At 44.1% G+C, this 60,649-nt stretch overlaps 8 non-coding genes across 8 annotated transcripts; 2 read left to right on the top strand and 6 right to left on the bottom strand.

The window, feature by feature from the left end:
- Positions 1-23,262: 23,262 nt before the first annotated feature.
- TRNAY-AUA (transfer RNA tyrosine (anticodon AUA)) lies at positions 23,263-23,344 on the bottom strand. The gene has a single exon. It is a non-coding gene; the product is annotated as a tRNA-Tyr (tRNA).
- Positions 23,345-23,724: 380 nt separating this feature from the next.
- TRNAI-UAU (transfer RNA isoleucine (anticodon UAU)) lies at positions 23,725-23,817 on the top strand. The gene is given in 2 exon segments: positions 23,725-23,762; positions 23,782-23,817. It is a non-coding gene; the product is annotated as a tRNA-Ile (tRNA).
- A 2,441-nt stretch (positions 23,818-26,258) lies between these two features.
- On the bottom strand, positions 26,259-26,340 carry TRNAS-UGA (transfer RNA serine (anticodon UGA)). The gene has a single exon. It is a non-coding gene; the product is annotated as a tRNA-Ser (tRNA).
- Positions 26,341-35,172: 8,832 nt separating this feature from the next.
- TRNAY-AUA (transfer RNA tyrosine (anticodon AUA)) lies at positions 35,173-35,254 on the bottom strand. Its single transcript has one exon. It is a non-coding gene; the product is annotated as a tRNA-Tyr (tRNA).
- A 2,920-nt stretch (positions 35,255-38,174) lies between these two features.
- TRNAS-UGA (transfer RNA serine (anticodon UGA)) lies at positions 38,175-38,256 on the bottom strand. The gene has a single exon. It is a non-coding gene; the product is annotated as a tRNA-Ser (tRNA).
- An 8,832-nt stretch (positions 38,257-47,088) lies between these two features.
- TRNAY-AUA (transfer RNA tyrosine (anticodon AUA)) lies at positions 47,089-47,170 on the bottom strand. Its single transcript has one exon. It is a non-coding gene; the product is annotated as a tRNA-Tyr (tRNA).
- An 8,134-nt stretch (positions 47,171-55,304) lies between these two features.
- On the bottom strand, positions 55,305-55,386 carry TRNAS-UGA (transfer RNA serine (anticodon UGA)). Its single transcript has one exon. It is a non-coding gene; the product is annotated as a tRNA-Ser (tRNA).
- Positions 55,387-55,765: 379 nt separating this feature from the next.
- TRNAI-UAU (transfer RNA isoleucine (anticodon UAU)) lies at positions 55,766-55,852 on the top strand. Its single transcript is given in 2 exon segments — positions 55,766-55,803; positions 55,817-55,852. It is a non-coding gene; the product is annotated as a tRNA-Ile (tRNA).
- Positions 55,853-60,649: the final 4,797 nt, after the last annotated feature.

Below are 60,649 nucleotides of genomic sequence, written 5' to 3'. Positions count from 1 at the left end.
TTTGGAATGAAAAATGCCCCAGCCACCTTCCAGCGACTCGTGAATCACCTGTTGGAGGGCCTAGAAGGGAGTGCTGTAGCTTATCTGGATGATATTGCAGTATTTAGCCACTCTTGGGCTGAGCATCTCACCCACTTGGCAGAGGTACTCAATCGCATAAAAGCAGCAGGGCTAACCATCAAACCAGCGAAATGCCAGATGGGTATGACTGAGGTACAGTACCTAGGGCACCGGGTAGGCGGTGGGACCCTGCGTCCGGAGCCTAGCAAGGTGGACGCCATTACTGCTTGGCCCACCCCTAAGACTAAGAAACAGGTGTTGTCCTTTTTAGGGACTGCTGGGTACTACAGAAAGTTTGTCCCTCACTACAGTACCCTGGCCAAACCGCTGACTGACCTAACCAAAGGAAAACTGCCCCTAGTGGTGACCTGGACTCCTGACTGTGAGGAAGCCTTCACTGCCCTGAAAACCTCCCTTGCTAACTCCCCTGTGTTACAGGCCCCTGACTTCACTAGAAGGTTTGTAGTACAGACAGACGCTTCAAACTATGGGCTGGGAGCAGTCCTTAGCCAGGTTGATGGCCAGGGAGAGGAGCACCCAGTTGTGTACCTGAGCCGGAAACTGCTGCCTAGGGAAGTCGCCTATGCCACCATAGAAAAGGAATGTCTGGCCATAGTGTGGGCCCTGCAGAAGCTGCAGTCCTACCTGTATGGACGTTGTTTTACTGTAATCACTGACCACAACCCCCTGAGTTGGTTAAACCGAGTGGCTGGGGAAAATGGAAAATTACTGAGATGGAGCCTAGCTCTCCAGCAGTACACTTTCACGGTCCAGCACAGGAGAGGTAAAGAACATGGTAACGCTGACGGCTTGTCACGCCAAGGCGAAGGCGATGGTTATGTGAGCACGGGGAATGGCTTGTAGGCCATCCCCCTTCGCTCATTTTTAGGAGGGAGATGTCATGATAATATCATGAGCTACTAGGTCGTTTAATTCCCTTTGGTGCTTGAGGGGTTAATGAGCTACACTTGTTTAACAAAATACCAAATGCTGGGTTTGAAACTGGTCAGGACTGTTTTCTGTCTGCTCTGAATTTCAAAGGAACTTACTTGGGGCGGGGGTCCATCCTGGATAGCCCACTCAAGGTGTCAATTGTTTTAATCAAAGAAGAGCAGCTTCAAAGTATTCTGTAGAAAGGGGTGGGCTGATGCCGGTGCCTTAAAGTATTGTATCTAAGTCTGGGGGAGATGGTTACAAGTCAGATCTGACCAGGGGCATGCTTGGAAAGCATAGCAGACCTCATCTTCTGAACCAGTGCCTCTCTGGGAAAAATCCATAGCATGTGGTAACGTACTGTATAGGATTTTCTGTTTTACCCCTTTTATTTTAAGAAGCTGCTCTGCCTTATATTGTAATTGTATGTTTATTTTGTAATACCTTTTCTGTAATTCAAGCACTGTATTTTTTGTATATATTAAAACATTTAATAAGTAATGCTTTGGGCTCTGAATGAACTTTGTGCACGCTGGAGAGAATAACTTGCTAAATTCAGGTACATGTTACTACAACTGATTGTGTGTTAGAGTGCATAGTTTTTCCTACTGTATAATAAACAGGGACCTGAGGCCCAGGCGGATATTTTAGTCTAAGATCTTTTATCATATCTGCATAACCTCAGGTGGTGGCAGTGGATGGTTATGATGTGCAATTGAGTAGGGGGTTAATGCTAACTCGCTGGTTCCTTGCAGTGGAGAAAGGGGGGTTGCTAGAGAAGCCTTTGTGTATTAACCCTGGTTGCATATCTAAAGTCACGTGCTCACTTGTGTGCTGTTCGTGGCGGTGGTATATTGGGACGGTTTGAGGAGAGATATAACCCATTTGAGGGACCCCTGAGTGGGCGAAGAGTGGGTACGCTTGCGAGCGTCGGTATTAACCCTTGTCCCGTATACAGGTCGCGTGCTAGCAGGGAGTCTTACGTGACAGGGAGCAAGCAGCACTTTCTAGCTCTACCCATCTTTTTAATTTAGGGTCAGAATGCCATTGTATGATCTGGCTTAATTGAGCCGCTTTAAAATATGACAACAGGCAGGGTACCGCTAAGCCCCCTGCTAAGGTAGGTCTCTTCATATTTAATTTATTTACTCTCGTTTTTTTACCTCCCCAGATAAAGTTGGATATTTCAGACTGAAGTGAGAGTATATCCTTCAGTTTGAGTGGCACAGGCAATGTCTGGAAGAGGTATAGGATACGGGGAAGTAAATTCATCTTCACGCTATGTATCCTTCCTATCCAAGAAATCTTTTTGGAGGACCATCTGATTAGGTCTTGTTTCAGAGTCCGGATTAGTTTGGGATAATTTGCCTTATAGATGTGTTTTGCATCTTTGGTGATATGGATCCCCAAATATTTGAGTGAATTATTTTGCCAGTTAAAATTAAAATTCAATTTCAGTAGTTTCTCTATATGTCCGGGGAGATTGATATTCAGAGCCTCAGACTTGGATTGGTTTATCTTAAACCCAGAGACCTTAGAGAATTTATCTAAAATGCCAAACAGATTAGGCAATGCTGTGAGGGTTTTTGAGATGATTAATAGGATATCATCTGCATACAGGGCCGCTTTGTGTGATTGGGAGTATGCGTTTAACCCTGAAATATCCGGATTTTCTCGAATACGTGCCGCCAGGGGTTCAATACATAGGGCAAACAGGAGGGGGGATAATGGGCACCCCTGTCTCATGCCACTTTGCATAGGGAAAGGGTCTGAGGGGAAGCCCTGATGTATTCAATCGCATAAAAGCAGCAGGGCTAACCATCAAACCAGCGAAATGCCAGATGGGCCTGAGTACAGCGACATAATCGCTCCACTCACCTGATTTCCAAAGCCAAATGCCGTGAGCGTCTCTCGTAGATATGGCCAGTCTATCCTATCAAAAGTGTTTTCCGCATCCAGACTTAATAACATGCTTTTTATGTTATTTTTGTTTGCCAATTCTAACAGATAAATGAATCGTCGGGTGTTATCCGCTGCCTGCCTCCCCTTAACAAACCCAACTTGATCTGGATGTATTAGTCTGGGTAGGATTAGACTCAATCTATTGGCCAGAAGTTTGGCATATATTTTTATATCGGTATTGATTAGAGAAATTGGTCTATAACTTTTACAATTGAGCGTATCCTTGCCAGGTTTATGTATTAGTGATATAGACGCCCATAGCATATCCTCGGGAATAGGGGCTCCTGCTAAGATAGCATTAAACATATGGAGCAACCGTGGGGCGAGTGATTCAGAGAACTTCTTTTAGTACAACCCCGAGAAGCCATCAGGACCTGGTGCTTTTGATGGTTTCAGTTCTTTGATGGCTTGCGACACTTCTTCCAATGTGAAGTCAGCACCCACAGCTTCTCTGTCACGCTCTGTCAATCTCTCCAGTTTTGAGCTGGCCAAGAAATCTCTCAGTGCTCTGCTCGTGTTTTTATTGTGTGCCACTTTCTTTCCGTCGTATAGGGAACCATAGAATGAACCAAATTCTTCTACTATTTTTTTAAGTTTGGCCGTGGGAATACCTGATTTTAAGCGTATAGCTTGGATATTAAACTTAGATTGCCTATCCTTTAGTGCTCGAGCTAGCATCGTATCCGGCCTGTTAGCTTTTTCATAAAACTTTCTCTTAGACCAACATAAGGAATTATCTGCTCGGGAAGTCAATAGCATATTTAATTCAATTTTTGTGTCTTTCATTTCCCGTGCTGTAATTGGATCTGAGTTGGTTTTATGATTTGATAGCAGGGAATGTAATTTGGATTAGAGCGCCGGAATTTTGGAGTCTCTGACTCGTTTTCTTTTGGTAGTAATACTGATTATTATGCCCCTTAAACTTGCTTTATGAGCCTCCCATAAGACTGTATGGGATTCCACAGAGCCTGTGTTAACCTCAAAAAATTGAGTTATTTCCTGATCTATTGTAGTACAAATTTCGGGTATTTTAAGAATAGATTCGTTGAGTTTCCAATTTGCGCCTGGTCGACTGGTCACAATATTGTTGCACCTAAGCTCGATTGGTGCATGGTCAGACCATGAAATATCATGGATCATTGTATTAGTGACCTTCGGAACCAGGTGGCACGAAACAAAGAGATAATCGATTCTACTGTACGAGGTATGTGGGTGAGAGTATTAGGTATAGTCCCTAGATGTTGGATGTAACTCCCTCCATATATCTACTAATTGGATGTCTTTCAATGCACTGCGTAGGGTGTCTTGAGCTCTTTTATTATCAGAGTCGCCTCCTCCTGACCTGTCCAGGGAAGATTGCATCGTAATGTTGAAATGTCCTCCAATTATGATGTATCCTTCAGCTACTGAACTTAGCAGGCGAAAGAATCTGTCAAAGAAAGATGCCTCTTGTACACAAGGAGCATATAGGGAGGCCAATGTGATGGGCTGCTCATGGATTGTTCCAGTGAGAATGAGATAGCGACCTTCTGCGTCTTTCTTAATTGTCTGGAGTACAAAGGGTATGGTATTATGAAATAAAATGGCCACTCCTCTTTTCTTGACAGATGCCGAAGCCATGTAAAATTGAGTGAAGCCTTTGTCTAAAAACCCAGGCGAGTTATTCTTGCTGAAGTGTGTCTCCTGCAAGAACAACACCTCCGCCTTTTTCCTCTTAGAATCTGTGAAAGCCAGCTTTCTTTTGATCGGGCTATTAAAGCCCTTTACATTATGTGAAATACATGTGAGCGCCATTTTTCATGTGTAAGAGAAAATATGTATAGTGAGCAATGTACTTACTCTTGACGTTTTTCCTGGGGTTTCTTACAGTAATATTCATACCTGCTATGCCAGCTTGATGTGGTGGCCGGAAATCATATATCCTAGGGAGGGAAGGGTGAGGGAAAGGGTGGGGATAGGTAGACAATACATGGGAAACAATGGGGGGATTGCGGGAGAGAAGGGTGGGGAGGGAAAATAAAAGGTGGGAGAAAAAGAAATAATAAAAAAGAAAAACATAGGATACAAGAGCGTATCCCGGGAGCCCCCGAGAGTAGCTCCTGCGCCCAGAGGGTGGGGTGTCTGGCTCCAATTTAATGATGGGCCAGTCTCCTAGAGTGGAGATCGACCACCCTGGGTCTTGGTAACGGTCCTTCCAAACTGAGGACCGAAAATGGGGGCACATGCACGAAGGAGAGTAGCTCCCCCGGCATCATATTCATATTGTACAACTTGTAAAACTTGTAAACTGGTATCACTTATATATAACACATATATAACGTATCTGTCTTAACAAACTTAACAAACTAAATAATCAACCTTGTCAAACCCGTCAAAATTCCGCACTCATCCAACCTGTCATTTTTATTATTTGTCTAAATCGTCCGCTTTCAAATTTGTCCAGACAGTCCATTGTCATATAGTATGTAATTTATATAATTTGAACTAACTATTCCGTCGGCTATGTAGCCTTCTATACAGCCCAACAAAATATGTAAATGTATCTCTGTGAAGTCTATACAACCTTAAATCTTATGGGGTTGATATGATTTGTATCTCAAACTATGTGACTAAAATATACTTATGCTTAAATATATACAATATATATTCGCTACTGTGGGCATATAACCTATATGGGCACATATATATACACATCCATATATATATATATACCCATATCCAGACACATACCCAAATAAACCTTCACTTGTACCTATATATATATATATATATATATATATATATATATATATACATACATGCCCATACATACGCATACACATATACATATACATACATACCTGTACATATACACCTATATATACATATAACCATATTCCTAAAAATACATATAACCATCTATATGACATATATGTTAACATATACAGCTTATTTATCAGTAATATGCCCTTATTTGTATATACTTCATTATACATCTACAACTATTACATAGCTAATATATATCAAATCTATACTATGGCATCTGTGCTTAATACTCTGGATCCCCTCCTAGAAATGTAGAAATTATAGAAAATATATCATAATTAATTATATTATGAACCATGTTAATTAATGAATTATATACATTTTATATATATTTTATTACTTATATTATAACCATATCCACTTATATTCATGGTATAACCTTAAATTGCTGAATATAACAATATTTAAAGGGGCGGGCAGGGGGGACTCTTTATTTGCTGTGTTATTTTGTGGTTAACTGTATGTGTGACTAAGTGACACCAGTAGAGCACTTTGGGCTGCCAAGTGTTGGACTTCAGATTGTCTAGGGCGGTTGGAGGGATGTGCTACCGTTTCAGAACTTCTCCCACCACCTCACGACCCTCCCGGACAATCCCCAACCTCCATCTTGGGTCCCGAGTGTTCAGCGCCTACGTCATCCAGTAGTGTCCGTGATCTCGCGAGAAGAGGGTGCCCGGCGATGACGTCATCTCCTAAAGCGCGCGAAAGCCACTCTGCTTCCCGCGCGAGACCAGGAAGGAGCCTGGCAAGATGGCTGCAGTGTTAAAGTTGGGTGCGGGTTAGCTCCAGGCGGGAAACGATAGACTACATCCAGGAGACATCTAAGTAAGGCTGATCCATGTCGGGGAGTCGGGGAGTCATCAATGCGGTATTCCGGTGGCACTCCTCTAGTGCAGGGCGGGGGTGTGTAAGTGTGGGATCTTGTATGGCATAGCACGCAGAGCTGTTGATTCTTTAGCAGGTTCAGTTGTCGTCCCGGTTGCACCATCTTTGGTGGGTTTTCTGGTGCTCGAGGTGCCAGCGCGACTCCAGGTGGGTGTTGGGATGCTGGAACGGGTTGGAGAGATGTGGGATGAATTATGGCTAGCCCCGGTGAGACCAAGTTTGGCTAAGAATCTGTAAGGAATCCGCTCCGCAGTTTACTGGTTGCCTTACCTTGCAGACTTATGCAGTCCTGGAGCACCTCTCCTGATGTTTGCTGCAGCCTGGATTCACTCACCAAAGCAATACACACTCCCTCTGGTATCTACTGCAGCTGTGCAGCCTATCACTGCAACCTAGACTTGCATTCATTCATTGGAGCAGTACCTTCACACCCCCCTCCGGGGATTGGCCCGCTGGCCTTTAAGTATTGTCTTCCCATAATGCTCCCTGCCGAGCATAGTCCTTCCTGGATGTCACTATCTGTTCTGCCACAAGCCCTCGCTTGTTCCGGTCTCTCATGCTGAAGCGGAGTATTCTCCTTGTTGTCTGCAGCTCCAGGTTTCCTAAGGCCGGCTGCTATATTCACGCAGCGGTCTGCTCCAGTCTCCTGTGTTGTAGCTGAGTACTCTTCTTGTTCACTTCAGCTCCTTGTTTCCTGTGACCGGCTGCTATATTCACGCAGCGGTCCACTCCTGTTCTCCTGTGCTGAAGCAGAGGTTTTCGTCCCTGCGTCCCTCAGCCTCCTGGATTCCTGCACTGAAGCGGATGTTTCGTCCCTGCGTTCTTCAGTCTCCTGGATTCCTGCACTGAAGCGGAGGTTTCCCTGTGTATCTTCAGCTTCCTGGTTCCTGGGGCCTACTCTTTCCCTAATCTAGAGAGGCCGTGTCCTGGTTCCTGCGCTGAGACAGAGGATTCCCTAGCCCGCTCAGGACTCTTGCGCTGTAGCACTGGTGCACCCGTGCAGCAAAGCGGTGTGCTACTCTGGTCTGCCTACCATCTCCTGTGACCAGTACCATGGGCCATGGTCGTCGCTCGCGCAGAGGCCAACCCCGCGCTCCTAAGCTGAAGCGGGGCTCTCCTGACTACCTGTTGCCGAACTCTTGCCTGAACAATGTTTATCCTGATGTCTCCTGTCCTGACCCTGGCTTCTACAACGACGACGCTGTCTTCTCCAATCCTGATCCTGCGACATATGACTACGAACTGCGCAATCCGGATCAGCCTGCGCGGTCTCAGGTCGGTGCTTTTACAACCCCACCTCAGCCTCGCGGTCCGGTCCTGGTTTGTGGCGAGCAGAACCCTGACAGTATGCTCGGCCGCACAAACTCGGACCGCCCTGTGGTGAGGGTTGGTAAGTTTCTGTCTGAAAGCCTGTCCCAGCCTGTAAACCAGTCCCAGTGTGAATACCAATTTCTATGTGAGATAATACCCCTGATTGAAGATCTGATTGTGTTTGTAGGTTTAACCCCTTTGCAAAACAAATGCCGTAATGATCTCATGATGAAGGTTTACCGCCTCCGGGACTTAAAACAATCGCTGGCCGCTTGTATTTGCTTTCCTGGTTACCCTTTAACTTGGGAAAATGTGTACCCTTTAGAATTGGACGACGCCCAAAAGGAACTCTCTTCCCTGGCCTTGTCTTTAGACATTTATATAGCAAAAGAGGACCCTCTCCTCATGTTGGCTGATGCCCAAAAAACACTCCATATCCTTTCCATGACATTGGACATTTGTATAAAGGAACAGGATCCTCCCCTCGCCAGCTTCGCTGCCGCTTGGCTGTATCCCTGGTCTACCACGGATCCTTGCCCTGAGTGTATGGCCGGGCTCCCTGACACCAATGATATGTTTTCATTAACCCCTGCCGATCAGTCCTGTGAGGTCCCCCTGGAGAATACTTATGTTGCTCTACCCAGCACTAATGTTCTTGTATCAGAGAATAAGTTCATTAGTTCTCCTATTTCTAGCTCAGAAGTCCTTTCTCTAGGTCTTGAGGGTTTTCCAGCTTTAACCTCTGCCGAGCAGTCCTGTGAGGTTCCCCTGGAGAATACATATGTTTCACTAGCCAACACTAAGGTTCTACTATCAGAGAATAAGTCCCTTTGTTCCCCTATTTCTAACTCCGAATCTGTCACTCCAGCTCTTCAGGGTTTTCCAGCTTTAAACTCTGCTAGGCAGTCCTGTGCACTTTCCCCGTCAGAGAAAGAATCCCTAAGTTCTGTTCCCAGGGTTATTTCTGTATTAACCTCTGTGGGGCAGCTCTCTGAGTTTCCTTTGGTAAATCCCTGTTCTCTGTCAGCCATGGTCACGCCCCTAGCTTCAGAGGAGAGATTCCTGGTCTGTCCTAATACAGAGAGAAGATTACCTATGTTTTACTCTCAGGCATTGTCTGCATTAACCCCTGTAAATTCTTGCTGCCTCCAAGTTAATGCCTTCGTTTTAGCCTCAGAGAATGAGTCCACAAGTCAGACAGCAGAGGTTGCATTGAGGGATTCCCATAACCGTACGGAGTCCCTAGATATTCTTTGCTATAAATCCCCTGCTTCAGCTCAAGTTTCCGCAGTTTCGTCTCCGGAGACTTCGGCTAAAGTTCTGGTTCCTGATAAATGTATTCAGGAGTCAGGTTTTTCCCTAAGCTTGCTCGCAGAGTTCCTTCTCCCGGGTGTTTCGCTGAACCAGACTGTCGCCCACATAGCGGTGATCCCTGCTTCAGCGCATAGTTCCCACATTATGGAGTCTGCAGTAATTTCTGGTTTCCCAGACATTCCTTACCAAATACCTACTTCAGAGACCAGTACAGTTATGATTCACCCCCGTGTACTGTCTGAGTTCTCCTCCTCTTTAAGCTTAGGGTTAAAAGCATACAGTAGTCTGTATGTCCCTCCTGGGGTTCATATTATGTTCCCAGGAATGTTTGCTGACGCACGGTTTTCTCCCCAAAGTGACGCTTTTTTCATATAGATTAGTAAAAAGCTTGCACACTGTATCCCTTTTCGCTGAATTGTGTCTTACTAGTTTTGAGACTCTGAGAGGTAATGATTCTCCTTCTGATTCTGAAGCTCTTCCTACAAGGAGTATCCTGATTGGGGGTCCCCCTGATTTCTCTGTCCAGGCTAATTCTCCAGGGATCAGCATATCTGTGGTCACTTCCTTAGTACTGTCTGAGGTCACCATGCATATATTACAAGTCCTGGGGTTTAAATCTGAGCTATTTAGCTGTCCTGCCTTTGCTGAAACCCAGTCCCTCAGTACTATGTCTAAATATGCCCCAGCAAACATGCGGTTACTCTGGGAAGAAATGAAAACTCCTGTCTTAAAGGGTATTTTTTCTCACATGTCCAGCAAATCTAGAACCTCAGTAATTGTTTCTAAGTCACTTATCAATACATCTGATTTTTTCTCTAATCAAACCCAGACACCCTCACTATCGGTTAGGAGTCCTGTGATCAGAGATTTTGCACTAGAAAACACACCAATTCATGTTTTTGTCAGGTTAGGTACCCCTGTGGTTAGGGCCATTGCAGTTTCGGAAAAGACTCCTTGTACTCCTAAGGTGCCTGTCATTAAGAGTTTTCATAGTTCATACTTGCTGCTTGTTGATTCTCAGGGCCCTGTCACTGAGGTACAGACTTCAGCTTCTGATGTTAGCTTCCCTCCCACCACTACCCTGGCTCTGCCTTTTTCTCAAGCTACTGATTTGAAGATCCCAAGGACTATTCCTGATTCACTGACAATATTATCTCCCAATGAAGATTTCCCAGTATTGGAGAGCTCTACTGTTGTTTGCTTCTCTGCTCCTGCTAAACCATGGTTTTGTCCCTCGGAATTTTCGGTTGCCCCTGTTATTTCCTCTCAGTTGGAAATACTCTATACGTATCCCAAGATTTCGGTCCCTATGCCTGGTTTACTGCTTGCCTTGTCACCTTCCATACCAATACCGGGAGATGCTTCCAACCAACCTATACCCTTACTAACCATTACCTGGGAGCCTTCTAGAGGAAAAATTCCTCGCAAATTCCAACATGCAGTGGTCAGCCAAGACTTTTTCTGTTACAAAGTTCCTCCTGGTGTATTCGATCAACTATCAGGGCCGCTGATCCTAGAGTCCGGTTCATTTATTAAAGACTGGGCTTCCTGTAGGGGTTCTCCTGCCGTTTCTGCTCTGGAACCCTCTGGTTCTTCACAGCCCTGGATTTCCAAGTCATTTTGCGAGGCGAGCCATGTACCAAAGATGTTTCTTCCATCAATCTCATATCCTAGAACTGTACTCACCAAAGAACTGCTCGTTTACGGATGCCCTTTCCACCTAAAGAATTTTAGGAACAACTCAATGTCCCCAAGACCCATGGATGGTCCTGTCTGGCCGCAGTTCTCACCGGGGAGTGGGGGTACACTAAGGACTAACCACGAGTCTCTGGACCACGACTCTAACCCCAATCCTAGACGGTTCAGCAACAATTCCCGGTCCCCCAACTCTAGGTGTGCTCATGTTCGCCCGGAGGTCTCGCGTGAAGGGGGGTTACTGTAAGGAATCCGCTCCGCAGTTTACTGGTTGCCTTACCTTGCAGACTTATGCAGTCCTGGAGCACCTCTCCTGATGTTTGCTGCAGCCTGGATTCACTCACCAAAGCAATACACACTCCCTCTGGTATCTACTGCAGCTGTGCAGCCTATCACTGCAACCTAGACTTGCATTCATTCATTGGAGCAGTACCTTCACACCCCCCTCCGGGGATTGGCCCGCTGGCCTTTAAGTATTGTCTTCCCATAATGCTCCCTGCCGAGCATAGTCCTTCCTGGATGTCACTATCTGTTCTGCCACAAGCCCTCGCTTGTTCCGGTCTCTCATGCTGAAGCGGAGTATTCTCCTTGTTGTCTGCAGCTCCAGGTTTCCTAAGGCCGGCTGCTATATTCACGCAGCGGTCTGCTCCAGTCTCCTGTGTTGTAGCTGAGTACTCTTCTTGTTCACTTCAGCTCCTTGTTTCCTGTGACCGGCTGCTATATTCACGCAGCGGTCCACTCCTGTTCTCCTGTGCTGAAGCAGAGGTTTTCGTCCCTGCGTCCCTCAGCCTCCTGGATTCCTGCACTGAAGCGGATGTTTCGTCCCTGCGTTCTTCAGTCTCCTGGATTCCTGCACTGAAGCGGAGGTTTCCCTGTGTATCTTCAGCTTCCTGGTTCCTGGGGCCTACTCTTTCCCTAATCTAGAGAGGCCGTGTCCTGGTTCCTGCGCTGAGACAGAGGATTCCCTAGCCCGCTCAGGACTCTTGCGCTGTAGCACTGGTGCACCCGTGCAGCAAAGCGGTGTGCTACTCTGGTCTGCCTACCATCTCCTGTGACCAGTACCATGGGCCATGGTCGTCGCTCGCGCAGAGGCCAACCCCGCGCTCCTAAGCTGAAGCGGGGCTCTCCTGACTACCTGTTGCCGAACTCTTGCCTGAACAATGTTTATCCTGATGTCTCCTGTCCTGACCCTGGCTTCTACAACGACGACGCTGTCTTCTCCAATCCTGATCCTGCGACATATGACTACGAACTGCGCAATCCGGATCAGCCTGCGCGGTCTCAGGTCGGTGCTTTTACAACCCCACCTCAGCCTCGCGGTCCGGTCCTGGTTTGTGGCGAGCAGAACCCTGACAGTATGCTCGGCCGCACAAACTCGGACCGCCCTGTGGTGAGGGTTGGTAAGTTTCTGTCTGAAAGCCTGTCCCAGCCTGTAAACCAGTCCCAGTGTGAATACCAATTTCTATGTGAGATAATACCCCTGATTGAAGATCTGATTGTGTTTGTAGGTTTAACCCCTTTGCAAAACAAATGCCGTAATGATCTCATGATGAAGGTTTACCGCCTCCGGGACTTAAAACAATCGCTGGCCGCTTGTATTTGCTTTCCTGGTTACCCTTTAACTTGGGAAAATGTGTACCCTTTAGAATTGGACGACGCCCAAAAGGAACTCTCTTCCCTGGCCTTGTCTTTAGACATTTATATAGCAAAAGAGGACCCTCTCCTCATGTTGGCTGATGCCCAAAAAACACTCCATATCCTTTCCATGACATTGGACATTTGTATAAAGGAACAGGATCCTCCCCTCGCCAGCTTCGCTGCCGCTTGGCTGTATCCCTGGTCTACCACGGATCCTTGCCCTGAGTGTATGGCCGGGCTCCCTGACACCAATGATATGTTTTCATTAACCCCTGCCGATCAGTCCTGTGAGGTCCCCCTGGAGAATACTTATGTTGCTCTACCCAGCACTAATGTTCTTGTATCAGAGAATAAGTTCATTAGTTCTCCTATTTCTAGCTCAGAAGTCCTTTCTCTAGGTCTTGAGGGTTTTCCAGCTTTAACCTCTGCCGAGCAGTCCTGTGAGGTTCCCCTGGAGAATACATATGTTTCACTAGCCAACACTAAGGTTCTACTATCAGAGAATAAGTCCCTTTGTTCCCCTATTTCTAACTCCGAATCTGTCACTCCAGCTCTTCAGGGTTTTCCAGCTTTAAACTCTGCTAGGCAGTCCTGTGCACTTTCCCCGTCAGAGAAAGAATCCCTAAGTTCTGTTCCCAGGGTTATTTCTGTATTAACCTCTGTGGGGCAGCTCTCTGAGTTTCCTTTGGTAAATCCCTGTTCTCTGTCAGCCATGGTCACGCCCCTAGCTTCAGAGGAGAGATTCCTGGTCTGTCCTAATACAGAGAGAAGATTACCTATGTTTTACTCTCAGGCATTGTCTGCATTAACCCCTGTAAATTCTTGCTGCCTCCAAGTTAATGCCTTCGTTTTAGCCTCAGAGAATGAGTCCACAAGTCAGACAGCAGAGGTTGCATTGAGGGATTCCCATAACCGTACGGAGTCCCTAGATATTCTTTGCTATAAATCCCCTGCTTCAGCTCAAGTTTCCGCAGTTTCGTCTCCGGAGACTTCGGCTAAAGTTCTGGTTCCTGATAAATGTATTCAGGAGTCAGGTTTTTCCCTAAGCTTGCTCGCAGAGTTCCTTCTCCCGGGTGTTTCGCTGAACCAGACTGTCGCCCACATAGCGGTGATCCCTGCTTCAGCGCATAGTTCCCACATTATGGAGTCTGCAGTAATTTCTGGTTTCCCAGACATTCCTTACCAAATACCTACTTCAGAGACCAGTACAGTTATGATTCACCCCCGTGTACTGTCTGAGTTCTCCTCCTCTTTAAGCTTAGGGTTAAAAGCATACAGTAGTCTGTATGTCCCTCCTGGGGTTCATATTATGTTCCCAGGAATGTTTGCTGACGCACGGTTTTCTCCCCAAAGTGACGCTTTTTTCATATAGATTAGTAAAAAGCTTGCACACTGTATCCCTTTTCGCTGAATTGTGTCTTACTAGTTTTGAGACTCTGAGAGGTAATGATTCTCCTTCTGATTCTGAAGCTCTTCCTACAAGGAGTATCCTGATTGGGGGTCCCCCTGATTTCTCTGTCCAGGCTAATTCTCCAGGGATCAGCATATCTGTGGTCACTTCCTTAGTACTGTCTGAGGTCACCATGCATATATTACAAGTCCTGGGGTTTAAATCTGAGCTATTTAGCTGTCCTGCCTTTGCTGAAACCCAGTCCCTCAGTACTATGTCTAAATATGCCCCAGCAAACATGCGGTTACTCTGGGAAGAAATGAAAACTCCTGTCTTAAAGGGTATTTTTTCTCACATGTCCAGCAAATCTAGAACCTCAGTAATTGTTTCTAAGTCACTTATCAATACATCTGATTTTTTCTCTAATCAAACCCAGACACCCTCACTATCGGTTAGGAGTCCTGTGATCAGAGATTTTGCACTAGAAAACACACCAATTCATGTTTTTGTCAGGTTAGGTACCCCTGTGGTTAGGGCCATTGCAGTTTCGGAAAAGACTCCTTGTACTCCTAAGGTGCCTGTCATTAAGAGTTTTCATAGTTCATACTTGCTGCTTGTTGATTCTCAGGGCCCTGTCACTGAGGTACAGACTTCAGCTTCTGATGTTAGCTTCCCTCCCACCACTACCCTGGCTCTGCCTTTTTCTCAAGCTACTGATTTGAAGATCCCAAGGACTATTCCTGATTCACTGACAATATTATCTCCCAATGAAGATTTCCCAGTATTGGAGAGCTCTACTGTTGTTTGCTTCTCTGCTCCTGCTAAACCATGGTTTTGTCCCTCGGAATTTTCGGTTGCCCCTGTTATTTCCTCTCAGTTGGAAATACTCTATACGTATCCCAAGATTTCGGTCCCTATGCCTGGTTTACTGCTTGCCTTGTCACCTTCCATACCAATACCGGGAGATGCTTCCAACCAACCTATACCCTTACTAACCATTACCTGGGAGCCTTCTAGAGGAAAAATTCCTCGCAAATTCCAACATGCAGTGGTCAGCCAAGACTTTTTCTGTTACAAAGTTCCTCCTGGTGTATTCGATCAACTATCAGGGCCGCTGATCCTAGAGTCCGGTTCATTTATTAAAGACTGGGCTTCCTGTAGGGGTTCTCCTGCCGTTTCTGCTCTGGAACCCTCTGGTTCTTCACAGCCCTGGATTTCCAAGTCATTTTGCGAGGCGAGCCATGTACCAAAGATGTTTCTTCCATCAATCTCATATCCTAGAACTGTACTCACCAAAGAACTGCTCGTTTACGGATGCCCTTTCCACCTAAAGAATTTTAGGAACAACTCAATGTCCCCAAGACCCATGGATGGTCCTGTCTGGCCGCAGTTCTCACCGGGGAGTGGGGGTACACTAAGGACTAACCACGAGTCTCTGGACCACGACTCTAACCCCAATCCTAGACGGTTCAGCAACAATTCCCGGTCCCCCAACTCTAGGTGTGCTCATGTTCGCCCGGAGGTCTCGCGTGAAGGGGGGTTACTGTAAGGAATCCGCTCCGCAGTTTACTGGTTGCCTTACCTTGCAGACTTATGCAGTCCTGGAGCACCTCTCCTGATGTTTGCTGCAGCCTGGATTCACTCACCAAAGCAATACACACTCCCTCTGGTATCTACTGCAGCTGTGCAGCCTATCACTGCAACCTAGACTTGCATTCATTCATTGGAGCAGTACCTTCACACCCCCCTCCGGGGATTGGCCCGCTGGCCTTTAAGTATTGTCTTCCCATAATGCTCCCTGCCGAGCATAGTCCTTCCTGGATGTCACTATCTGTTCTGCCACAAGCCCTCGCTTGTTCCTGTCTCTCATGCTGAAGCGGAGTATTCTCCTTGTTGTCTGCAGCTCCAGGTTTCCTAAGGCCGGCTGCTATATTCACGCAGCGGTCTGCTCCAGTCTCCTGTGTTGTAGCTGAGTACTCTTCTTGTTCACTTCAGCTCCTTGTTTCCTGTGACCGGCTGCTATATTCACGCAGCGGTCCACTCCTGTTCTCCTGTGCTGAAGCAGAGGTTTTCGTCCCTGCGTCCCTCAGCCTCCTGGATTCCTGCACTGAAGCGGATGTTTCGTCCCTGCGTTCTTCAGTCTCCTGGATTCCTGCACTGAAGCGGAGGTTTCCCTGTGTATCTTCAGCTTCCTGGTTCCTGGGGCCTACTCTTTCCCTAATCTAGAGAGGCCGTGTCCTGGTTCCTGCGCTGAGACAGAGGATTCCCTAGCCCGCTCAGGACTCTTGCGCTGTAGCACTGGTGCACCCGTGCAGCAAAGCGGTGTGCTACTCTGGTCTGCCTACCATCTCCTGTGACCAGTACCATGGGCCATGGTCGTCGCTCGCGCAGAGGCCAACCCCGCGCTCCTAAGCTGAAGCGGGGCTCTCCTGACTACCTGTTGCCGAACTCTTGCCTGAACAATGTTTATCCTGATGTCTCCTGTCCTGACCCTGGCTTCTACAACGACGACGCTGTCTTCTCCAATCCTGATCCTGCGACATATGACTACGAACTGCGCAATCCGGATCAGCCTGCGCGGTCTCAGGTCGGTGCTTTTACAACCCCACCTCAGCCTCGCGGTCCGGTCCTGGTTTGTGGCGAGCAGAACCCTGACAGTATGCTCGGCCGCACAAACTCGGACCGCCCTGTGGTGAGGGTTGGTAAGTTTCTGTCTGAAAGCCTGTCCCAGCCTGTAAACCAGTCCCAGTGTGAATACCAATTTCTATGTGAGATAATACCCCTGATTGAAGATCTGATTGTGTTTGTAGGTTTAACCCCTTTGCAAAACAAATGCCGTAATGATCTCATGATGAAGGTTTACCGCCTCCGGGACTTAAAACAATCGCTGGCCGCTTGTATTTGCTTTCCTGGTTACCCTTTAACTTGGGAAAATGTGTACCCTTTAGAATTGGACGACGCCCAAAAGGAACTCTCTTCCCTGGCCTTGTCTTTAGACATTTATATAGCAAAAGAGGACCCTCTCCTCATGTTGGCTGATGCCCAAAAAACACTCCATATCCTTTCCATGACATTGGACATTTGTATAAAGGAACAGGATCCTCCCCTCGCCAGCTTCGCTGCCGCTTGGCTGTATCCCTGGTCTACCACGGATCCTTGCCCTGAGTGTATGGCCGGGCTCCCTGACACCAATGATATGTTTTCATTAACCCCTGCCGATCAGTCCTGTGAGGTCCCCCTGGAGAATACTTATGTTGCTCTACCCAGCACTAATGTTCTTGTATCAGAGAATAAGTTCATTAGTTCTCCTATTTCTAGCTCAGAAGTCCTTTCTCTAGGTCTTGAGGGTTTTCCAGCTTTAACCTCTGCCGAGCAGTCCTGTGAGGTTCCCCTGGAGAATACATATGTTTCACTAGCCAACACTAAGGTTCTACTATCAGAGAATAAGTCCCTTTGTTCCCCTATTTCTAACTCCGAATCTGTCACTCCAGCTCTTCAGGGTTTTCCAGCTTTAAACTCTGCTAGGCAGTCCTGTGCACTTTCCCCGTCAGAGAAAGAATCCCTAAGTTCTGTTCCCAGGGTTATTTCTGTATTAACCTCTGTGGGGCAGCTCTCTGAGTTTCCTTTGGTAAATCCCTGTTCTCTGTCAGCCATGGTCACGCCCCTAGCTTCAGAGGAGAGATTCCTGGTCTGTCCTAATACAGAGAGAAGATTACCTATGTTTTACTCTCAGGCATTGTCTGCATTAACCCCTGTAAATTCTTGCTGCCTCCAAGTTAATGCCTTCGTTTTAGCCTCAGAGAATGAGTCCACAAGTCAGACAGCAGAGGTTGCATTGAGGGATTCCCATAACCGTACGGAGTCCCTAGATATTCTTTGCTATAAATCCCCTGCTTCAGCTCAAGTTTCCGCAGTTTCGTCTCCGGAGACTTCGGCTAAAGTTCTGGTTCCTGATAAATGTATTCAGGAGTCAGGTTTTTCCCTAAGCTTGCTCGCAGAGTTCCTTCTCCCGGGTGTTTCGCTGAACCAGACTGTCGCCCACATAGCGGTGATCCCTGCTTCAGCGCATAGTTCCCACATTATGGAGTCTGCAGTAATTTCTGGTTTCCCAGACATTCCTTACCAAATACCTACTTCAGAGACCAGTACAGTTATGATTCACCCCCGTGTACTGTCTGAGTTCTCCTCCTCTTTAAGCTTAGGGTTAAAAGCATACAGTAGTCTGTATGTCCCTCCTGGGGTTCATATTATGTTCCCAGGAATGTTTGCTGACGCACGGTTTTCTCCCCAAAGTGACGCTTTTTTCATATAGATTAGTAAAAAGCTTGCACACTGTATCCCTTTTCGCTGAATTGTGTCTTACTAGTTTTGAGACTCTGAGAGGTAATGATTCTCCTTCTGATTCTGAAGCTCTTCCTACAAGGAGTATCCTGATTGGGGGTCCCCCTGATTTCTCTGTCCAGGCTAATTCTCCAGGGATCAGCATATCTGTGGTCACTTCCTTAGTACTGTCTGAGGTCACCATGCATATATTACAAGTCCTGGGGTTTAAATCTGAGCTATTTAGCTGTCCTGCCTTTGCTGAAACCCAGTCCCTCAGTACTATGTCTAAATATGCCCCAGCAAACATGCGGTTACTCTGGGAAGAAATGAAAACTCCTGTCTTAAAGGGTATTTTTTCTCACATGTCCAGCAAATCTAGAACCTCAGTAATTGTTTCTAAGTCACTTATCAATACATCTGATTTTTTCTCTAATCAAACCCAGACACCCTCACTATCGGTTAGGAGTCCTGTGATCAGAGATTTTGCACTAGAAAACACACCAATTCATGTTTTTGTCAGGTTAGGTACCCCTGTGGTTAGGGCCATTGCAGTTTCGGAAAAGACTCCTTGTACTCCTAAGGTGCCTGTCATTAAGAGTTTTCATAGTTCATACTTGCTGCTTGTTGATTCTCAGGGCCCTGTCACTGAGGTACAGACTTCAGCTTCTGATGTTAGCTTCCCTCCCACCACTACCCTGGCTCTGCCTTTTTCTCAAGCTACTGATTTGAAGATCCCAAGGACTATTCCTGATTCACTGACAATATTATCTCCCAATGAAGATTTCCCAGTATTGGAGAGCTCTACTGTTGTTTGCTTCTCTGCTCCTGCTAAACCATGGTTTTGTCCCTCGGAATTTTCGGTTGCCCCTGTTATTTCCTCTCAGTTGGAAATACTCTATACGTATCCCAAGATTTCGGTCCCTATGCCTGGTTTACTGCTTGCCTTGTCACCTTCCATACCAATACCGGGAGATGCTTCCAACCAACCTATACCCTTACTAACCATTACCTGGGAGCCTTCTAGAGGAAAAATTCCTCGCAAATTCCAACATGCAGTGGTCAGCCAAGACTTTTTCTGTTACAAAGTTCCTCCTGGTGTATTCGATCAACTATCAGGGCCGCTGATCCTAGAGTCCGGTTCATTTATTAAAGACTGGGCTTCCTGTAGGGGTTCTCCTGCCGTTTCTGCTCTGGAACCCTCTGGTTCTTCACAGCCCTGGATTTCCAAGTCATTTTGCGAGGCGAGCCATGTACCAAAGATGTTTCTTCCATCAATCTCATATCCTAGAACTGTACTCACCAAAGAACTGCTCGTTTACGGATGCCCTTTCCACCTAAAGAATTTTAGGAACAACTCAATGTCCCCAAGACCCATGGATGGTCCTGTCTGGCCGCAGTTCTCACCGGGGAGTGGGGGTACACTAAGGACTAACCACGAGTCTCTGGACCACGACTCTAACCCCAATCCTAGACGGTTCAGCAACAATTCCCGGTCCCCCAACTCTAGGTGTGCTCATGTTCGCCCGGAGGTCTCGCGTGAAGGGGGGTTACTGTAAGGAATCCGCTCCGCAGTTTACTGGTTGCCTTACCTTGCAGACTTATGCAGTCCTGGAGCACCTCTCCTGATGTTTGCTGCAGCCTGGATTCACTCACCAAAGCAATACACACTCCCTCTGGTATCTACTGCAGCTGTGCAGCCTATCACTGCAACCTAGACTTGCATTCATTCATTGGAGCAGTACCTTCACACCCCCCTCCGGGGATTGGCCCGCTGGCCTTTAAGTATTGTCTTCCCATAATGCTCCCTGCCGAGCATAGTCCTTCCTGGATGTCACTATCTGTTCTGCCACAAGCCCTCGCTTGTTCCGGTCTCTCATGCTGAAGCGGAGTATTCTCCTTGTTGTCTGCAGCTCCAGGTTTCCTAAGGCCGGCTGCTATATTCACGCAGCGGTCTGCTCCAGTCTCCTGTGTTGTAGCTGAGTACTCTTCTTGTTCACTTCAGCTCCTTGTTTCCTGTGACCGGCTGCTATATTCACGCAGCGGTCCACTCCTGTTCTCCTGTGCTGAAGCAGAGGTTTTCATCCCTGCGTCCCTCAGCCTCCTGGATTCCTGCACTGAAGCGGATGTTTCGTCCCTGCGTTCTTCAGTCTCCTGGATTCCTGCACTGAAGCGGAGGTTTCCCTGTGTATCTTCAGCTTCCTGGTTCCTGGGGCCTACTCTTTCCCTAATCTAGAGAGGCCGTGTCCTGGTTCCTGCGCTGAGACAGAGGATTGCCTAGCCCGCTCAGGACTCTTGCGCTGTAGCACTGGTGCACCCGTGCAGCAAAGCGGTGTGCTACTCTGGTCTGCCTACCATCTCCTGTGACCAGTACCATGGGCCATGGTCATCGCTCGCGCAGAGGCCAACCCCGCGCTCCTAAGCTGAAGCGGGGCTCTCCTGACTACCTGTTGCCGAACTCTTGCCTGAACAATGTTTATCCTGATGTCTCCTGTCCTGACCCTGGCTTCTACAACGACGACGCTGTCTTCTCCAATCCTGATCCTGCGACATATGACTACGAACTGCGCAATCCGGATCAGCCTGCGCGGTCTCAGGTCGGTGCTTTTACAACCCCACCTCAGCCTCGCGGTCCGGTCCTGGTTTGTGGCGAGCAGAACCCTGACAGAATCCCTCCCCTTCTTCAGGGCTCCGCAGAGTGTGTGCTACTCCATTTTTAATGGATAGGAGGGCGCAGGGGAACAACCACCTATACCTCGTGTTGTTATCCCTGAGAACCTTAGTGATGTGTGCTAAGGCTTTCCGTTTGGTCAAGGTGGCCGGAGCTAGGTCTTGAAATATTTGTATTTTAACTCCCTCAAAGGCTAGGGAGTTATCGTCTCTGGCAAGCCTGTAGAACTCCTCCTTAGTGTGGAAATGGTGTAAGCGAGCCACAATGTCTCTTGGGGGGTCACCTTTCTAAGGCTTGCCACGGAGTGCTCTATTGCACCGGTCCAGTTTGATTTCAGACTCCGGTTTATCAGGGAAAATATGTTCCAGCCAGCTATTTGTGAAATCCTCAGGGTCGAGGACACTTTCTGGGACAACCCTCAGCCTTACATTGCACCTTCTGTCCCTATTCTCAGCATCCTCCACTTTATCTTCCAGAAAATTGGTTCTGTCATTCATTGTGGAGACTTGATCCTGTGTCTGTGCAATGGTGGCTGTAGTTTCATCAGCGTTTCTCTCCAGGGTGTCAGTTCGCTCCCCAAGTGCGTCAACCTCCTTCCTAAGAGCCCATAATTCAGTCTTACAGAATTTTAGCATCTTGGCACAAAATTCTTTCAAGTCCTTTCGTCTGACCATCTCCTCGTCCCTGTCATCCTCCTGAGAGGGATCACTGTCAGGGTCCATGTTAGCAAGCTGAGCGGGAAGCTTTGGTTTCTCCGCTGGTATCTCTGCTTTCTTTTTAAAATATGTAGTGACCGGTTGACTTTTAGCTCGGGCCACTCTGCCTGTTGGCATCCTCGGGTGTTTATAGGTTTTTCTTTATGGTTTAAATAGTTAGATCGTGGGATCTGTTGCTGTTATTAGCTTTGTTAATGCCGATGGGAGAGGAGCTCAGAAATCAAGGCTCCATCTTCCTCACCGTCGCTGCCCCCTTTCAATCATGTCTATTGATCAATTTTAAACAGAGGGTTCTCACTTGAGAAAGACCACTTTTTGATGGTTGAAACGTTGTGCATTTGATATAATAAATTCTTTAAATCCATAGAGCCCTGAATCCTCCGTTTCTTTTGCTGACTTTGGAGTCTGTCATTCACAGGGACTCCCCTGGATCAGGAGCACCAGTAACAGCAAGTATCAGTTAGAGTTTTCAGTTTTTGCTGTGCAGCATTTATCTTGTTTTTTTCTGCTTTTGATCAATTTTGACATACAAAGGGTGGAGGGATACCAACATTGATCTCTTGGGTATCTAGAGGGAACTATCAATATGCAGACTATGGCAAAAGTATCAACAAAATAAACATGTCCAAGAATTAGGTATTCAATATTGTTAATCTGCAAGACAAAAACATACAGAACCCCTATAAGATCATATTGAACCCCCCCAAAAAATAAATCTGATTTTAATATAACATGTTCTGTCTCTGAATTTAATATCAAAGTACAAAGTACATTTGTTCTTAATGCGAATCATTCTGTTTCACAAAAGATTCCATAAAGTTTACATTTGATTAATTTCTTAATTTTCTATAAACTTCAGGAAGTTACAGTACAATTATTACAGTACATTAATGACCATTTTTCAGTAAAATTCAAGCTAAGTTGTTTATTTCTTCAACAGGTTTAGAAAGCCCTGCCTATCTTTTGTGAATGATAACAATAAAACATTACAAATGCTTTTTCATAACAAAAAGCTATTTGTGCTGAAGTGTGATAAGCAGTTGAACTATAACATTGATTATTCCCATTATATTTAAACAATATAGTTTTGGCAGACTGTAAAGAATGTACACATCTCAATACATGCAGTACTTAGCACAGTCCTTAAGAAGAATTCAAATATTATCTGTAATTATAAAGTGGAAGAATTCCCTCACTCTCACACTAAAGTGCTCATTATCCTTTGTCACCTTAAGTTATTTCTGTAGGGGTAAGCCGTTTCTCCTCTATTTTATGTTGTGCAAAGTATTGCACACAAATGACCTCTTAGCACTATGTTGCAGCATAGAGATACTTATCAATAGAAGACAATGCATTTATTGAAATGGAGTTCTTTATTAAATGTTTTACAGCCAGCAGCACCCTAAAATGTATAACTTGGAAAATGTTTGAAGAATTCAGAGTGTTTTCTTCTTTAGTGTGCCACATATTCCAGTAAGTAAAGATTGCTTTGCCAAGCAAATACAAACAAAATGCAAAGTGCAGTGAAGTTTTTAATAACACGTTAGCACTGAAAAAGTCAACGTAGTCAGCAGGATTCGAACCTGCGCGGGGAAACCCCAATGGATTTATAGTCCATCGCCTTAACCACTCGGCCATGACTACACAGCTGGTAAGACTGAATACAGTCACACAGATAGCTCTTGAGCGGATATGGGTAACACTCACTAATGAATGATGACCAATATGAACTAAATAACCATGAGAACATTTTCATAAAGACAAATACATGACTTGTTTGTACACATTGTTTAAACAACATTATCTTTGTAAAATGTTGCTTCTATTGGGTTTTTGAACAATGACGAGAAATACTTTTTGTTAACCACATTCAATGTACAGTATGAAACAGATCTGAGGCAGAAAAAAAAGAAAAGGTGTTAAAACGAGTAATGGGAAAATGATCTAACTTGGATGTCAGAGATTAAAAGAGCAGAGTTGGAGGGCAATTGGGGCAAGAAGAACATGGATCATTACAGGAACATGCTCCAGTGGCGTAATCGGTTAGCGCACAGTACTTATATGTCAGTATATGCTAAGCTATGCTGAGGTTGTGAGTTCAAGCCTCACCTGAAGCAAACCCTTTTTTTGTTTCATCAACCAATAGCATTGTTTGAATGTATACAATGTTAAATAAAAGGCCTATGGATGTAAATTGTAAAATTTAATCTTTTACATTAAAAACAACATTTCCGCATTTTGCTATTTGGCTTACATTGGAGCGCATGTAAAGCAGTCAAATTCAATAGGTGTCTCAATGTGGGCAAGAAGATATTGGTAATTGATGATGTATGATTTAAAAAAATAAAAAAATGAGAGCTGTCCAAGCACATTTTTCCTTTTTTCAAACCAAAATACACCAGTGGAGCCAATACTACTCATTACTTGGGTCTAGAGGATACATATATTTCCAGATTTATATATCCTAAAAAGGCAAACTTTAATGAGCATCCTGTCAATCTGTACTATGTAAGGGTCAGCATATCCCCCCTTCTTAACCCAACTATTCACCTCTCACATTCGTATCTTGCTCATCATATGTAAACCACATGTCAACTCTCTCATAATCGGTTGTTATTACATTACCTCCACCTACCTCCTGAGAATGATTAATAAACAAATCTAAACTCAATACAAAACCCCATTAAGAGTTAAAATTCACCCTAGCAAAGCCACATTCTACCTTTCAATCAAGCTTTAAATATTTTTTAAAACACAATTTGCACCTGAATGGCGGTGGTGGAACAAAAGCTTTCTATGTTTTGCTTTTAAATCCAAACAAGTATAAATCCCTCTTAAGTGTTAATCCTCACTGTAGCACAACCCCATGCTATTTCACCAGAGTCTTCAATTGAATAAATTCTCTTATTGCTATAGGCGAGTGGATCTTGTATGTGGTAGAAACCAAGAGTGCTGAAAGAAGTTTTGCATGTACGACCACCTTTTCTTTCAGTTTTACTTGCTTTATGCTTTATGCTTTATCAGAGTGGGCAATCATAAATGACAACATTGAAGAGGAATAAAGAATCATCTTTTTTTGCCAATTACATGGCAAGCTAAAGGAAAACATGCTAAAACAACACTGAAGATTTGAGTAACACAGTTAAAGTAAATATGAAGGAACAAGGCTTGATGTTAATATTAAAGATATTTTAAATGCCTTAAGCATAGAATAAAATATTCCAACACATTTGAACTTTGCAACTCACTCAAAAAATCATGTCTTTTGATCAATTTTAAACAGAGGGTTCTCACTTGAGAAAGACCACTTTTTGATGGTTGAAACGTTGTGCATTTGATATAATAAATTCTTTAAATCCGTAGAGCCCTGAATCCTCCGTTTCTTTTGCTGACTTTGGAGTCTGTCATTCACAGGGATTCCCCTGGATCAGGAGCACCAGTAACAGCAAGTATCAGTTAGAGTTTTCAGTTTTTGCTGTGCAGCATTTATCTTGTTTTTTTCTGCTTTTGATCAATATTGACATACAAAGGGTGGAGGGATACCAACATTGATCTCTTGTGTATCTAGAGGGAACTATCAATATGCAGACTATGGCAAAAGTATCAACAAAATAAACATGTCCACGAATTAGGTATTCAATATTGTTAATCTGCAAGACAAAAACATACAGAACCCCTATAAGATCATATTGAACCCCCCCAAAAAATAAATCTGATTTTAATATAACATGTTCTGTCTCTGAATTTAATATCAAAGTACAAAGTACATTTGTTCTTAATGAGAATCATTCTGTTTCACAAAAGATTCCATAAAGTTTACATTTGATTAATTTCTTAATTTTCTGTAAACTTCAGGAAGTTACAGTACAATTATTACAGTACATTAATGACCATTTTTCAGTAAAATTCAAGCTAAGTTGTTTATTTCTTCAACAGGTTTACAAAGCCCTGCTTATCTTTTGTGAATGATAACAATAAAACATTACAAATGCTTTTTCATAACAAAAAGCTATTTGTGCTGAAGTGTGATAAGCAGTTGAACTATAACATTGATTATTCCCATTATATTTAAACAATATAGTTTTGGCAGACTGTAAAGAATGTACACATCTCAATACATGCAGTACTTAGCACAGTCCTTAAGAAGAATTCAAATATTATCTGTAATTATAAAGTGGAAGAATTCCCTCACTCTCACAATAAAGTGCTCATTATCCTTTGTCACCTTAAGTTATTTCTGTAGGGGTAAGCCGTTTCTCCTCTATTTTATGTTGTGCAAAGTATTGCACACAAATGACCTCTTAGCGCTATGTTGCAGCATAGAAATACTTATCAATAGAAGACAATGCATTTATTGAAATGGAGTTCTTTATTAAATGTTTTACAGCCAGCAGCACCCTAAAATGTATAACTTGGATAATGTTTGAAGAATTCAGAGTGTTTTCTTCTTTAGTGTGCCACATATTCCAGTAAGTAAAGATTGCTTTGCCAAGCAGATACAAACAAAATGCAAAGTGCAGTGAAGTTTTTAATAACACGTTACCACTGAAAAAGTCAACGTAGTCTGGAGGATTTGAACCTGCGCGGGGAAACCCCAATGGATTTCAAGTCCATCGCCTTAACCACTCGGCCATGACTACATAGCTGGTAGTACTGAATACAGTCACACAGATAGCTCTTGAGCGGATATGGGTAACACTCACTAATGAATGATGACCAATATGAACTAAATAACCATGAGAACATTTTCATAAAGACAAATACATGACTTGTTTGTACACATTGTTTAAACAACATTATCTTTGTAAAATGTTGCTTCTATTGGGTTTTTGCACAATGACGAGAAATACTTTTTGTTAACCACATTCAATGTACAGTATGAAACAGATCTGAGGCAGAAAAAAAAGAAAATGTGTTAAAAGGAGTAATGGGAAAATGATCTAACTTGGATGTCAGAGATTAAAAGAGCAGAGTTGGAGGGCAATTGGGGCAAGAAGAACATGGATCATTAGCGCACGGTACTTATATGTCAGTATATGCTAAGCTATGCTGAGGTTGTGAGTTCAAGCCTCACCTTAAGCAAACCCTTTTTTTGTTTCATCAACCAATAGCATTTTTTGAATGTATACAATGTTAAATAAAAGGCCTATGGATGTAAATTGTAAAATGTAATCTTTTACATAAAAAACAAAATTTCCTCATTTTCCTATTTGGCTTACATTGCAGCGCATGTAAAGCAGTCAAATTCAATAGGTGTCTCAACGTGGGCAAGAAGATATTGGTAATTGATGATGTATGATTTAAAAAAATAAAAAAATGAGAGCTGTCCAAGCACATTCTTCCTTTTTTCAAATCAAAATACACCAGTGGAGCCAATGCTACTCATTATTTGGGTCTAGAGGATACATATATTTCCAGATTTATATATCCTAAAAAGGCAATCTTTAATGAGCATCCTGTCTATCTGTACTAAGTAAGGGTGAGCCTATCCCCCCTTCTTAACCCAATTATTCACCTCTCACATTCATATCTTGCTCACCATATGTAAACCACTTCTCACCTCTCTCATAATCTGTTGTTATTACATTTCCTCCACCTACCTCCTGAGAATGATTAATAAACAAATCTAAACTCAATACAAAACCCCATTAAGAGTTAAAATTCACCCTAGCAAAGCCACATTCTACCTTTCAATCAAGCCTGAAATATTTTTTCAAACACAATTTGCACCTGAATGGCGGCGGTGGAACAAAAGCTTTCTATGTTTTGTTTTTACATCCAAACAAGTATAAATCCCTCTTAAGAGTTAATCCTCACTGTAGCACAACCCCATGCTATTTCACCAGAGTCTTCAATTGAATAAATTCTCTTATTGCAATAGGCGAGTGGATCTTGTATGTGGTAGAAACCAAGAGTGCTGAAAGAAGTTTTGCATGTACGACCACCTTTTCTTTCAGTTTTACTTGCTTTATGCTTTATGCTTTATCAGAGTGGGCAATCATACATGACAACATAGAAGAGGAATAAAGAATCTTCTTTTTTTGCCAATTGCATAGCAAGCTAAAGGAAAACATGCTAAAACAACATTGAAGATTTGAGTAACACAGTTAAAGTAAATATGAAGGAACAAGGCTTGATGTTAATATTAAAGATATTTTAAATGCCTTAAGCATAGAATAAAATATTCCAACACATTTGAACTTTGCAACTCACTCAAAAAATCATGTCTTTTGATCAATTTTAAACAGAGGGTTCTCACTTGAGAAAGACCACTTTTTGATGGTTGAAACGTTGTGCATTTGAAATAATAAATTCTTTAAATCCGTAGAGCCCTGAACCCTCCATTTTTTTGCTGACTTTGGAGTCTGTCATTCACAGGGACTCCCCTGGATCAGGAGCACCAGTAACAGCAAGTATCAGTTAGAGTTTTCAGATTTTGGTGTGCAGCATTTATCTTGTTTTTTTCTGCTTTTGATCAATTTTGACATACAAAGGGTGGAGGGATACCAACATTGATCTCTTGGGTATCTAGAGGGAACTATCAATATGCAGACTATGGCAAAAGTATCAACAAAATAAACATGTCCAAGAATTAGGTATTCAATATTGTTAATCTGCAAGACAAAAACATACAGAACCCATATAAGATCAAATTGAACCCCCCAAAAAAATAAATCTGATTTTAATATAAAATGTTCTTGTTACGCCGGTGCTTCCCGCAGACCAGACCCGTCCCCTGAGCTGAAGGGCGAAGTGGTAATACACGCACCCGCAGCAAAGGGAGCGTGTCCGGAGTGTGGTATGAAGCGTTGCCAGGCCAGGTGTAGTAAGGTAGACAATACTTGCCGGTACCGGTTGTAGAGATAGAGTGAAGGATGCCTCGCCGAAGTCAGGGAGTGGAGAGCGGAGATAGGTCGTTGTCCAAGCCGTGTTCAAGAGGTTACCAGAGTGAGGGTTGTCCAAGGAGTGCCGAGATCGAGAGCCAGAGGGGGTAGTCGTACAAGCCGCATCAGAACCTGTGAAAAAACTGAGAGAATCCAGAAGTACTTCCATACAGAGACTATGTCGAGCAAAGACTGAGTGCAGAGAGGAGCTAGATAAAGCAGGAAGGTCCAATTAGGAACGGAGGCGGGACAGGAAGAGCTAACGGGAGACACTGCAGATTGGTGCAGGCATAACAGGCCAGGTGAGTCTTGTTGGTAACCTGAGTATGCCCGTGCAGTGTGCAGGGGCGGAGCCTGAGGTCCGGGGGACAGGAAGAAGAGTGTGCAGACTGAGCGTGCTCCGTAACTCGTGTACGTGCGTGAACCGAGCCAGTGGATGGTGCAGGTGTGCGTGCAGGTGTGCGTGCAGGGGGGCGTGGGCGCGCCCGGCACTGAGCAGAGGAATCGCCGAGGGGAGTGATCCCGCGATGGCGGCAGGGGCAAGGGGCCGTGGAGGCCGGTAAGGCAGGTTTGTTTTGTGTGTCCAGGGACTCCCTGCGGGAAGGGGGTGCTTTGTGTGTGGAGCGTGGAGAACGCCGATTCCTGACAGTACCCCCCTCTTCAGGAACGGCCCCAGGACGATCCAAGAACGGTTTCTCTGGAAACTTTTTCCTGAAGGACTTAAGAAGTGCCGGGGCATGAATGTCCTTTGAAGGTACCCAGGATCTCTCTTCAGGGCCAAAGCCCTTCCAATGCACCAAGAACTGGAGCTGACCCCTGGATAGGCGAGAATCCAAAAGAGAGTGAACTTCATATTCCTCGTTATTTTGTACAGTAATGGGATCCGGTTTACGAGTCTGATCCGGAAAGAAGTGACTGGAGATAAATGGTTTTAAGAGGGACACATGAAAGACATTGGGAATCTTCATACTGGGTGGTAGTTGGAGCCGGTATGCCACGGGATTGATTTGTTCGCAAATAGGGAAGGGACCCAGGAACTTAGGTGCCAGTTTAGGAGATGGTACCTTGAGGTGGATATTCTTAGAGGAGAGCCATACCAAATCCCCTGATTTGTAACTGGGCGCCGAACGACGACGACGATCGGCCTGTAGTTTCGATCTGCGGGAGGAGTTGAGAAGGGTAGACTGAATCCTGGACCATGCGGTTTGGAGGGAAGAAATGCGTTCATCTATGGCTGGTACTCCAGAAGGGATGTTGGGGATGGGAAGACAGGGAGGATGGAACCCATAATTTATAAAGAAGGGCGACTCCCGGGTGGACTCGTTTTTGTCAGAATTTGCGGCATACTCTGCCCAAGAGAGGAGTTGAGCCCAATCATCCTGGAAATCGGATATGAAACATCTCAGGTACTTCTCCAGGGATTGATTGATTCTCTCCGTTTGTCCATTGGACTGAGGATGATAGGCGGAAGAGAAAGAAGAAGAGATGCCCAATCTCTTCGTGAAAGCTCACCAAAATTTGGATACAAACTGAGAACATCTGTCAGAAACAATGGACGAAGGGATCCCATGAATCCGGAAAATCTGCTCCGTAAAGATATCAGCAAGGGCGGGGGAGGTGGGTAATCCTTTAAGTGGAATGAAATGGGACATCTTCGAGAACCTGTCCATGACCACCAAGATAGTGTTCATTCCTCTGGACCTGGGCAACTCCACGATGAAGTCCATCGAAATGTGGGACCAGGGGTGGTCGAGAACTGGAAGGGGTAACAGAAAACCCTGAGGCTTTTCACGGAGAGTCTTGCTTTGAGCACACGTGGGGAAGGCGCCGGTAAACTCCAGAATATCTTGAGACATCCTTGGCCACCAGAAATTCCAACGAATGAGATCAGTAGTCTTCTTAAAACCTGGATGACCTGCAGATTTAGAGGAGTGACCCCAAGACAAGACCTCTGGAACAAATTTGGAAGGTACAAAGTGTTTGTTGTCGGGAACGACCAAGTCCTTGGGAATGCGTCTCTGGGAGTGCAAAATCTTGTCAAGATTCTTGAAAGAAGACGTGGCGAGAATCCTCTCATGCGGAAGGATAGTCTCCAAAGATTCCTCTGTCCTCTCTTCAGAAGAATGTATACGGGAGAGTGCGTCTACCTTTACGTTCTTGGTCCCGGGGATATAGGAAAGGTTAAAATCGAATCGAGAAAAAAAAAGAGCCCAACGAGCCTGTCGTGGACCAAGGCGTCGAGCGTTCTCTATGTATAGAAGGTTCTTGTGGTCCGTGAGAATAGTAAACGGCTCTTTCGACCCCTCCAGCAGGTGTCTCCACTCTTGAAGAGCCATCTTCACGGCCAGAAGTTCCCTGTTACCCACGTCATAGTTCCTCTCGGCAGACAAGAATTTTTTGGAAAAATATGCACAGGGATGTAACTTATCTTGGGGCGTGGGTCTCTGAGAAAGAACGGCACCAGCACCGCAATCAGAAGCGTCGACCTCCAGGACGAAGGGAAGTTCAATGTTGGGATGACGGAGAATAGGTGCGGATATAAAGGCTTCCTTGAGTGTCTCGAAGGTGGAGATTGCCTCGGATGACCAAGCAGAAGGATCAGCTCCTTTTTTGGTGAGCGCAGTAAGGGGTGCCACAATGGTGGAAAAACTCCTTATAAACCTACGATAATAATTAGCGAACCCTAAAAAACATTGTATGGCCTTGAGAGAGTTGGGTCTTGGCCATTCAGTGACTGCTTGAAGTTTACCGGAATCCATCATAAAGTCCTCATCGGAAATGATGTACCCCATGAACGGAGTAGAGGTCTGATGAAAGGTGCACTTCTCCAGTTTGGCGTACAAATGGTGTTCACTGAGACGGGAAAGGACGTAGGAGGTGTGGCATATATGGTCCTGGAGATCTTTGGAAAAAATCAGGATATCATCCAAGTATACAATAACAAAAATATTGAGTACCTTCCGAAAGACGTCGTTGATGAAATCCTGGAAGACAGCGGGAGCATTACATAAGCCGAAAGGCATTACCAGATATTCGTAGTGTCCACTACGCGTGTTGAAGGCCGTCTTCCATTCATCCCCCTTCCTGATGCGCACCAAGTTATAGGCACCACGTAGATCCAACTTGGAAAAAATCTTGGCCCCCTGTAATTTATCGTACAGTTCGGTAATAAGGGGAAGGGGGTAACGATTTTTAATAGTTATGTGGTTTAAACCCCTGTAGTCGATGCAAGGCCTCAACGACCCGTCCTTTTTCTTGACGAAGAAAAACCCAGCCCCTGCTGGGGAATTGGAGTGATGAATAAAGCCTTTCTTGAGATTCTCCTGAATATATTCATCCATAGTGTGAGATTCTGGTAACGACAAGGGGTAGGTCTTGGACTTGGGTAGGGAGTATGGAAAATAGCTGAAGCGCTCAAATGCAGGTATATCTCAAAATGATAATATGCCAGACCACTGTACCAGGGTACTAACAATTGATATAGTACCTATTGTGTCATATAATGGGTACTATCCTCCTGAAGACAGGTGGTGTGTGGTGCAACCTGGAACTAGGTCGATCGGACAATCGTATGTCCTGTGTGGCGGCAAGAGGTCTGACTGTACCTTATTGAAAACGTCCTGGAATTGATGGTAAACGGAAGGTAGAATAACTTTGGGAACAGAGGTATTGGCCAGCAGTTGATGAGTCTCGCCTGACCTCGGCCTCCAGGAAATGGGAGCAGAGGAAGTCCACTCAATGAGAGGATTGTTAAGCTGTAGCCAAGGAAGACCAAGGGTGATGGGTATCCCAGGAGCGTGTAAGGCATCGAGAACTAAGATCTCCTTGTGCAGATGTGAGGACAGAAGCAAGGGAGCTGTCTCTAAGGAGATGTGGGCCGGGGTAAGAGGACGTCCATTGATACCGACGAGTGTGATGGGAACCTTCTTTCTCACGAGTGGTATGCGGTTTAACCTGGCGAATTCAAGATACACGAAGTTTCCTCCAGCTCCTGAGTCAATGAAAGCGGCGGTAGAAGTCTTGAACTTATCGCCTGAAAGGGAGACTGGAATTGTAAGTTTCTTAGGGAGTTCACCTTTAGAAAGGGGACGTGGAGACATTACACCCAGAGAGAGCCCCTCTGTACTCACTGGGTGTTCCCGTTTCCCGGACGCAGTGGACACTCCCGAATCAGATGTTCCATGGATCCGCAGTAGAAACACAATCCCCCAGCGTGGCGGAACTGCCGTATCTGTGTGCGGATGCGTTGTACCCCCAATTGCATTGGCTCTGGCAACTCCAGTGCAGGACTAATAGGTATGGTAGCACTTGGGGGAGCAGGAATGTTGCTGGGAGTACTGGAGAACGGAACTTGAAAGTTATGGAAGCGAGTGCGCTGACGCTCAGAGCGGCGTACCTGTATACGTTGATCCACTCGGACAGCCAAATCAATGAGGACCTCCAATTGATCTGGCCTGGATTGGCGAGAGAGTTCATCCTTGATGGGATCTGCCAGTCCTTGCCAGAATACGGAGACGAGAGCCTCTTGTCCCCAGTTAGTCTCGGCTGCTAGAGTCCGGAATTCCACAGCATACTGCGTCACCATTTGCCGTCCCTGAGTGATCTGTAGGAGAGAAACAGATGCCATCTCCCGACGAGCGGGAGAATCGAATACTCGTTGAAACTCGGCTTTAAATGCTGGGTAATCTTGGGTAAGGTCAGAACGTCACTCCCAAACCGGGGAAGCCCAAGCCAGGGCGCTGCCAGTGAGGAGGTTATAAATGTAGGCTACCTTCTTGCGATCAGTATTATAGAGATGGGGGGCAATTTCAAACTGCACCTCACACTGGTTTAGGAAACCCCTACAATCTTGCAGTTCACCTGCATAAGGCTTGGGGGGAGGAGTCCTTACATCTGAGCTGCTAACTGCGCTTGCGGAGTGGGGGCTTACATATGGCGGGGTCGCGGTCGGTACCCTGACCAGACCCATCCCCTGAGCTGAAGGGGGAAGTGGTAATACACGCACCCGCAGCAAAGGGAGCGTGTCCGGAGTGTGGTATGAAGCGTTGCCAGGCCAGGTGTAGTAAGGTAGACAATACTTGCCGGTACCGGTTGTAGAGATAGAGTGAAGGATGCCTCGCCGAAGTCAGGGAGTGGAGAGCGGAGATAGGTCGTTGTCCAAGCCGTGTTCAAGAGGTTACCAGAGTGAGCGTTGTCCAAGGAGTGCCGAGATCGAGAGCCAGAGAGGGTAGTCGTACAAGCCGCATCAGAACCTGTGAAAACACTGAGAGAATCCAGAAGTACTTCCATACAGAGATTATGTCGAGCAAAGACTGAGAGCAGAGAGGAGCTAGATAAAGCAGGAAGGTCCAATTAGGAACGGAGGTGGGACAGGAAGAGCTAACGGGAGACACTGCAGATTGGTGCAGGCATAACAGGCCAGGTGAGTCTTGTTGGTAACCTGAGTAGGGGTGTGCAGGGGCGGAGCCTGAGGTCCGGGGGACGGGAAGAAGAGTGTGCAGACTGAGCGTGCTCCGTAACTCGTGTGCGTGCGTGAACCGAGCCAGTGGATGGTGCAGGTGTGCGTGCAGGTGTGCGTGAAGGGGGCGTGGGCGCGCCCGGCACTGAGCAGAGGAATCGCCGAGGGGAGTGATCCTGCGACGGCGGCAGGGGCGAGGAGCCGTGGAGGCCGGTAAGGCAGGTTTGTTTTGTGTGTCCAGGGACTCCCTGCGGGAAGGGGGTGATTTGTGGGTGGAGCGTGGAGAACGCCGATTCCTGACAGTTCTGTCTCTGAATTTAATATCAAAGTACAAAGCACATTTGTTCTTAATGAGAATCATTCTGCTTCACAAAAGAGTCCTTAAAGTTTACATTTGATTAATTTCTTAATTTTCTGTAAACTTCAGGAAGTTAAAGTACAATTATTACAGTACATTAATGACCATTTTTCAGTAAAATTCAAGCTAAGTTGTTTATTTCTTCAACAGGTTTAGAAAGCCCTGCTTAGCTTTTGTGAATGATAACAATAAAACATTACAAATGCTTTTTCATAACAAAAAGCTATTTGTGCTGAAGTGTGATAAGCAGTTGAACTATAACATTGATTATTCCCATTATATTTAAACAATATAGTTTTGGCAGACTGTAAAGAATGTACACATCTCAATACATGCAGTACTTAGCACAGTCCTTAAGAAGAATTCAAATATTATCTGTAATTATAAAGTGGAAGAATTCCCTCACTCTCACACTAAAGTGCTCATTATCCTTTGTCACCTTAAGTTATTTCTGTAGGGGTAAGCCGTTTCTCCTCTATTTTATGTTGTGCAAAGTATTGCACACAAATGACCTCTTAGCACTATGTTGCAGCATAGAGATACTTATCAATAGAAGACAATGCATATATTGAAATTGAGTTCTTTATTAAATGTTTTACAGCCAGCAGCACCCTAAAATGTATAACTTGGAAAATGTTTGAAGAATTCAGAGTGTTTTCTTCTTTAGTGTGCCACATATTCCAGTAAGTAAAGATTGCTTTGCCAAGCAGATACAAACAAAATGCAAAGTGCAATGAAGTTTTTAATAACACGTTACCACTGAAAAAGTCAACGTAGTCAGCAGGATTTGAACCTGCGCGGGGAAACCCCAATGGATTTATAGTCCATCACCTTAACCACTCAGCCATGACTACTGTACATAGCTGGTAGTACTGAATACAGTCACACAGATGGCTCTTGAGCGGATATGGGTAACACTCACTAATGAATGATGACCAATATGAACTAAATAACCATGAGAACATTTTCATAAAGAGAAATACATGACTTGTTTGTACACATTGTTTAAACAACATTATCTTTGTAAAATGTTGCTTCTATTGGGTTTTTGAACAATGACGAGAAATACTTTTTGTTAACCACATTCAATGTACAGTATGAAACAGATCTGAGGCAGAAAAAAAAGAAAAGGGGTTAAAAGGAGTAATGGGAAAATGATCTAACTTGGATGTCAGAGATTAAAAGAGCAGAGTTGGAGGGCAATTGGGGCAAGAAGAACATGGATCATTACAGGAACATGCTCCAGTGGTGTAATTGGTTAGCGCACGGTACTTATATGTCAGTATATGCTAAGCTATGCTGAGGTTGTGAATTCAAGCCTCACCTGAAGCAAACCCTTTTTTTGTTTCATCAACCAATAGCATTGTTTGAATGTATACAATGTTAAATAAAAGGCCTATGGATGTAAATTGTAAAATGTAATCTTTTACATTAAAAACAACATTTCCGCATTTTGCTATTTGGCTTACATTGGAGCGCATGTAAAGCAGTCAAATTCAATAGGTGTCTCAATGTGGACAAGAAGATATTGGTAATTGATGATGTATGATTTAAAAAAATAAAAAAATGAGAGCTGTCCAAGCACATTCTTTTTTTTTTCAAACCAAAATACACCAGTGGAGCCAATGCGACTCATTATTTGGGTCAAGAGGATAAATATATTTTCAGATTCCTGTATCCTAAAAAGGCAATCTTTAATGAGCATCCTGTCTATCTGTACTAAGTAAGAGTCAGCCTATCCCCCCTTCGTAATCCAACTATTCACCTCTCACATTCGTATCTTGCTCACCATATGTAAACCACTTCTCACCTCTCTCGTAATCTGTTGTTATTACATTTCCTCCACCTACCCCCTGAGAATGATTAACAAAACAAATCTAAACTCAATACAAAACCCCATTAAGAGTTAAAATTCACCCTAGCAAAGCCACATTCTACCTTTCAATCAAGCCTGAAATATTTTTTCAAACACAATTTGCACCTGAATGGCGGCGGTGGAACAAAAGCTTTCTATGTTTTGTTTTTACATCCAAACAAGTATAAATCCCTCTTAAGAGTTAATCCTCACTGTAGCACAACCCCATGCTATTTCACCAGAGTCTTCAATTGAATAAACTCTCTTATTGCAATAGGCGAGTGGATCTTGTATGTGGTAGAAACCAAGAGTGCTGAAAGAAGTTTTGCATGTACGACCACCTTTTCTTTCAGTTTTACATGCTTTATGCTTTATGCTTTATCAGTGTGGGCAATCATACATGACAACATAGAAGAGGAATAAAGAATCTTCTTTTTTTGCCAATTGCATAGCAAGCTAAAGGAAAACATGCTAAAACCACATTGAAGATTTGAGTAACACAGTTAAAGTAAATATGAAGGAACAAGGCTTGATGTTAATATTAAAGATATTTTAAATGCCTTAAGCATAGAATAAAATATTCCAACACATTTGAACTTTGCAACTCACTCAAAAAATCATGTCTTTTGATCAATTTTAAACAGAGGGTTCTCACTTGAGAAAGACCACTTTTTGATGGTTGAAACGTTGTGCATTTGATATAATAAATTCTTTAAATCCTTAGAGCCATGAACCCTCCGTTTTTTTTGCTGACTTTGGAGTCTGTCATTCACAGGGACTCCCCTGGATCAGGAGCACCAGTAACAGCAAGTATCAGTTAGAGTTTTCAGATTTTGGTGTGCAGCATTTATCTTGTTTTTTTCTGCTTTTGATCAATATTGACATACAAAGGGTGGAGGGATACCAACATTGATCTCTTGTGTATCTAGAGGGAACTATCAATATGCAGACTATGGCAAAAGTATCAACAAAATAAACATGTCCACGAATTAGGTATTCAATATTGTTAATCTGCAAGACAAAAACATACAGAACCCCTATAAGATCATATTGAACCCCCCCCAAAAATAAATCTGATTTTAATATAACATGTTCTGTCTCTGAATTTAATATCAAAGTACAAAGTACATTTGTTCTTAATGAGAATCATTCTGTTTCACAAAAGATTCCATAAAGTTTACATTTGATTAATTTCTTAATTTTCTGTAAACTTCAGGAAGTTACAGTACAATTATTACAGTACATTAATGACCATTTTTCAGTAAAATTCAAGCTAAGTTGTTTATTTCTTCAACAGGTTTAGAAAGCCCTGCTTATCTTTTGTGAATGATAACAATAAAACATTACAAATGCTTTTTCATAACAAAAAGCTATTTGTGCTGAAGTGTGATAAGCAGTTGAACTATAACATTGATTATTCCCATTATATTTAAACAATATAGTTTTGGCAGACTGTAAAGAATGTACACATCTCAATACATGCAGTACTTAGCACAGTCCTTAAGAAGAATTCAAATATTATCTGTAATTATAAAGTGGAAGAATTCCCTCACTCTCACAATAAAGTGCTCATTATCCTTTGTCACCTTAAGTTATTTCTGTAGGGGTAAGCCGTTTCTCCTCTATTTTATGTTGTGCAAAGTATTGCACACAAATGACCTCTTAGCGCTATGTTGCAGCATAGAAATACTTATCAATAGAAGACAATGCATTTATTGAAATGGAGTTCTTTATTAAATGTTTTACAGCCAGCAGCACCCTAAAATGTATAACTTGGAAAATGTTTGAAGAATTCAGAGGGTTTTCTTCTTTAGTGTGCCACATATTCCAGTAAGTAAAGATTGCTTTGCCAAGCAGATACAAACAAAATGCAAAGTGCAGTGAAGTTTTTAATAACACGTTACCACTGAAAAAGTCAACGTAGTCTGGAGGATTTGAACCTGCGCGGGGAAACCCCAATGGATTTCAAGTCCATCGCCTTAACCACTCGGCCATGACTACATAGCTGGTAGTACTGAATACAGTCACACAGATAGCTCTTGAGCGGATATGGGTAACACTCACTAATGAATGATGACCAATATGAACTAAATAACCATGAGAACATTTTCATAAAGACAAATACATGACTTGTTTGTACACATTGTTTAAACAACATTATCTTTGTAAAATGTTGCTTCTATTGGGTTTTTGCACAATGACGAGAAATACTTTTTGTTAACCACATTCAATGTACAGTATGAAACAGATCTGAGGCAGAAAAAAAAGAAAATGTGTTAAAAGGAGTAATGGGAAAATGATCTAACTTGGATGTCAGAGATTAAAAGAGCAGAGTTGGAGGGCAATTGGGGCAAGAAGAACATGGATCATTAGCGCACGGTACTTATATGTCAGTATATGCTAAGCTATGCTGAGGTTGTGAGTTCAAGCCTCACCTTAAGCAAACCCTTTTTTTGTTTCATCAACCAATAGCATTTTTTGAATGTATACAATGTTAAATAAAAGGCCTATGGATGTAAATTGTAAAATGTAATCTTTTACATAAAAAACAAAATTTCCTCATTTTCCTATTTGGCTTACATTGCAGCGCATGTAAAGCAGTCAAATTCAATAGGTGTCTCAACGTGGGCAAGAAGATATTGGTAATTGATGATGTATGATTTAAAAAAATAAAAAAATGAGAGCTGTCCAAGCACATTCTTCCTTTTTTCAAATCAAAATACACCAGTGGAGCCAATGCTACTCATTATTTGGGTCTAGAGGATACATATATTTCCAGATTTATATATCCTAAAAAGGCAATCTTTAATGAGCATCCTGTCTATCTGTACTAAGTAAGGGTGAGCCTATCCCCCCTTCTTAACCCAATTATTCACCTCTCACATTCATATCTTGCTCACCATATGTAAACCACTTCTCACCTCTCTCATAATCTGTTGTTATTACATTTCCTCCACCTACCTCCTGAGAATGATTAATAAACAAATCTAAACTCAATACAAAACCCCATTAAGAGTTAAAATTCACCCTAGCAAAGCCACATTCTACCTTTCAATCAAGCCTGAAATATTTTTTCAAACACAATTTGCACCTGAATGGCGGCGGTGGAACAAAAGCTTTCTATGTTTTGTTTTTACATCCAAACAAGTATAAATCCCTCTTAAGAGTTAATCCTCACTGTAGCACAACCCCATGCTATTTCACCAGAGTCTTCAATTGAATAAATTCTCTTATTGCAATAGGCGAGTGGATCTTGTATGTGGTAGAAACCAAGAGTGCTGAAAGAAGTTTTGCATGTACGACCACCTTTTCTTTCAGTTTTACTTGCTTTATGCTTTATGCTTTATCAGAGTGGGCAATCATACATGACAACATAGAAGAGGAATAAAGAATCTTCTTTTTTTGCCAATTGCATAGCAAGCTAAAGGAAAACATGCTAAAACAACATTGAAGATTTGAGTAACACAGTTAAAGTAAATATGAAGGAACAAGGCTTGATGTTAATATTAAAGATATTTTAAATGCCTTAAGCATAGAATAAAATATTCCAACACATTTGAACTTTGCAACTCACTCAAAAAATCATGTCTTTTGATCAATTTTAAACAGAGGGTTCTCACTTGAGAAAGACCACTTTTTGATGGTTGAAACGTTGTGCATTTGAAATAATAAATTCTTTAAATCCGTAGAGCCCTGAACCCTCCATTTTTTTGCTGACTTTGGAGTCTGTCATTCACAGGGACTCCCCTGGATCAGGAGCACCAGTAACAGCAAGTATCAGTTAGAGTTTTCAGATTTTGGTGTGCAGCATTTATCTTGTTTTTTTCTGCTTTTGATCAATTTTGACATACAAAGGGTGGAGGGATACCAACATTGATCTCTTGGGTATCTAGAGGGAACTATCAATATGCAGACTATGGCAAAAGTATCAACAAAATAAACATGTCCAAGAATTAGGTATTCAATATTGTTAATCTGCAAGACAAAAACATACAGAACCCATATAAGATCAAATTGAACCCCCCAAAAAAATAAATCTGATTTTAATATAAAATGTTCTTGTTACGCCGGTGCTTCCCGCAGACCAGACCCGTCCCCTGAGCTGAAGGGCGAAGTGGTAATACACGCACCCGTAGCAAAGGGAGCGTGTCCGGAGTGTGGTATGAAGCGTTGCCAGGCCAGGTGTAGTAAGGTAGACAATACTTGCCGGTACCGGTTGTAGAGATAGAGTGAAGGATGCCTCGCCGAAGTCAGGGAGTGGAGAGCGGAGATAGGTCGTTGTCCAAGCCGTGTTCAAGAGGTTACCAGAGTGAGGGTTGTCCAAGGAGTGCCGAGATCGAGAGCCAGAGGGGGTAGTCGTACAAGCCGCATCAGAACCTGTGAAAAAACTGAGAGAATCCAGAAGTACTTCCATACAGAGACTATGTCGAGCAAAGACTGAGTGCAGAGAGGAGCTAGATAAAGCAGGAAGGTCCAATTAGGAATGGAGGCGGGACAGGAAGAGCTAACGGGAGACACTGCAGATTGGTGCAGGCATAACAGGCCAGGTGAGTCTTGTTGGTAACCTGAGTATGCCCGTGCAGTGTGCAGGGGCGGAGCCTGAGGTCCGGGGGACAGGAAGAAGAGTGTGCAGACTGAGCGTGCTCCGTAACTCGTGTACGTGCGTGAACCGAGCCAGTGGATGGTGCAGGTGTGCGTGCAGGTGTGCGTGCAGGGGGGCGTGGGCGCGCCCGGCACTGAGCAGAGGAATCGCCGAGGGGAGTGATCCCGCGATGGCGGCAGGGGCAAGGGGCCGTGGAGGCCGGTAAGGCAGGTTTGTTTTGTGTGTCCAGGGACTCCCTGCGGGAAGGGGGTGCTTTGTGTGTGGAGCGTGGAGAACGCCGATTCCTGACAGTACCCCCCTCTTCAGGAACGGCCCCAGGACGATCCAAGAACGGTTTCTCTGGAAACTTTTTCCTGAAGGACTTAAGAAGTGCCGGGGCATGAATGTCCTTTGAAGGTACCCAGGATCTCTCTTCAGGGCCAAAGCCCTTCCAATGCACCAAGAACTGGAGCTGACCCCTGGATAGGCGAGAATCCAAAAGAGAGTGAACTTCATATTCCTCGTTATTTTGTACAGTAATGGGATCCGGTTTACGAGTCTGATCCGGAAAGAAGTGACTGGAGATAAATGGTTTTAAGAGGGACACATGAAAGACATTGGGAATCTTCATACTGGGTGGTAGTTGGAGCCGGTATGCCACGGGATTGATTTGTTCGCAAATAGGGAAGGGACCCAGGAACTTAGGTGCCAGTTTAGGAGATGGTACCTTGAGGTGGATATTCTTAGAGGAGAGCCATACCAAATCCCCTGATTTGTAACTGGGCGCCGAACGACGACGACGATCGGCCTGTAGTTTCGATCTGCGGGAGGAGTTGAGAAGGGTAGACTGAATCCTGGACCATGCGGTTTGGAGGGAAGAAATGCGTTCATCTATGGCTGGTACTCCAGAAGGGATGTTGGGGATGGGAAGACAGGGAGGATGGAACCCATAATTTATAAAGAAGGGCGACTCCCGGGTGGACTCGTTTTTGTCAGAATTTGCGGCATACTCTGCCCAAGAGAGGAGTTGAGCCCAATCATCCTGGAAATCGGATATGAAACATCTCAGGTACTTCTCCAGGGATTGATTGATTCTCTCCGTTTGTCCATTGGACTGAGGATGATAGGCGGAAGAGAAAGAAGAAGAGATGCCCAATCTCTTCGTGAAAGCTCACCAAAATTTGGATACAAACTGAGAACATCTGTCAGAAACAATGGACGAAGGGATCCCATGAATCCGGAAAATCTGCTCCGTAAAGATATCAGCAAGGGCGGGGGAGGTGGGTAATCCTTTAAGTGGAATGAAATGGGACATCTTCGAGAACCTGTCCATGACCACCAAGATAGTGTTCATTCCTCTGGACTTGGGCAACTCCACGATGAAGTCCATCGAAATGTGGGACCAGGGGTGGTCGAGAACTGGAAGGGGTAACAGAAAACCCTGAGGCTTTTCACGGAGAGTCTTGCTTTGAGCACACGTGGGGAAGGCGCCGGTAAACTCCAGAATATCTTGAGACATCCTTGGCCACCAGAAATTCCAACGAATGAGATCAGTAGTCTTCTTAAAACCTGGATGACCTGCAGATTTAGAGGAGTGACCCCAAGACAAGACCTCTGGAACAAATTTGGAAGGTACAAAGTGTTTGTTGTCGGGAACGACCAAGTCCTTGGGAATGCGTCTCTGGGAGTGCAAAATCTTGTCAAGATTCTTGAAAGAAGACGTGGCGAGAATCCTCTCATGCGGAAGGATAGTCTCCAAAGATTCCTCTGTCCTCTCTTCAGAAGAATGTATACGGGAGAGTGCGTCTACCTTTACGTTCTTGGTCCCGGGGATATAGGAAAGGTTAAAATCGAATCGAGAAAAAAAAAGAGCCCAACGAGCCTGTCGTGGACCAAGGCGTCGAGCGTTCTCTATGTAAAGAAGGTTCTTGTGGTCCGTGAGAATAGTAAACGGCTCTTTCGACCCCTCCAGCAGGTGTCTCCACTCTTGAAGAGCCATCTTCACGGCCAGAAGTTCCCTGTTACCCACGTCATAGTTCCTCTCGGCAGACGAGAATTTTTTGGAAAAATATGCACAGGGATGTAACTTATCTTGGGGCGTGGGTCTCTGAGAAAGAACGGCACCAGCACCGCAATCAGAAGCGTCGACCTCCAGGACGAAGGGAAGTTCAATGTTGGGATGACGGAGAATAGGTGCGGATATAAAGGCTTCCTTGAGTGTCTCGAAGGTGGAGATTGCCTCGGATGACCAAGCAGAAGGATCAGCTCCTTTTTTGGTGAGCGCAGTAAGGGGTGCCACAATGGTGGAAAAACTCCTTATAAACCTACGATAATAATTAGCGAACCCTAAAAAACATTGTATGGCCTTGAGAGAGTTGGGTCTTGGCCATTCAGTGACTGCTTGAAGTTTACCGGAATCCATCATAAAGTCCTCATCGGAAATGATGTACCCCATGAACGGAGTAGAGGTCTGATGAAAGGTGCACTTCTCCAGTTTGGCGTACAAATGGTGTTCACTGAGACGGGAAAGGACGTAGGAGGTGTGGCATATATGGTCCTGGAGATCTTTGGAAAAAATCAGGATATCATCCAAGTATACAATAACAAAAATATTGAGTACCTTCCGAAAGACGTCGTTGATGAAATCCTGGAAGACAGCGGGAGCATTACATAAGCCGAAAGGCATTACCAGATATTCGTAGTGTCCACTACGCGTGTTGAAGGCCGTCTTCCATTCATCCCCCTTCCTGATGCGCACCAAGTTATAGGCACCACGTAGATCCAACTTGGAAAAAATCTTGGCCCCCTGTAATTTATCGTACAGTTCGGTAATAAGGGGAAGGGGGTAACGATTTTTAATAGTTATGTGGTTTAAACCCCTGTAGTCGATGCAAGGCCTCAACGACCCGTCCTTTTTCTTGACGAAGAAAAACCCAGCCCCTGCTGGGGAATTGGAGTGATGAATAAAGCCTTTCTTGAGATTCTCCTGAATATATTCATCCATAGTGTGAGATTCTGGTAACGACAAGGGGTAGGTCTTGGACTTGGGTAGGGAGTATGGAAAATAGCTGAAGCGCTCAAATGCAGGTATATCTCAAAATGATAATATGCCAGACCACTGTACCAGGGTACTAACAATTGATATAGTACCTATTGTGTCATATAATGGGTACTATCCTCCTGAAGACAGGTGGTGTGTGGTGCAACCTGGAACTAGGTCGATCGGACAATCGTATGTCCTGTGTGGCGGCAAGAGGTCTGACTGTACCTTATTGAAAACGTCCTGGAATTGATGGTAAACGGAAGGTAGAATAACTTTGGGAACAGAGGTATTGGCCAGCAGTTGATGAGTCTCGCCTGACCTCGGCCTCCAGGAAATGGGAGCAGAGGAAGTCCACTCAATGAGAGGATTGTTAAGCTGTAGCCAAGGAAGACCAAGGGTGATGGGTATCCCAGGAGCGTGTAAGGCATCGAGAACTAAGATCTCCTTGTGCAGATGTGAGGACAGAAGCAAGGGAGCTGTCTCTAAGGAGATGTGGGCCGGGGTAAGAGGACGTCCATTGATACCGACGAGTGTGATGGGAACCTTCTTTCTCACGAGTGGTATGCGGTTTAACCTGGCGAATTCAAGATACACGAAGTTTCCTCCAGCTCCTGAGTCAATGAAAGCGGCGGTAGAAGTCTTGAACTTATCGCCTGAAAGGGAGACTGGAATTGTAAGTTTCTTAGGGAGTTCACCTTTAGAAAGGGGACGTGGAGACATTACACCCAGAGAGAGCCCCTCTGTACTCACTGGGTGTTCCCGTTTCCCGGACGCAGTGGACACTCCCGAATCAGATGTTCCATGGATCCGCAGTAGAAACACAATCCCCCAGCGTGGCGGAACTGCCGTATCTGTGTGCGGATGCGTTGTACCCCCAATTGCATTGGCTCTGGCAACTCCAGTGCAGGACTAATAGGTATGGTAGCACTTGGGGGAGCAGGAATGTTGCTGGGAGTACTGGAGAACGGAACTTGAAAGTTATGGAAGCGAGTGCGCTGACGCTCAGAGCGGCGTACCTGTATACGTTGATCCACTCGGACAGCCAAATCAATGAGGACCTCCAATTGATCTGGCCTGGATTGGCGAGAGAGTTCATCCTTGATGGGATCTGCCAGTCCTTGCCAGAATACGGAGACGAGAGCCTCTTGTCCCCAGTTAGTCTCGGCTGCTAGAGTCCGGAATTCCACAGCATACTGCGTCACCATTTGCCGTCCCTGAGTGATCTGTAGGAGAGAAACAGATGCCATCTCCCGACGAGCGGGAGAATTGAATACTCGTTGAAACTCGGCTTTAAATGCTGGGTAATCTTGGGTAAGGTCAGAACGTCACTCCCAAACCGGGGAAGCCCAAGCCAGGGCGCTGCCAGTGAGGAGGTTATAAATGTAGGCTACCTTCTTGCGATCAGTATTATAGAGATGGGGGGCAATTTCAAACTGCACCTCACACTGGTTTAGGAAACCCCTACAATCTTGCAGTTCACCTGCATAAGGCTTGGGGGGAGGAGTCCTTACATCTGAGCTGCTAACTGCGCTTGCGGAGTGGGGGCTTACATATGGCGGGGTCGCGGTCGGTACCCTGACCAGACCCATCCCCTGAGCTGAAGGGGGAAGTGGTAATACACGCACCCGCAGCAAAGGGAGCGTGTCCGGAGTGTGGTATGAAGCGTTGCCAGGCCAGGTGTAGTAAGGTAGACAATACTTGCCGGTACCGGTTGTAGAGATAGAGTGAAGGATGCCTCGCCGAAGTCAGGGAGTGGAGAGCGGAGATAGGTCGTTGTCCAAGCCGTGTTCAAGAGGTTACCAGAGTGAGCGTTGTCCAAGGAGTGCCGAGATCGAGAGCCAGAGAGGGTAGTCGTACAAGCCGCATCAGAACCTGTGAAAACACTGAGAGAATCCAGAAGTACTTCCATACAGAGATTATGTCGAGCAAAGACTGAGAGCAGAGAGGAGCTAGATAAAGCAGGAAGGTCCAATTAGGAACGGAGGTGGGACAGGAAGAGCTAACGGGAGACACTGCAGATTGGTGCAGGCATAACAGGCCAGGTGAGTCTTGTTGGTAACCTGAGTAGGGGTGTGCAGGGGCGGAGCCTGAGGTCCGGGGGACGGGAAGAAGAGTGTGCAGACTGAGCGTGCTCCGTAACTCGTGTGCGTGCGTGAACCGAGCCAGTGGATGGTGCAGGTGTGCGTGCAGGTGTGCGTGAAGGGGGCATGGGCGCGCCCGGCACTGAGCAGAGGAATCGCCGAGGGGAGTGATCCTGCGACGGCGGCAGGGGCGAGGAGCCGTGGAGGCCGGTAAGGCAGGTTTGTTTTGTGTGTCCAGGGACTCCCTGCGGGAAGGGGGTGATTTGTGGGTGGAGCGTGGAGAACGCCGATTCCTGACAGTTCTGTCTCTGAATTTAATATCAAAGTACAAAGCACATTTGTTCTTAATGAGAATCATTCTGCTTCACAAAAGAGTCCTTAAAGTTTACATTTGATTAATTTCTTAATTTTCTGTAAACTTCAGGAAGTTAAAGTACAATTATTACAGTACATTAATGACCATTTTTCAGTAAAATTCAAGCTAAGTTGTTTATTTCTTCAACAGGTTTAGAAAGCCCTGCTTAGCTTTTGTGAATGATAACAATAAAACATTACAAATGCTTTTTCATAACAAAAAGCTATTTGTGCTGAAGTGTGATAAGCAGTTGAACTATAACATTGATTATTCCCATTATATTTAAACAATATAGTTTTGGCAGACTGTAAAGAATGTACACATCTCAATACATGCAGTACTTAGCACAGTCCTTAAGAAGAATTCAAATATTATCTGTAATTATAAAGTGGAAGAATTCCCTCACTCTCACACTAAAGTGCTCATTATCCTTTGTCACCTTAAGTTATTTCTGTAGGGGTAAGCCGTTTCTCCTCTATTTTATGTTGTGCAAAGTATTGCACACAAATGACCTCTTAGCACTATGTTGCAGCATAGAGATACTTATCAATAGAAGACAATGCATATATTGAAATTGAGTTCTTTATTAAATGTTTTACAGCCAGCAGCACCCTAAAATGTATAACTTGGAAAATGTTTGAAGAATTCAGAGTGTTTTCTTCTTTAGTGTGCCACATATTCCAGTAAGTAAAGATTGCTTTGCCAAGCAGATACAAACAAAATGCAAAGTGCAGTGAAGTTTTTAATAACACGTTACCACTGAAAAAGTCAACGTAGTCAGCAGGATTTGAACCTGCGCGGGGAAACCCCAATGGATTTATAGTCCATCACCTTAACCACTCAGCCATGACTACTGTACATAGCTGGTAGTACTGAATACAGTCACACAGATGGCTCTTGAGCGGATATGGGTAACACTCACTAATGAATGATGACCAATATGAACTAAATAACCATGAGAACATTTTCATAAAGAGAAATACATGACTTGTTTGTACACATTGTTTAAACAACATTATCTTTGTAAAATGTTGCTTCTATTGGGTTTTTGAACAATGACGAGAAATACTTTTTGTTAACCACATTCAATGTACAGTATGAAACAGATCTGAGGCAGAAAAAAAAGAAAAGGGGTTAAAAGGAGTAATGGGAAAATGATCTAACTTGGATGTCAGAGATTAAAAGAGCAGAGTTGGAGGGCAATTGGGGCAAGAAGAACATGGATCATTACAGGAACATGCTCCAGTGGTGTAATTGGTTAGCGCACGGTACTTATATGTCAGTATATGCTAAGCTATGCTGAGGTTGTGAGTTCAAGCCTCACCTGAAGCAAACCCTTTTTTTGTTTCATCAACCAATAGCATTGTTTGAATGTATACAATGTTAAATAAAAGGCCTATGGATGTAAATTGTAAAATGTAATCTTTTACATTAAAAACAACATTTCCGCATTTTGCTATTTGGCTTACATTGGAGCGCATGTAAAGCAGTCAAATTCAATAGGTGTCTCAATGTGGACAAGAAGATATTGGTAATTGATGATGTATGATTTAAAAAAATAAAAAAATGAGAGCTGTCCAAGCACATTCTTTTTTTTTTCAAACCAAAATACACCAGTGGAGCCAATGCGACTCATTATTTGGGTCAAGAGGATAAATATATTTTCAGATTCCTGTATCCTAAAAAGGCAATCTTTAATGAGCATCCTGTCTATCTGTACTAAGTAAGGGTCAGCCTATCCCCCCTTCGTAATCCAACTATTCACCTCTCACATTCGTATCTTGCTCACCATATGTAAACCACTTCTCACCTCTCTCGTAATCTGTTGTTATTACATTTCCTCCACCTACCTCCTGAGAATGATTAATAAACAAATCTAAACTCAATACAAACCCCCATTAAGAGTTAAAATTCACCCTAGCAAAGCCACATTCTACCTTTCAATCAAGCCTGAAATATTTTTTCAAACACAATTTGCACCTGAATGGCGGCGGTGGAACAAAAGCTTTCTATGTTTTGTTTTTACATCCAAACAAGTATAAATCCCTCTTAAGAGTTAATCCTCACTGTAGCACAACCCCATGCTATTTCACCAGAGTCTTCAATTGAATAAACTCTCTTATTGCAATAGGCGAGTGGATCTTGTATGTGGTAGAAACCAAGAGTGCTGAAAGAAGTTTTGCATGTACGACCACCTTTTCTTTCAGTTTTACATGCTTTATGCTTTATGCTTTATCAGTGTGGGCAATCATACATGACAACATAGAAGAGGAATAAAGAATCTTCTTTTTTTGCCAATTGCATAGCAAGCTAAAGGAAAACATGCTAAAACCACATTGAAGATTTGAGTAACACAGTTAAAGTAAATATGAAGGAACAAGGCTTGATGTTAATATTAAAGATATTTTAAATGCCTTAAGCATAGAATAAAATATTCCAACACATTTGAACTTTGCAACTCACTCAAAAAATCATGTCTTTTGATCAATTTTAAACAGAGGGTTCTCACTTGAGAAAGACCACTTTTTGATGGTTGAAACGTTGTGCACTTGATATAATAAATTCTTTAAATCCTTAGAGCCATGAACCCTCCGTTTTTTTTGCTGACTTTGGAGTCTGTCATTCACAGGGACTCCCCTGGATCAGGAGCACCAGTAACAGCAAGTATCAGTTAGAGTTTTCAGATTTTGGTGTGCAGCATTTATCTTGTTTTTTTCTGCTTTTGATCAATTTTGACATACAAAGGGTGGAGGGATACCAACATTGATCTCTTGGGTATCTAGAGGGAACTATCAATATGCAGACTATGGCAAAAGTATCAACAAAATAAACATGTCCCAGCATTAGGTATTCAATATTGTTAATCTGCAAGACAAAAACATACAGAACCCCTATAAGATCAAATTGAACCCCCCAAAAAAATAAATCTGATTTTAATATAAAATGTTCTTGTTACGCCGGTGCTTCCCGCAGACCAGACCCGTCCCCTGAGCTGAAGGGCGAAGTGGTAATACACGCACCCGCAGCAAAGGGAGCGTGTCCGGAGTGTGGTATGAAGCGTTGCCAGGCCAGGTGTAGTAAGGTAGACAATACTTGCCGGTACCGGTTGTAGAGATAGAGGGAAGGATGCCTCGCCGATGTCAGGGAGTGGAGAGCGGAGATAGGTCATTGTCCAAGCCATGTTCAAGAGGTTACCAGAGTGAGGGTTGTCCAAGGAGTACCGAGATCAAGAGCCAGAGGGGGTAGTCGTAAAAGCCGCATCAGAACCTGTGAAAAAACTGAGAGAATCCAGAAGTACTTCCATACAGAGACTATGTCGAGCAAAGACTGAGTGCAGAGAGGAGCTAGATAAAGCAGGAAGGTCCAATTAGGAACGGAGGCGGGACAGGAAGAGCTACAGTGTGTCACTGCAGATTGGTGCAGGCATAACAGGCCAGGTGAGTCTTGTTGGTAACCTGAGTATGCCCGTGCAGTGTGCGGGGGCGGAGCCTGAGGTCTGGGGGACGGGAAGAAGAGTGTGCAGACTGAGCGTGCTCCGTAACTCGTGTACGCGCGTGAACCGAGCCAGTGGATGGTGCAGGTGTGCGTGCAGGTGTGCGTGCAGGGGGGCGTGGGCGCGCCCGGCACTGAGCAGAGGAATCGCCGAGGGGAGTGATCCCACGACGGCGGCAGGGGCGAGGGGCCGTGGAGGCCGGTAAGGCAGGTTTGTTTTGTGTGTCCAGGGACTCCCTGCGGGAAGGGGGTGCTTTGTGTGTGGAGCGTGGAGAACGCCGATTCCTGACAGTACCCCCCTTTTCAGGAACGGCCCCAGGACGATCCAAGAACGGTTTCTCTGGAAACTTTTTCCTGAAGGACTTAAGAAGTTCCGGGGCATGAATGTCCTTTGAAGGTACCCAGGATCTCTCTTCAGGGCCAAAGCCCTTCCATTGCACCAAGAACTGGAGCTGACCCCTGGATAGGCGAGAATCCAAAAGAGAGTGAACTTCATATTCCTCGTTATTTTGTACAGTAATGGGATCCGGTTTACGAGTCTGATCCGGAAAGAAGTGACTGGAGATAAATGGTTTTAAGAGGGACACATGAAAGACATTGGGAATCTTCATACTGGGTAGTAGTTGGAGCCGGTATGCCACGGGATTGATTTGTTCGCAAATAGGGAAGGGACCCAGGAACTTAGGTGCCAGTTTAGGAGATGGTACCTTGAGGTGGATATTCTTAGAGGAGAGCCATACCAAATCCCCTGATTTGTAACTGGGCGCCGAACGACGACGACGATCGGCCTGTAGTTTCGATCTGCGGGAGGAGTTGAGAAGGGTAGACTGAATCCTGGACCATGCGGTTTGGAGGGAAGAAATGCGTTCATCTACGGCTGGTACTCCAGAAGGGATGTTGGGGATGGGAAGACAGGGAGGATGGAACCCATAATTTATAAAGAAGGGCGACTCCCGGGTGGACTCGTTTTTGTCAGAATTTGCGGCATACTCTGCCCAAGAGAGGAGTTGAGCCCAATCATCCTGGAAATCGGATATGAAACATCTCAGGTACTTTTCCAGGGATTGATTGATTCTCTCCGTTTGACCATTGGACTGAGGATGATAGGCGGAAGAGAAAGAAGAAGAGATGCCCAATCTCTTCGTGAAAGCTCACCAAAATTTGGATACAAACTGAGAACCTCTGTCAGAAACAATGGACGAAGGGATCCCATGAATCCGGAAAATCTGCTCCGTAAAGATATCAGCAAGGGCGGGGGAGGTGGGTAATCCTTTAAGTGGAATGAAATGGGACATCTTCGAGAACCTGTCCATGACCACCAAGATAGTGTTCATTCCTCTGGACCTGGGCAACTCCACGATGAAGTCCATCGAAATGTGGGACCAGGGGTGGTCGAGAACTGGAAGGGGTAACAGAAAACCCGGAGGCTTTTGACGGAGAGTCTTGCTTTGAGCACACGTGGGGAAGGCGCCGGTAAACTCCAGAATATCTTGAGACATCCTTGGCCACCAGAAATTCCAACGAATGAGATCAGTAGTCTTCTTAAAACCTGGATGACCTGCAGATTTAGAGGAGTGACCCCAAGACAAGACCTCTGGAACAAATTTGGAAGGTACAAAGTGTTTGTTGTCGGGAACGACCAAGTCCTTGGGAATGCGTCTCTGGGAGTGCAAAATCTTGTCAAGATTCTTGAAAGAAGACGTGGCGAGAATCCTCTCATGCGGAAGGATAGTCTCCAAAGATTCCTCTGGCCTCTCTTCAGAAGAATGTATACGGGAGAGTGCGTCTACCTTTACGTTCTTGGTCCCGGGGATATAAGAAAGGTGAAAATCGAATCGAGAAAAAAAAAGAGCCCAACGAGCCTGTCGTGGACCAAGGCGTCGAGCGTTCTCTATGTAAAGAAGGTTCTTGTGGTCCGTGAGAATAGTAAACGGCTCTTTCGACCCCTCCAGCAGGTGTCTCCACTCTTGAAGAGCCATCTTCACGGCCAGAAGTTCCCTGTTACCCACGTCATAGTTCCTCTCGGCAGACGAGAATTTTTTGGAAAAATATGCACAGGGATGTAACTTATCTTGGGGCGTGGGTCTCTGAGAAAGAACGGCACCAGCACCGCAATCAGAAGCGTCGACCTCCAGGACGAAGGGAAGTTCAATGTTGGGATGACGGAGAATAGGTGCGGATATAAAGGCTTCCTTGAGTGTCTCGAAGGTGGAGATGGCCTCGGATGACCAAGCAGAAGGATCAGCTCCTTTTTTGGTGAGCGCAGTAAGGGGTGCCACAATGGTGGAAAAACTACTTATAAACCTACGATAATAATTAGCGAACCCTAAAAAACGTTGTATGGCCTTGAGAGAGTTGGGTCTTGGCCATTCAGTGACTGCTTGAAGTTTACCGGAATCCATCATAAAGTCCTCATCGGAAATGATGTACCCCAGGAACGGAGTAGAGGTCTGATGAAAGGTGCACTTCTCCAGTTTGGCGTACAAATGGTGTTCACTGAGACGGGAAAGGACGTAGGAGGTGTGGCGTATATGGTCCTGGAGATCTTTGGAAAAAATCAGGATATCATCCAAGTATACAATAACAAAAATATTGAGTACCTTCCGAAAGACGTCGTTGATGAAATCCTGGAAGACAGCGGGAGCATTACATAAGCCGAAAGGCATTACCAGATATTCGTAGTGTCCACTACGCGTGTTGAAGGCCGTCTTCCATTCATCCCCCTTCCTGATGCGCACCAAGTTATAGGCACCACGTAGATCCAACTTGGAAAAAATCTTGGCCCCCTGTAATTTATCGTACAGTTCGGTAATAAGGGGAAGGGGGTAACGATTTTTCTTGACGAAGAAAAACCCAGCCCCTGCTGGGGAATTGGAGTGATGAATAAAGCCTTTCTTGAGATTCTCCTGAATATATTCATCCATAGTGTGAGATTCTGGTAACGACAAGGGGTAGGTCTTGGACTTGGGTAGGGAGTATGGAAAATAGCTGAAGCGCTCAAATGCAGGTATATCTCAAAATGATAATAAGCCAGACCACTGTACCAGGGTACTAACAATTGATATAGTACCTATTGTGTCATATAATGGGTACTATCCTCCTGAAGACAGGTGGTGTGTGGTGCAACCTGGAACTAGGTCGATCGGACAATCGTATGTCCTGTGTGGCGGCAAGAGGTCTGACTGTACCTTATTGAAAACGTCCTGGAATTGATGGTAAACGGAAGGTAGAATAACTTTGGGAACAGAGGTATTGGCCAGCAGTTGATGAGTCTCGCCTGACCTCAGCCTCCAGGAAATGGGAGCAGAGGAAGTCCACTCAATGAGAGGATTGTTAAGCTGTAGCCAAGGAAGACCAAGGGTGATGGGTATCCCAGGAGCGTGAATGGCATCAAGAACTAAGATCTCCTTGTGCAGATGTGAGGACAGAAGCAAGGGAGCTGTCTCTAAGGAGATGTGGGCCGGGGTAAGAGGACGTCCATTGATACCGACGAGTGTGATGGGAACCTTCTTTCTCACGAGTGGTATGCGGTTTAACCTGGCGAATTCAAGATACACGAAGTTTCCTCCAGCTCCTGAGTCAATGAAAGCGGCGGAAGAAGTCTTGAACTTATCGCCTGAAAGGGAGACTGGAATTGTAAGTTTCTTAGGGAGTTCACCTTTAGAAAGGGGACGTGGAGACATTACACCCAGAGAGAGCCCCTCTGTACTCACTGGGTGTTCCCGTTTCCCGGACGCAGTGGACACTCCCGAATCAGATGTTCCATGGATCCGCAGTAGAAACACAATCCCCCAGCGTGGCGGAACTGCCGTATCTGTGTGCGGATGCGTTGTACCCCCAATTGCATTGGCTCTGGCAACTCCAGTGCAGGACTAATAGGTATGGTAGCACTTGGGGGAGCAGGAATGTTGCTGGGAGTACTGGAGAACGGAACTTGAAAGTTATGGAAGCGAGTGCGCTGACGCTCAGAGCGGCGTACCTGTATACGTTGATCCACTCGGACAGCCAAATCAATGAGGACCTCCAATTGATCTGGCCTGGATTGGCGAGAGAGTTCATCCTTGATGAGATCTGCTTCAAGAGGTTACCAGAGTGAGCGTTGTCCAAGGAGTGCCGAGATCGAGAGCCAGAGAGGGTAGTCGTACAAGCCGCATCAGAACCTGTGAAAACACTGAGAGAATCCAGAAGTACTTCCATACAGAGATTATGTCGAGCAAAGACTGAGAGCAGAGAGGAGCTAGATAAAGCAGGAAGGTCCAATTAGGAACGGAGGTGGGACAGGAAGAGCTAACGGGAGACACTGCAGATTGGTGCAGGCATAACAGGCCAGGTGAGTCTTGTTGGTAACCTGAGTAGGGGTGTGCAGGGGCGGAGCCTGAGGTCCGGGGGACGGGAAGAAGAGTGTGCAGACTGAGCGTGCTCCATAACTCGTGTGCGCGCGTGAACCGAGCCAGTGGATGGTGCAGGTGTGCGTGCAGGTGTGCGTGAAGGGGGCGTGGGCGCGCCCGGCACTGAGCAGAGGAATCGCCGAGGGGAGTGATCCCGCGACGGCGGCAGGGGCGAGGAGCCGTGGAGGCCGGTAAGGCAGGTTTGTTTTGTGTGTCCAGGGACTCCCTGCGGGAAGGGGGTGATTTGTGGGTGGAGCGTGGAGAACGCCGATTCCTGACAGTTCTGTCTCTGAATTTAATATCAAAGTACAAAGCACATTTGTTCTTAATGAGAATCATTCTGTTTCACAAAAGAGTCCTTAAAGTTTACATTTGATTAATTTCTTAATTTTCTGTAAACTTCAGGAAGTTACAGTACAATTATTACAGTACATTAATGACCATTTTTCAGTAAAATTCAAGCTGAGTTGTTTATTTCTTCAACAGGTTTAGAAAGCCCTGCTTATCTTTTGTGAATGATAACAATAAAACATTACAAATGCTTTTTCATAACAAATAGATATTTGTGCTGAAGTGTGATAAGCAGTTGAACTATAACATTGATTATTCCCATTATATTTAAACAATATAGTTTTGGCAGACTGTAAAGAATGTACACATCTCAATACATGCAGTACTTAGCACAGTCCTTAAGAAGAATTCAAATATTATCTGTAATTATAAAGTGGAAGAATTCCCTCACTCTCACACTAAAGTGCTCATTATCCTTGGTCACCTTAAGTTATTTCTGTAGGGGTAAGCCGTTTCTCCTCTATTTTATGTTGTGCAAAGTATTGCACACAAATGACCTCTTAGCACTATGTTGCAGCATAGAGATACTTATCAATAGAAGACAATGCATTTATTGAAATGGAGTTCTTTATTAAATGTTTTACAGCCAGCAGCACCCTAAAATGTATAACTTGGAAAATGTTTGAAGAATTCAGAGTGTTTTCTTCTTTAGTGTGCCACATATTCCAGTAAGTAAAGATTGCTTTGCCAAGCAGATACAAACAAAATGCAAAGTGCAGTGAAGTTTTTAATAACACGTTACCACTGAAAAAGTCAACGTAGTCAGCAGGATTTGAACCTGCGCGGGGAAACCCCAATGGATTTCAAGTCCATCGCCTTAACCACTCGGCCATGACTACATAGCTGGTAGTACTGAATACAGTCACACAGATAGCTCTTGAGCGGATATGGGTAACACTCACTAATGAATGATGACCAATATGAACTAAATAACCATGAGAACATTTTCATAAAGAGAAATACATGACTTGTTTGTACACATTGTTTAAACAACATTATCTTTGTAAAATGTTGCTTCTATTGGGTTTTTGAAAAATGACGAGAAATACTTTGTGTTAACCACATTCAATGTACAGTATGAAACAGATCTGAGGCAGAAAAAAAGAAAAGGGGTTAAAAGGAGTAATGGGAAAATGATCTAACTTGGATGTCAGAGATTAAAAGAGCAGAGTTGGAGGGCAATTGGGGCAAGAAGAACATGGATCATTACAGGAACATGCTCCAGTGGCGTAATTGGTTAGCGCACGGTACTTATATGTCAACTAAGCTATGCCGAGGTTGTGAGTTCAAACCTCACCTGAAGCAAACCCTTTTTTTGTTTCATCAACCAATAGCATTGTTTGAATGTATACAATGTTAAATAAAAGGCCGATGGATGTAAATTGCAAAATGTAATCTTTTACATTAAAAACAAAATTTCCGCATTTTGCTATTTGGCTTACATTGGAGTGCATGTAAAGCAGTCAAATTCAATAGGTGTCTCAATGTGGGTAAGAAGATATTGGTAATTGATGATGTATGATTTAAAAAAATAAAAAAATGAGAGCTGTCCAAGCACATTCTTCCTTTTTTCAAATCAAAATACACCAGTGGAGCCAATGCTACTCATTATTTGGGTCTAGAGGATACATATATTTCCAGATTTATATATCCTAAAAAGGCAATCTTTAATGAGCATCCTGTCTATCTGTACTAAGTAAGGGTCAGCCTATCCCCCCTTCTTAACCCAATTATTCACCTCTCACATTCGTATCTTGTTCATCATATATAAACCACTTCTCACCTCTCTCATAATCTGTTGTTATTACATTTCCTTCACCTACCCCCTGAGAATGATTAATAAACAAATCTAAACTCAATACAAAACCCCATTAAGAGTTAAAATTCACCCTAGCAAAGTCACATTCCACCTTTCAATCAAGGGTGAAGATCATCGGGAAGCGCAAAATCATGTAAAACAGAAGAGAATTCCCTGATGGTGCAGTATTGTGATTGATATAAAAATAAATATCAAGGTGCAGTGTGCTAAATACTCACAAGTGTAGAGTGAGCAATGTTCCCATAAAGGTTTCTTTTTGAGTGGCAGCCCGTTGGACCGTCAGACAGGTAAGTGGAATAGTAAGTGCTGGAGACCTTAAATGAATAACATAAACACGGACATAGTGCAGACTGTACAAAAATCTCTTTAAAAGTAAGTATATGTGCAATGCACTCACATGGTATAAAAAGGTAATAAGCGTTTAGATCACACAGGTCGGATCTCAGCAAAGTATAAGCTGCTCTCTTAGTCCCCCCTCTGCTTCGGCGGGCGTGCGTGTCACCGGTGCGTCTCACCCAAACCGGAAACCGGAAGTGACGTCATCTGCTTTGGGGGACTCCGATCCTGTGAGAGTTTTCTCTCGTCAGCCTCACTCTACGCGTTTCTCCGTATTGTGGTTTCTTCAGGAGTGTATGGCTGACAGGTTCTAAGAGGATTATATACGCTACGCTCGAATCCCATTGGTTTACAATTAAATATGGTAATCGTGATGCGTAATTAAAAAAGAGACTACAGATGTGAACAGACAATAGTTATAAGACTCATGTCAGACATACATGAGTCTTCCAAAAACTGATTTTAATATAATAATCTTTTAAAATTAAGTGATATACATAAAATAGTTAAAATAATTAAAATGAATCAAATTAACCGTTACAACAAGATTAACCCCTAAATAAACTTAGCTAATCACATATCTTAAAAGACACAGTAATGCAGTTTATCTAGTGGAGAAAAAGAGAGGCATGTTAGAATCATTTACAAGAAAGGTTTTATATCGAACTCAAGGTTTAAACCCTGGGGGGAAATGGTTTTAAGCTCGAACATCCAGAATGATTCCCTCTTAATTAAATTCAAGTCTCTATTGCCCCCCCTCCAATTGGGCAAAACCTGCTCTATGGCTTTAAATGAGAAGCTAGCAGGATTGGAGCTGTGTGTCAATAAAAAGTGATTTGAAACACTATGGGTTGTGAGTTTGCGTTTTATATTACCCAGATGTTCTAATATACGCGTTCTGAGCGGGCGTATGGTCTTACCAACATATTGTAAGCCACACTCACATTCCGCAAGGTAAATGACATAACTGGATCTACAGTTCAAGTGCTGTTTAATGTTATAAGATTTTTGTGTTACATTAGATTTGAAACTGTGTGCTTCTTTGGAACTATGCTGGCAGGCAGTGCACAATTTACATTCATAGAATCCTTTGGGGGGATCTAGCCACGTGTGCTTTTTGGCTTTAGTATTTCTTAGGGCACTCGGGGACAGGAAATTTTTAATATTTGGTGCTCTCCTATAAATCATTTTTACTTTGTCCGCCAAATGTTCCCCCAAAATGGGATCATTTCTAAGTATCGGCCAATGGTTGTTAAGAATTTTATTAATCTTACTGGCATCCTTATTGTATTGGGTAATAAAAGGCACTTGTATAGTGTCATTCTCTACAAGTTTTTTTGGGGAAGGTATGAGCATGGATTCCCTCTGGGTATTTTTAGTTCTAGCTAGTGCTCGATCGACTACATCCCTCTTATAATGTCTCTCTCTAAACCTTTTAGATAGAACTGTGGATTGCTCCTCAAATATATGATTGTCTGTGCAGTTACGCTTGAGTCTGCGATACTGCCCGTATGGGATATTTTCAATCCACTTATTGAGGTGGCAGCTTGATTGTAAAATATAATTATTTGCGTCCACCTCTTTGAAATAGTTTTTTGTCTTAATAAGACCATTTTCCAAATAAATACAAAGGTCTAGGAAGTTGACAGAGGTACTACTAATTGTGGATGTAAATCTCAGATTATACTCATTGTCATCTAAATACAAGAGGAACACATCCAAATCTTTTACAGTGCCCTTCCATACAAAGATGAAATCATCTATGTATCTCCACCATGTGACCAAATTTGCGTCCAGCCCCGGCCAAGACCATATGAATTGATCCTCCCACATGGCCATCAATAGATTGGCATAGCTGGGCGCAAATTTGGTCCCCATGGCGGTCCCACAGAGTTGCAAATAAAAAACCTCATTGAACCAAAAGAAGTTCTTACTTAGGATAAACTTTATGCAGTCCACTAAAAAATCCACTTGTATTGTGGGAAATATCCCTTCTTTTTCCAAAAAATGCCTGGCGGCTCTACATCCATCGTCATGTTTGATAGATGTGTACAGAGCCGTCACATCTGTTGTCACCAATATGAAGTTGTCCTGCCATTCTATCTCTCTCAGCATCAGAATTACATCATTCGTATCTTTCAAATAGGATTTCTGTTTTTTAACTATTCCCTGTAAATAGCTATCCACAAACTCTGACAGGTTGGCCGTCAAAGACCCAATGCCAGAAATTATAGGCCGTCCTGGGGGGTGTGTGCGATTTTTATGTATCTTTGGTAGGAAGTAGAAAACGGGGAATATTGGATCCTCCACATTTAGGAACTTTAATTCGTGTTCCTCCAATACTCCCCGCTCTCTTCCGCCCCCCAGAAGAGTTTGTAGTTCTTTTTTATACAGGGCAGAAGGGTTAGATACAAGTTTCTGGTATGTATTAGTATCACCCAGTATCTTATTCGCTTCAGACATGTAGTAGTCGTGATCTAAAATCACTACTCCCCCTCCCTTGTCCGCTGGCTTTATTACAATGGTCTTATCTGCTGAGAGTTCCTCTAGTGCCAATTTTTCTGATTTTTTTAGATTAGAATGGTATTTCTTATTGTTATTATTAGACAGGGCTTCCAAATCCTTGGTGATTAATTGGAAAAATACTTCCAAATGGTTGCCTTTTGCAAACTTTGGGAAAAATTGAGATTTTGGTTTAAATTTAGAATGGACATAATCCACTGTATCAGTGTCCATTGTGGATACATCTGCAACTTTATTAATTTTAGTGTCAGTCCAGTTTTTAGTTTTAACATCCTTATTTATGAAGAACCTCTTAAGGGTCAGTGACCTTAAAAATCTGTGGGCATCCAAATATAGACCAAATTTATTTGGTCCTACAGTTGGGGCAAATGTAAGGCCTTTGCTAATTACTCCTCTCTGGGATTCTGTGAGAGTTTTACAACTAAGGTTAAAAATGTTTTTAGGTTCTAGTTTAACTTTCTTGTTTTTCCGTGCTCTGCCCCCTCGTCGCCCTCTGACATGCGTCTTTTGTTTTTGGGCTTGCCAGAGGTGGTGGGCGTTACCAGGGGGTGAAATGGGTTCCTGTTTTCCCATGAACTCATACACCCCCTGTGCTCCAAAAAAGAAGAAGAGGGCAATTCCCTCGAAGTCTCTTTGGGTGTTGCCTCATCATTATATGCCAGCTTTCCCTTTTTTGAAGTGTCCATAATGTCACTAATTTCTATGTGTTTGGTTTTTTCTTTGACTTTGCCTCCTACATTAGATATTTTAGTGTCTGTTTTTTTGTCTATCTTTTTTACCAACACCTGAGGAAGAAATCCTGCATGATGTTTAGGGTAATTGTCTGCAAATTTGCCTCTAAATGAAGTGTCCATATTAGATGTGGACACTGGGCTATTCTCAGAGGGATCAGGATTAGACTGTGCTTTTTGGCCCTTTTTGGAATTTTTGTTCCACGTTCTTTCTATGCCTTTAGCATAGTCATCCTGATCCCTTCTGAATTTGTGCAATTTAATCTCTATTACTTCTTTTTTGAAAACATCTATATTCTTCTGTATTTTAGCATCTCTCTCATTGTTGTCTTTAATGTTTTCTAAAGACCCCAATTCAAGTCTTAAGTCCTCTATTTCTTTGTCTAGTGTTGCAAGGTGTTTCTCTTGTTGAGACATAATTAATCTAATTAAGTTAAAAGAACACTCATCTTGTGCACTATTCCATTTAGTTATAAATTCTTCGTCACTTAAATCCATAGATGGATTTTTTTGGACTCTCAGCCCTCTAGGAATAATTTTATATTCCACATATTTCCGCAAGAATAATAAATCTAGCCATTTTTTAGTATCTCTTATTAGAGTACGCTCCAGTTTAATACAGGTGGCATTGATTTGTTCTTGGTCATCTTTAAAAGACAAATTGGTGTCTTTGAAATATGTGTCCAAGTTCAA

The sequence above is a fragment of the Ascaphus truei genome, assembly GCF_040206685.1.
Source record: "Ascaphus truei isolate aAscTru1 chromosome 12 unlocalized genomic scaffold, aAscTru1.hap1 SUPER_12_unloc_6, whole genome shotgun sequence".
Lineage (NCBI taxonomy): Eukaryota > Metazoa > Chordata > Amphibia > Anura > Ascaphidae > Ascaphus > Ascaphus truei.
Note: the sequence above shows the minus strand (reverse complement) of the source record. Positions and strands in the feature narration are given on the sequence as shown.